General features: G+C 38.1%; 2 protein-coding genes across 2 annotated transcripts; both read left to right on the top strand.

Moving 5' to 3' along the window:
• The first annotated feature begins 36,934 nt into the window (after positions 1-36,934).
• Positions 36,935-49,491, top strand: LOC115439410 (alpha-tectorin-like). Its single transcript, XM_030163252.1, is given in 17 exon segments — positions 36,935-37,001; positions 37,062-37,177; positions 37,285-37,563; positions 37,645-37,740; positions 37,834-37,999; positions 39,194-39,594; positions 39,676-40,252; positions 40,345-40,928; positions 41,167-41,719; positions 41,808-42,406; positions 42,874-43,031; positions 43,157-43,557; positions 43,723-43,770; positions 47,377-47,975; positions 48,443-48,600; positions 48,726-49,126; positions 49,292-49,491. Coding segments are annotated over 17 exon segments (5,403 nt in total).
• Positions 49,492-49,887: 396 nt separating this feature from the next.
• LOC115439409 (IgGFc-binding protein-like) lies at positions 49,888-68,180 on the top strand. Its single transcript, XM_030163250.1, is given in 24 exon segments — positions 49,888-49,926; positions 50,026-50,182; positions 50,304-50,704; positions 50,785-50,854; positions 50,857-51,207; positions 51,210-51,359; positions 51,453-52,036; positions 52,275-52,524; positions 52,527-52,826; positions 52,915-52,941; positions 52,944-53,512; positions 53,959-54,116; positions 54,234-54,634; positions 54,794-54,990; positions 62,202-62,597; positions 62,707-62,987; positions 63,248-63,516; positions 63,811-63,921; positions 64,116-64,300; positions 64,388-64,521; positions 65,434-65,626; positions 65,628-65,683; positions 65,771-65,930; positions 68,078-68,180. Coding segments are annotated over 24 exon segments (5,538 nt in total). The 3' UTR covers positions 68,177-68,180.
• Positions 68,181-72,089: the final 3,909 nt, after the last annotated feature.

Genomic DNA, 72,089 nt, shown 5'->3' with positions numbered 1-72,089 from the left:
CCCCTGCCATCCTCCAGCAGAGGGCAGGGGACTGCTTTCTTCACCCAGACTGGTCATGGGCCACGTCAGAGCCAAAGGCGGCGGGCCCCTTCCTGCCGCCTCTGGCTCTCTAGTAGCCCATGACCATTCAGGCCCAAGATGCAGTCCCTTGCCCTCCACCTCAAGCAGAGGGCAGGGGACTGCCTTCTTGGCCAGTCAGGGGCCATGTCGGAGCAAGAGGGGGGGCTGTGGCTGATGACAGAAAAGGGAAAAAAAAAAAAAAAAATTAAAAAAAAAAATTAAAAAATTAAAAAAAAAAAAAGATAAAAAAAAAAAACCAAAAAAATAAACAAACAAAAAAAAGCAAAAAAAAGAAAACAAAAAAAAACCAAAAAATAAACAAAAAACCAAGTAAAAAATAAAAAAAAAACTCCAAAAATATAAAAAAGATTAAAAAAAATAAAATACAAAAAAAAAAAAAAAACAAATAAAACAAATAAAAAACACATAAAAAACAAAAACAAAACAAGAAGATGAAAAAAAAACAAAAAAAATACTAAAAAAAAAAACTAAAAAAAAAAATTTACTTAAAAAAATAAAAAAAATGAAAAAAAAAAAAATACAAAAAATAAAAACCAACAAAAATGAAAAAATGAAGAAAAAAAATCAAAAAAATTAAAAAAAGAAAAAAGTATTAAAAAAAATTTAAAAATTAAAAAAAAAAAAAAAAATAAAAATAAAAACAAATAAAAAAATAACAATAAAATACAAAAAAACCCCAAACAGGTTAAAAATTAAAATAAAAATAAAAAAGTAAAAAAAATAAAATAAAATAAAATTAAAAAAAATAATAAACCCCCCCCAAAAAAACAAATAAACAAAAAATAAATAAATAAAAAAGCAAAAAAAAAGAAAACAAAAAAATAAACAAAAAACCAAATAAAAAATTTTAAAAAACTCCAAACACATAAAAAAAGATAAAAAAAAAATACAAAAAAACCCAAAAAAATAAACAAAACAAATAAAAAACACATAAAAATAAAAAAAACAAAACAAAACGATTAAAAAAAAACAAAAAAATGATTAAAAAAACAAAAAAAATACAAAAAATACAAAAAAATGTACTTGAAAAAATTAAAAAATGAAAAAAAAAACAACAAAAATGAAAAAATGAAGAAAAAAAATAAAAAAAATTTAAAAAAGAAAAAATTATTTTAAAAAAATTTAAAAATTAAAAAAAACAAAAATAAAAACAAATAAAAAAATAACAATAAAATACAAAAAAAAAATCCAAACAGGTTAAAAATAAAAATAAAAAAGTAAAAAAAATAAAAATAAAAAAACAACAAAAAATAAAACAAAATAAAAAATTAAAAAAAATAATAACAAAAACCCCAAAAAACAAATAAACAAAAAAAAGAAAAAAAAAGAAATCTAAAAAATAAACAAAAAACCAAATAAAAAATTTAAAAAAAACTCCAAACACATAAAAAAAGATAAAAAATAAAATACAAAAAAAACCCAAAAAATAAACAAAACAAAAAACACATAAAAATTAAAAAAACAAAACGATTAAAAAAAAAACAAAAAAATGATAAAAAAAATACAAAAAATACAAAAAAAAATGTTCTTAAAAAAATTAAAAAATGAAAAAAAAATAAAAAATAACAAAAATGAAAAAATTAAGAAAAAAATTTAAAAAGAAAAAATTATAAAACAAAACAATTTTAAAAATAAAAAAAATAAATAAATAAAAATAAAAACAAATAAAAAAATAACAATAAAATACAAAAAACAGGTTAAAAATTAAAATAAAAATAAAAAAGTAAAAAAAATAAAAAATAAAAAAAACAACAAAAAAATACAAAACAAACAATAAATAAAAAAATGAAAAACAAAAAATTTAAAAATAAAAAATAAAAAACAAAAACAAATAAAAAAAACAAAAAAAAAATAAAATAAAAACAAAAACAACAATGAATGAAAAAAAGTTAAATGCATAAAAAATAAATAAATAAATAAATAAATAAATAAAAATAAAACTTCCAAATAAATAAATAAATAAATAAATAAAAACAAACTGCTGTAATTAAAAATAAAGTTGTCCTCCGACGAGGGGGGGTGGTGGCGGGGAAAAGAAAAGGAATTTTTCCAAAAAAAAGTTAGAAAAGAAATTTTACAGAACAAAAAACAGAAATGTAAAAAACCACAAAATCTTAAAAAAAAATTAAATAAAATTAGAAAATAAAACAAAAATAAACAAAACAAATAAAAAGAAAATACAAATAAACAACAACAAAAAATAAAAAAACAGAAATGATAAAAAAATAAAAAACAAAAAATAAAATACAAAAAACAAATTTTACATAAAAATAAATAACCCAAAAAATAAAAAACAAAAACAAATAAAAAAGGCAGATAATAAAAAAACAACAATAAATGACAAAAAAAAATTAAATGCATAAAAACAAAACAAAACAAAACAAAACAAAAAAAACCCCAAAAATAAATAAAAATAAAACTTATAAAAAAAATAAAAAACAAACTGCTGTAATTAAAAATAAAGTTGTCCTCCGACAAGGGGGGGTGGTGGCGGGGAAAAGAAAAGAAATTTTTAAAAAAAAGTTAAAAAAGAAATTTTACAGAACAAAAAACAGAAACGTAAAAAACCAAAAAAATCTTTAAAAAAAATTTGAATAAAATTAGAAAATAAAAACAAAAAAATAAACAAAACAAATAAAAAGAAAATGCAAATAAAAAACAACAAAAAATAAAAAAACAAAAAGATTAAAAAAAACAAAAATAAAATACAAAAAACAAATTTTACATAAAAATAAAAAACCCAAAAAATAAATAACAAAAACAAATAAAAGAACAGATAATAAAAAAACCCAACAATAAATGAAAAAATTAAATGCATAAAAAAAAAAAAAAAAAAAAAAAAAAAACCCACAAAAAACTCCAAAAATAAATAAAAATAAAACTTAAAAAAATAAATAAATAAATAAAAAACAAACTGCTGTAATTAAAAATAAAGTTGTCCTCCGATGAGGGGGGGTGGTGGCGGGGAAAAGAAAAGGAATTTTTTAAAAAAAGTAAAAAAAATAAATTTTACAGAACAAAAAACAGAAACATAAAAAACCAAAAAAAGTTTAAAATTTTTTTAAAAATAAAATTAGAAAATAAAAACAAAAAATATACAAAACAAATAAAATAAAATAAAATAAAAAACAACAAAAATAAAAATAACAAAAAGATTGAAAAAACAAAAATGATAAAAAAAAACAACAAAATAAAATACAAAAAACAAATTTTACATAAAAACTAAAAAAAGAAAAAATTATCAAAAGTCAAAAACAACAAAAATGAAAAAATGAGAATAAAAAGAAATAAAAAAAGAAAAAAGAAAAAATGAAATTGAAAAAAAAAAAAAAAAACACTAAAAAAATGAAAAAAAAGCCCCTCTTTGGAGGGGTGGTGGTGGCAGGGAGAAGAAAAGGAATGAAAAACAAAGAAGAAGAAAAATTTTACAGAACAAAAAACAGAAACATAAAAAATCAAAATATTAAAAAAAAAACAAACAATAAAATAAATAAAATTAGAAAATAAAAATAAAACAGAAACTGCTGTAATTCAAGATAAAGTTGTCCCCCAAAGAGGGGGAGTGGTGGTGGGGAAAAGAAAAGGAATTAAAAAAAAAAAAAAAAGTTACAAAAAAGAGAAAAATTTTACAAAAAAAACAGAAACATAAAAAAACAAAAAACTTTAAAAAATCCATAAAATTAGAAAATAAAAATAAAAAACAAACTGTTGTAATTAAAAATAAAGTTGTCCTCCGAAGAGGGGAGGTGGTGGCGGGTAAAAGAAAAGGATCACAAAAACAAACAATAAATTTAAAAAAATTAAAACAAAAAATTTAAAAAAGTAGAAAACCCAAAAAATAAAAAACAAAAACATCAATAAATGAAAAAAAAAATAAAAAATTAAATGCATAAAAAAATAAAAACAAATAAATTAATAAATAAAAAATAAATAAAACTTAAAAAAAATAATAATAATAAAATTAAAAAACAAACTGCTGTAATTGAAAATAAAGTTGTCCTCCGACGAGGGGGGGTGGTGGTGGGGAAAAGGAAAGGAATTTTTAAAAAAGTGTAAAAAAAAAAAGAAAAATTTTACAGAACAAAAAATAGAAACATAAAAAAAAAAGAAAAAAAATTAGAAAATTAAAATAAAAAACAAACTGCTGTAATTAAAAATAAAATTGTCTTCCGAAGGGGGGCGGGGGGTGGTGGCAGATAAAAGTAAAAAAAGAAAAGGAATTTTTTAAAATAAAGTTAAAAAATATTAAAAATATATATATATATATACAAAAACAAAAATATAAAAAAAACAAAACTTAACAAAAAATTTTTAAAACAAAAATAAAAAACAAACTGCTGTAATTAAAAAAAAAAAAAAAAAAGTTGTCCTCCGAAGAGGGAGGTGGTGGCGGGGCAAAGAAAAGGAATTTTAAAAAAAAGTAACAGAAGAAAAAACAAAAATTCTGTTAAAAATAAAATAAAATTAGAAAATAAAAGTAGAAAACAAACTGCTGTAATTAAAAATAAAGTTGTCCTCCAAAGAGGGGGGGTGGTGGCAGGTAAAAGAAAATTAAAATAAAGTAAAAAAAAAAAAAAAAAATTCCCTAAAAACAAACAAAAAAACCTACAACAAAATTTAGAAATTAAAAAATAAAAACAAACTGCTGTAATTAAAAATAAAGTTGTCCTCCAAAGAGGGGGGGTGGTGGCGGGTAAAAGGAAAGAAATTTTTTTTAAACAGTAAAAAAAGAAAAATTTTACATACAAAAAACTAATCTTTAAAAAATTTTTTGAAAATAAAAATATAAAACAAACTGCTGTAATTAAAAATAAAGTTGTCCTCCGAAGAGGGGGGGTGGTGGCGGGTAAAAGAAAAGGAATTTTTTTTTAAAAGTAAAAAAAGAAAAATTTTACACAAAAAAAAACAAAACTTAAAAAAAATTTTTAAAAAATAAAAATAAACTGCTCCAATTAAAAATAAAGTTGTCCTCCAAAGAGGGGGGGTGATGGTGGGCAAAAAAAAAGAGAAAACGTCACAAAAAACAAACAAAAACATAATAAAAACAAACAAAAAAGTTTGAAAAAATTAAAGGAATAAAAAGCCAGACGTGCAACCTTCTGCCCTCCACCTCATATAAAAAAAACTAAAAAAATTACAACTATGTTTTTGAAAATTTTTAAAAAGAAAACAAGAGTTTAAAATATTTGAAATGATTAAAAAATAGTTAGCTCCTCCTTGAACCGTCCCCTTACCGTGGTGGAGGAGTTTGAGAGCCCTAATGACCCTAGGAGCTCTGTTGTGGGGGTCATGTTGCCCCTGGTAGGGTCTCCCATGGCAGATTGGTCCTAGGCCAAGGGTCGGACCAAGAACGGTTCAGAAAACTCGTCGTGACAACTAACACGGGAACGTGGACCCGGCCCAGAGCCTTACCGGGGCTCCGTCCTGGAGCCAGGCCTGCGGTTGGGGCCCGTGGGTGAGCACCTGGTGGCCGGGCCTTTGCCCATGGGGTCCGGCCCTCACCAGGGTCCAGGTCATGTGTTCACTGCAAATTATTTGGTTCTGAACCAGAGCTGCTCAGCTCAGTAGGTAAGGCCTTGGACTCCAGTACAGTAGAGCTGGGTTTGATTCCAGGTTGAAGTGCTCATTTTCAGCTAAATCAAATGCTTATTTTAACACATTTTTTTCTACTTGTTACTCTTATTTTAAGACTTAAATTCTTAGTGCCAGCTCACTCAGCTTATATTTTGTATAGTTCATTTATTTTGAGACTGTAGAAAGTTACATTTGAAGTAATCTCATCTTAAATCCAGTATTTTATGCTTAGTAAGCCTTCTAAGTACATCCGTAGACATACCTATTTCTAGATTTAACACTCTTAATTCAAGAAAGCTTTTCAAGTGAAATTATCTTGTTGCATGGACAGATAATTTCACTTATTTTGAGTCCCTTTTTCCTCAGATTTTGTGTTTTTATCTTTTTTTTAAGACACCTTTTTTTTGCAGTGTTCAGTTGGATTTAATATTTAATATTGTCTAAGCTCAAGTGCAATGTAATTTCAATCCACAACTGTCTTGTTTTTCTTAGTTTTTTTGTTTTCAGCAGCAGGGTGAGAAAATATGAAGAGACTACACATTTTTCTGCATCTGATCAGGAATGTCCACTACAGCTGGACGTTTGTGTTGTTGTGGCAGTGGGTGTCACAGTGGATAACCTGGGTCTTATTTTGACTGTGTTGCAGGAAAGAGTGATGCAGACTGTCTGTGAAGGAGGAGGCCTGTCTGATGGAGCCGTTCATCCATCAGCGGTCGTTTTCCATCAGAACCAGTAGATTCAGAGGTCGGTACAAATCCACTTCCTGTCTCCTGAAGACCCACATTTACAAAATCACTTCCTGAAATCACTCTTCCTCATCCACACAGTGTCAATGATTCTGTCTTGATATTTCTAGATGTGGGTGTAAATGACATCGGAGGAGACGTCAGCCATGGACCTGTGAGGGAGACCAGGACCAGAACCCAGACCCCAGACCCCAGACCAGACCCTCCCACAAAACCCAAAATGACCCCTCTGCCTCAAACTGTAACTGCAATAAACCGCACAAACTTCATTTTTATTCTTGTCTTTGTAAAAGAACCCAGATGGAGGTTCAGTCTGTTTTATAGAACATTGTTACACTTGGTCTAGGGGTTGCCAAGATGCAACATGGTGTGAGACTCCCCTCCCTCCATGTCCCTTAAAAAACAGGACCAAGCTAAAAAAAATAAATGACCAGCAATGACACAACTGCAGTTTGAGGGATTTATTTACATTAAAAAAAAAAAAAAATCAAGAAAAGCACTCAGAGAGCGCAGACCTCCACCAAGACAGATCTGCAAAATTTAATCAGTTGCTCCTTGTGCCAGTATCAACATTTCCTGAAAATTTCATGAAAATCCGTCCATAACTTTTTGAGTTATTTTGCTAACAAACAAACAAACAGAAAGCAAAGTGATCACAATAATACCTCCTGGTGGAGGTAATTAAATCAGGTAGGGAATCAAAGTAAAAAACATAACAAACAGAATCATACTCCAGGCTCACTACGCTGACCTACAAACACAAACCAAGGAAACCAAAGTGCATCCATCTTACCTACCCTCCTAACAAAAAACAGGAGAAAACTTAAAAAGATTCTCTCCTTTTGCGTCTGATTATACAAAGCTCTCCAGCAAAAATGACAGATGGCTGGTTACAGATGAGGAGGATGGGAAGAGAGGAGTCTCCTAGGAGGTAGGGTGATCCTGCTTTATGTTTCCCTGCTCATCGCCGAGGAACCAATGAGCAGCAGCAGTCCAGCACCACACCTGCAGCTCATCCTCACTCAACCACTATCTGTAAAGAGAGAAAGACAAAGAACACACACCCATACACAGAAGAAAAAAGAAAAACTACAAAAATACAACAGAATCCCAATTGACACAGCACATGACAGAATCCAAACCCCAAACCCTTAACAAACATGTCACTGCTTGGATTGTACCTCACTGATCTAGTGGTTCATAGTGGAAGATAGTGTTTAACCCTTAGGGGTCTGAGCCTGTTTTGGCTGTCTTCCAAAACTGATTTTACTTTTATATAGCACAATACCTTTTTTTTACCTCCGCCAAGGAGGTTATGTTTTTGTCAGCGTTGGTTTGTCTGTTTGTTTGTCTGTGTCTGTGTGCAAGATAACTCAAAAAGTTATGGACGGATTTAAATGAAAATTTCAGGAAATGTTGATACTGGTACAAAGAACAAATGATTAAATTTTGGTGGTGATCAGGGGTGGGGACCACGGGGGCCCACTGATCTGCCTTGACGGAGGTCTGTGCTCTCCGAGTGCTTTTCTAGTTTGTTTTTTTTTAACCATACCCATGTTTGGTATATGTTTTTCAGCATTATTTCTGATGATCTGATATTTCCTTTCAGACTTGATCTTTCTTTAATAACATATTGGACCCAAAAATACACAAAAATATACTATTTATTTCAATGAAATCCACAATCATGGTCAGTGATCTCTTTTGGAAGTTTAACGAATAAAACAGGTTGCAAATATTAACATAAAGGTTTTTATTTCTCTATTAATCATATTTGCAGGTTTACATGGTTACAAACAGGATGAAAAACTGTATTCTGAAAAATAACTTTGAGAAGTATAATGTCTAAGACGTACAGAAACAGCAAATAAAGTTATATCCAATGGACATACTCAAATAACTCAAAAATATATTCATTCATTCATTCATTTTCTGAACCCACTTTAAAAAAAAAAAATTCAAAATATATTTAAAAAAATTTCAAAATATATAATATGTTATGGTGTAGTTATGTCAGTGTTCTATATGATAGTACTTTGTTCCATAGTTTGGATTACAGGGGGTAGTGGGGGGGTCTGTACCCCCCAATGAAGACCCAGACCCCCCTAAAATCAATTCTAATTTTCCAAGGAGATAAACTCCCTTTGTTTTCATTCTCATTTTATGGTGAATAATAAAGCCCAGTCAGTGATAGTGTTGTACAAGTTTACACTTCACATGAACTGGTTCAAAGTTCAGTTCATACAGAATAAAATAAATTCATTCACCTCCATAGTTCACCATCTCAACTGAGAACTAGTTAATGTTCAGTTCATTAAAAAAAAAAAAAAAAGTTAAGTGAAGAAAAACTGAGTATTTCTGTGCCTATCTTTCCAAATAAACTCTCTTCATATTATTGCCCATCTCTACTATCCCCAGGTGTTGTGCATATTATTTACACTTGTTTCATTGATCACAGCTGAGGCACTAACCTCATACTACCAAGATTTTATTTGGACCTAAAACATTCAGAATCTCACAAAAAGTCTGAACTGGTTCATGTTCTTTACTAATAAATATGTTCTTAAAATCTTCAAATTTAATCTCAAAATAAGCCTATTTTATGAAGTAGGATGTACAGGGTGGGGAAGCAAAATTTTCAATATTTTGAGGCAGGGATTGAAAGACAGTGTATGACCAGTTAGTTTATTGAAAGTCATGAGAATTTATTTGCCACTAGAAAATTTACATAATAGAAAATGTTTTTATTCTATGTGTCCTCCTTCTTTCTCAATAACTGCCTTCACACGCTTCCTGAAACTTGCGCAAGTGTTCCTCAGATATTCGGGTGACAACTTCTTCCATTCTTCTTTAATAGTATCTTCCAGAGTTTCTCGTAATAGTTTTGCTCATAGTCATTCTCTTCTTTACATTATAAACAGTCTTTATGGACACTCCAACTATTTTTGAAATCTCCTTTGGTGTGACGAGTGCATTCAGCAAATCACACACTCTTTGACGTTTGCTTTCTTGATTACTCATATGGGCAAGTTTCTGAAAAGGTATGGATAATAGTGTTAGGTATGATTATGACATCAATATATGTTTGGTTTCAAAACAACTGACGTAGTGCCTGCTGAGAAAAAACAACTAAATGTTCATTGTAAATTTTGCTTCTCCACCCTGTAGGTTGTTTGTAAATGTATTGCTTTTACTAGTAAGTATTGTATTTCAGTGCACTAAACTCCTCTCTTTTTGGATAGTAGATAATGGAGCCCACTGTTTCTCAACATGTTGCTGACCATGACTGACGGAGCTGTGACTTAGTACTCATGCGCACTTGACAATGGACTAAGTTACCTGACGGAACTGCTAGTATTATATGTGATCTTTTGAAATAGCTAGCAATGAAAATTCACTGAAGGAACCCTTTGATATACCTTCAATCATCCTTTCTGTGTAAATTTGCATGTGCCTCACCATGACTCCCATGTTGCAGACACATTCCAGACAGTAGTCCACTCCCCCATTGGTCATTTCAGACAGCACTTGGCTGATGGGTTTGTCGTGATCCTTGGGATTCACAAAATCATTTGCTCCAAACACCTTGGCCTTGTCCGGATTGGTGTCACAGCAATATCCATCTTGGCTCCTGTGTTCTTACAGCCCATGACGGCAGCCAAACCAACAGCTCCCAGGCCCAACACAGCACATGTGGAGAACTCTGGCACCTACAGCAACACACACTCAGTATAGATTTGTGCTTCTTGATGCTCCAACCTTCCACTGTACCTTCCATTCTGGCCAAGAATAAAATAGTATTATGTATACTAACAGTCAAAAAAATTGGACTCACCTTCTCATTTAAATGACATGAGATGGACCGCAGATGGCCAACAAGTGCTCAGCATCACTGGGAACTCCCTCAAGACTTTTGGAAAACATTTCAGGTGACTACCTCATGAAGCTCATCGAGAGAATGCCAAGAATGTGCAAAAGGACTAATAAAAGGAAAATGTGGCTATTTTGAAGAATCTAAAATATACATGTTTTGAGTTATGTCACACTTTTTTAAACTACATAATTTCATGTGTCCATTCATAGTTTTGATGCCTTCAGTAAGAATCTACAATGTAAATAGTTATGACAATAAAGAAAAACCAGGTGAGTCCAAACTTTTGACTGGTAGTGTATGTTAGCCTATTATTCTATTGTCTCAGACAGGGTCACTCACCTCTGCAGTATTAACTGCTAGATACTGGGGTTTAAACAAACTTCAGTATCAACTCAAGTGTTTTACTCCAGTAAAAGTGTAAAAGTACTGGTTTCAAAACTACTTAAAGAATAAAAGTAAATGTAAGGGGGAAAAATGCCATTAGGACAAAAGTTTAGGTGGTGCCACAGGGGCCTGTAGTGCACTACCCCACCTCCCCAAAAAACATTTCTCTAGGGGCCATAATGAATACAATGTTATATTAAAATGTTATTGTTGAAACATGTGGGATGCACTAGACCACATGTTTCAGTTGCATATATACCCATTGAAAATGAACACATTTTAGTCCAATGCAAATGTATTAAAGAACCATATATGTGTCCTACTGAGCATTAACATGTGTTTCATGGAGTGGAAGACATGATGACTAGTTGAATATAAGTGTTGGAATGGTGCAAAAAGTCAGGTGTGATGGATCATGTCCAAATCAATAGTGTGTTGGAATGGTATATGTTTATACTTCTCATCCAGCCACAATCAAATTCACTCTATTGGGGTGGCACGATTTATGTGGATAGTTTTTTTTTTTTTATTTGAACAATAACAAGCTGGAATGAAAACAAGCTGAAATGAATTTTGAGTAACAAGCCTATTTTTAAAATGCAAAGAGTAGAAGTAAAAAGTCAGCTGAAAAATAATTACTCCAGTAAAGTATAGATAACCAAAATTTCTACTCAAGTAAGGTAATGAAGTATTTGTGCTTCGTTACTTGACACCTCTGTGTTAGAATTATATATCAGAATTTCTTTTACCAAATCTGTGCCTCCACTGATGAACATTCTTTTTCATACACAAGTGCAGAGATGACTCCTCACCTCACACATGGAACCCACAGCTCTTACCTGTAGTTGAGGAAAAAACTGAAATCCTCAGAAATATCAATGCAAGCTCCTCAGAGCTGGAGAAAGCAGTTTTTCAAGGAAATAGTGTTGAACAAAAACCATTTCATTCAGAAGGCACTACACTGTTATCAGACTGATCAAAGATACGACTGCAGGTGTGTGGTGCCCTCTAGTGGCTCACATTGATGAATTCACATGTTTATCTTAGTGTAACCTCCTGGAACTAGAGCTGGAGGATGTTAAAAGAAAAAATAAACAGAGCAACAACTCAATGATGTTGAGGAGTTGCACCAAAATGCACTTGTCAACACAGGGACTGAAGGGAATATCTGATATTTTTATAACTGCAAAGAGCAAAGTATGGAAACATGGAATGCTTTATGAGTATGATGACGTGTGTGTGTATATATATATATATATATAATATGTATTACAAATGGCCAAAGAGTGTTTTGTTTTCATTCATTTATTGTTTATTTCGAGCATTTACAGAATACATGCAAGTTCAAATTTCCAAAATCATTCATTTACACTTGAAAAAGACTGGGAAGAAGAACAACTTATTTAATCACCATTCCCCCATTTTCATCATCAAGTAACTTAACATAACATTTTAAATATTCAGCTCTGTCCTTATACTTCAAGCCAGAACAATGAACAAAATAGGCCTATACCAAATTAGAACAAACTTTGACAGTATTTACATTATATAACCAAAATGTGTGTGAAAAATAGAACACAAGTACATTCCTGGTGGTGGCATTTACTAGTGTTACTTTGAAATCTAAGTAACAGCACACCCAGCTAAGAAAAGACATCAGTTTGATTCACTTTTTCTTTGTTTTTCTCCCAAAGTCATTTTGGCTCCATGTATTAAAACTGGACTCATCATCATTCAGTTTGATGGTGCTCAAATGATCACATTTTTAGCTTACTGGCCAGTAGGCCGTAAGCTATTGTCGTCATGCGTCATCTAGCGTCATCTGACGTTGTCTGTTGTTGTCTGTCGTCTGTTACAAAACTTCCAATCGTCTTCTTCTACCAAACTACAATTCTGATTGACTTCAAACTTGGTATACAGCTTCTTTATGATGATGTCAGCAAAAGTTAGTGAAATTATTTGGATCTAATTCTGGATTTGGTGCGACTTTGAAAAATTTCCCCAGTATGAGAGATAAGAAGTGGATCGATGCAATAACTCAGTAAATATAAATGATATCCAGTGTAAATTTCTACAGTACAGCCCTGATGGGGAGATGACCAAAACATGGGCTATTTCTGTAATATAATAAATACACTTAGCTGGGTGATAATAAATGGCATCTGGATACATTTCCCAAAGCTTTTAATTTGGCCAGTAAGCTACAGAGCCATTGGTGCTATTTTTATCAATTTCAGTAGAGCCTTCACAGTCACGAGTTCAGAGTGATAAAGTGATAACATACTGTTATATTACCTTTAGGTTGTTGATGTGAACTATAGACAAACATCTAATATGTAGTTTGATAATCATATGCTTTTACAGCTATGTCTAAAAAACAAAAAGAATAAAATAAAGACAGGAAAGAAGTTCAGGAAGTTCTACCTCCTTGTGTTGCACATTTCCTCTAGGTTCGTCTCATTGCATGCATTGTCATAATGCCTGAATAGTATGAATAAGCAAGAGACAAAAAAAGCAGTTTTTCCACGAAAGTGTTGAACCAAACCATTTTGCACAGGAGGTACTTTGTTTTTTTGCTGTTTTTTTTAAATACATTAAATAAGTCATCATATATAATAAATACATACAATAAGTAGTAATAGTAGTAGTAGTTGTACATTCATATTATAGTTTTATAGTCAATCATCTTGTTTAAGCATTGGTAACATTTTAAGAACATTTCTATTTTCTTTTATTCAAAATGAGTTTGAGTACGTGAGCAATTATTTTTTGTTGATGAAAGGTTAATTAATTAATTACCAATTTATTTATTTTTCTTATCAATGAAAGAGGATACTTTTCAGTTGCACACAAAATTTACTTAAAATATTTGTTATTTTTTATATATTACAATTAAATATATGTTGTTTATTTTGAAAATATAAACAGACACCTTTGGCTCAGGAACAAATTTGGCATAATTTTTTTCAGTCAAAAATGCTGAAGTGAGAGTTGGGGGTACTTGGCTAAAAATGTATATTTCAGGGGATACTCCACTGTAAAAAGTTTGAGAACCACTGATGTACCCCCCTCAGCTGCCTGCATGTGCCCCCCCCCCCAACACACACACACACACACACACACACACACACATACAGTACAGGCCAAAAGTTTGGACACACCTTCTCATTCTTTGCATTTTCTTTATTTTCTTGACTATTTACATTGTAGATTCTCACTGAAGGCATCAAAACTATGAATGAACACATGTGGAATTATGTACTTAACAAAAAAGTGTGAAATAACTGAAAACATATCTTATATTCTAGTTTCTTCAAAGTAGCCACCCTTAGCTCTGATGACTGTTTTGCACACTCTTGTCATTCTCTTGATGAGCTTCAAGAGGTAGTCACCTGAAATGGTTTCCTAACAGTCTTGAAGAAGTTCCCAGAGATGCTTAGCACTTGTTGGCCCTTTTGCCTTCACTCTGCGGTCCAGCTCACCCCAAAACATCTCGATTGGGTTCAGGTCCGGTGACTGTGGAGGCCAGGTCATCTGGCGCAGCACTCCATCACTCTCCTTCTTGGTCAAATATCCCTCACACAGCCTGGAGGTGTGTTTGGGGTCATTGTCCTGTTGAAACATAAATGATGGTCCAACTAAACGCAAACCGGATGGAATGGCATGTCACTTCAGGATGCTGTGGTAGCCATGCTGATTCAGGTTGCCTTCAATCTTGAATAAATCCCCAACAGCGTCACCAGCAAAGCACCCCCACACCATCACACCTCCCCCTCCATGCTTCACGGTGGGAACCAGGCATGTAGCATCCATCCGTTCACCTTTTCTGCGTCGCACAAAGACACGGCGGTTGGATCCAAAGATCTCAAATTTGGACTCATCAGACCAAAGCACAGATTTCCACTGGTCTAATGTCCATTCCTTGGGTTTCTTGGCCCAAATAAATCTCTTCTGTTTGTTGCCTCTCCTGAGCAGTGGTTTCCTAGCAGCTATTTGACCATGAAGGCCTGATTCACGCAGTCTCCTCTTAACAGTTGTTGTAGAGATGTGTCTGCTGCTAGAGCTCTGTGTGGTATTCATCTGGTCTCTAATCTGAGCTGCTGTTAATTTGCGATTTCTGAGGCTGGTGACTCAGATGAACTTATCTTCAGCATCAGAGGTGACTCTTGGTCTTCCTTTCCTGGGGCGGTCCTCATGTGAGCCAGTTTCGTTGGAGCGCTTGATGGTTTTTGCGACTGCACTTGGGGACACATTCAAAGTTTTTGAAATTTTCTAGACTGACTGACCTTCATTTCTTAAAGTAATGATGGCCACTCGTTTGTCTTTACTTAGCTGATTGGTTCTCGCCATAATATGTATTCTAACAGTTGTCCAATAGGTCTGTCAGCTGTGCATCAACCTGACTTCTGCACAACACAACTGATGGTCCCAACCCCATCAATAAGGCAAGAAATTCCACTAAGTAACCCTGACAAGGCACAGCTATGAAGTGAAAACCATTTCAGGTGACTACCTCTTGATGCTCATCAAGAGAATGCCAAGGGTGTGCAAGGCAGTCATCAGAGCTAAGGGTGGCTACTTTGAAGAAACTAGAATATAAGAGATGTTTTCAGTTATTTCACACTTTTTTGTTAAGTACATAATTCCACATGTGTTCATTCATAGTTTTGATGCCTTCAGTGAGAATCTACAATGTAAATAGTCATGAAAATAAAGAAAATGCGAAGAATGAGAAGGTGTGTCCAAACTTTTGGCCTGTACTGTACACACTGCACCCTTAGAGACTGGAACTACAGCAGCAAATGGATGTCCATCACTCCTGGTCACATCTACAGCCTGTCCGTCCATGGGAGTGGGTCTCTTCTTCACTGTGGTTCTCCCCGAGATTTCTCCTTCATACTGGGTTTTTTGAAGTCATTCCTTGCAGAGAAGGAGGGTCTAAGGGGGATGCCTGGGACATTAATCCATTTACTTCATAGACTGTTTACCTAACTAATTATTTGATTGCTTATTTTCATATTCAACAAATTCTGTAAAGCCCTGTGAGGTGACCTTGTTGCAATATTGGGCTCTACAAATAAAATTCAATTGAACTGAATGATGCCCATTACACCACTTTTTAAGGCAGCAGTGAAAGCGAGGGGTCCCTATTGAGAGGAGTAACTAAAGACCAAAAATTACTGACTAAATACTGACATCTGCAGACCAGGTAGTTAACAATGCTCATTACAGTCCAATTGGAGTTCAAAGTCTCGTGGAAGTGGAGGGCAGTAAACAGAATACTTTGGATGGCTGTGCAGGCAGGGGACTCACTAAAAACCAGGCGTTTCACCCAGGGGTGGGGCTCTATGTCCTGCGTCACACACATCGTGGACATCATGGACAGTGCACTTTTAAGTTTATCTGATTGGCTTTGATGTGTGGAAGAGAATGATTTATTTAAGGTGAAATATGAACAAGGATGCATTGTCAACTTCAGATTTAAGAATTTAATTTAAACAAATGTTCAAAAACAACTGTAACCCTATGTTTGCCTCATGTGGAATACATTTACATTCATGCAGCTGTTTGTGTGATCAGTAAAACCTACAAACTGCTCCTGATTAAGTCGGGATCATTTTATAATAGTGAGGAAATACTACTGACAGATTTTTTGGTAAACTAAATAGAGTAGTCTGACATGTCACTGTTTCTAAAACATGTGTTTTTCTGGACTACTTAAAAAAAATAGGACCAATGGCCCTGTAGCTTACCAGCCAAATTAATAACTTTGGGAAATATATCCAGATGCCATTTATTATCACCCAGTTATGTGTATTTATTATATTACAGAAATAGCCCATGTTTTGGTCATATTCCAATCAGATCTGTAAAAAATTCAAATTCCAACTTGATATCATTGATACTTACTGATTTATTGTATCAATCCACTTCCTATCTGTTATAATGGGAAAATTTGTCAAAGTGGCACCAAATCCAGAATCAGTTCCGGATCGAAATAATTTCAATACCTTGTGTTGACATCATCATACAGAAGCTGTATACCAAGTTTGAAGTCAATCAGAACTGGAGTTTGGGAGAAGAAGACGACTGATATGTTTTCCCCATAAGAGCCCATGTTAAATTTTCCATAAGTTCCCGGATCCAGAAGAAGATCCTGATCAGCATGTGGCCATTATGTTTAGATCATCTCTCCATCAGGGCTGTACTGTAGAAATTTACACTTAATATCATTTATGTTTACTGAGTTATTGCATCGACCCACTTCCTATTTCTTATAATGGGGAAATTTTTCAAAGTCGCACCAAATCCAGAATCAGATCCGGATCCAAATAATTTCACTAACTTTTGTTGACATCATCATAAAGAAGCTGCATACCAAGTTTGAAGCCAATTGGAATTGTAGTTTTAGAGAAGAAGATGATTGAAATTTTTGTAACGGACGACAGACGACGGCAACGGACGCCGCATGACGACAATAGCTTATGGCCTGTCAGCCAGTAAGCTAAAAAAAGAAAACAAAAATTGAGAGTATCCCCACTTCTCCAGGGACCACTGCACTGCTGACAAACTGGTTCCTTTAGTGCAGTGTTTGTCAAACTGGTGGGTGTGAAGTTTCAGGGGGGTCATGGGACCAGTCCTGGATGTTTTTTGGTTCTTCAGGTTAGAACATGTATCAGGTGGAACTAATGTTTGATGTTTGGAGCACCTTGGACTCATTTTAAAGACATCCACCAAACCAATCTACTGCCATGGTGATCTGTCACTAGACTGGACAAAGAGTTTAGGTTTGGACAATGGACAAGGACTGGACTGGAAAAGACACATGGGACATGTTTGTGTTTTGGACCAGTTTGGACAGTTTGGGCTTTAATGTTCTGAGATGTGCAATGGAAACGGGCTCACTGACCCACTGATATTGGTCACATGTTCATCTTTGGTGCCAAAATTTGTTTGTTGTTCTAAAAAAAGTAACTTTATTGTCATAGTTGTAAGGTAATTGCACATTTCCTATTTTTATTTGGAAAAAATATTGCCACAGTGAGCAGTCTAGTTGAGTTTATTTAGCAAAAATCTAAGTTATTTTTCAGAGGGAATCCGGCTGTAGTGCTCTTTACTGTGGGTTTGGTGGCTCTGAAAAGAGCCTTTGTGGTGATCACTGTCCACATACCTCAGCCAACACCAATGGGATGTTCTGCAGAACACCGGTTCCCTCTGCATTCAAGTGGACGCCGTCATCTGACAGGTGCTCCAGGTGAGACCAGGTACCGGTGTGGGTCTCATCTCCAACTCCACCATGGAAACTCAGCCCCGCATGATGTGTCTGGTCCACTCCATACCCTATCTGCTGTCCGTTCACTGGTACCACCCGCAACGACGCGGGAGGATGCTGGAGAACAGGGAGTGGGAAAAGCTCCATCATTGCCCAGAGTTTGCTAAACTGTAGTGATGTGACGTTCATGAACAAATCGAATCTTTTGAACGGCTCTTTGAAATGAACGATGGGAACCGAGTCTTTGTAAAGAGCTGTTCATTTTTTAACATTTTTTTTTAAGGAGGGGGTGTCTGATTGCCTGTCAATTTACCAACATACTGTTCTTGTTCTGAGAATTGCACTATAGTTCAGGTATTTAAGTAATTGCAGTGATTAATCACTTGTGTTTTGCGCAATTTTTTCCGTATGTTTACACACATTTATTGTTCTTGTTTTGAGGAGAATAAAATGTTATTTCATAAGAAAATGTTTTATTTTCTTCTTCATTTTTAGACTACAGACTAATCCACATAATGTACCATGATGTTTTTTGTCAAATTCCAGAATTTGCCTAATGTCACCTCTCATGTCATGGATTGAGCCCACACATTTTAACAAGCTATTCTTTTTTACGGTAAGATAATATTTACTGCCACGCCAATTCAACACCTTTAAAATGTAATGTTGATCATCACATGTAGCCTATTTAGTCATTAAAACATTGGTGTTTCAAAATAATGCAAAAAACATAAAAGAGCCAATCTTTCGAACGGCTCTTTTCAGTGAACGGCTCCTGTTTGAACGGCTCCCTTCAAAGAGTCAGAAGTTCCATCACTAATAACAACAAACAAACAGGATGCACTATTAAAGTTTGATGAGCAGTAAAGGTCTCCAGAGGAATAATTTCAACTTTGCAATTTAAGCATTTTTAATGAAATTCAGAAAGAAAAACCTTGATAGATCAAATGAATTTACTCTTACGTCACATCTGGAGCATCACTAAAGTCCAACCTTGATATGAAGGGATGTGAAATAGGCCTTAAACTGCATTAATAATGGTCTTAAAAACTCTTCCACTTGTGGAAACCCTGTCAGTCATGGGTTCATGTTGGTGTATGGTTATTAGTGATGGTGAAGTGAATGACAAACCTTACTGCAGAGGCACATCTTACGTAAGGTACAAATAAAATGCACCACAGTGTGTGTTTTCAGGCTGTATTAAGTTTAGAACAGGGAGGTGGGAGTTTAACACATGATTGACAGCTGTAATTATAAATTCCTGATCAGTTTCTGTTAGACCAGACCTGGATGTGATGCTACTGCTCTGCTACGTGTGTTGACCTGAAAGCTTGTAAAAGTGGCTTCATTTTTACTAAGAGTGTCAGGGTTACTAAGCTTTAGGTTTAGTCTTTTGATTTAGACAGATTTCAGCTTCTGCAGCTTTAATAGATTAGCCAATAGGATGTCACTTGCAACATTGCATGAGTACACTTTGATATCAGCATGCTGGAGCTAACAATACTAGCTTTAGCATGCATCGTGGAATATTTATACACACTAATCCATTACACTAATATTCATATCAATATTTTCATGTCTTAATGGCTTCACATAGAACTCATGCCACACACCTGTCATCAAACACTTATTTAAGCTTTACACAATTACTATTATCAAATCAACACATTATGTGACATCAAACTGAAACTGCAGAGCTCTTTGTTTGGTCTAATCTGCTTTGTGTCTGATGTGTCATCAGAACTGCACATCAGGTTCAACCACATACATAAGAGATGACTCAGTGGATAAATGGTTTTCAGGTGTGGTAACAGGTGCAGAAGTTGTTTTACTATTGTTAGAATAATCTGCAACTTTTATTGATTTGTGAAATTATATTTTAACTGGTCAAATATATTTGTAAATCGTGGCATACCTCAAACATGATAAAAAAAATAAATAAATAAAAAGATATCTCTCTCTCACCATTGACCTTCAGATTTTTTTGGACACACCTAATGGGACAGGACTTCACCTGTCCACTACCAAATGCACACACTTTTAGTCAAGTTTTTTATGTCAAGTTTTTATCACTGTGTATTGTGTCCTATTGTTTTATGCATATTTATGGTATTTGACTTAACTGTTTCTATCTTATAATTTAATCATGCTTTTAGATGTAAAGTTTTAGAAAAATTAGGCTATTAGACTATATCCTGTAAATACCAGGGGCCTCATGTATAAAGACTTGCATGGATTTCATACTGAAACCTGGCATATGCCAAAATCCAGAAAAGTCTGTATGCACAAAAAAATCCAGATGTATAAAACTGAGCGTACGCCCGAATCCAAGCACACTTCCTTTATACATCCCAATCAGCGTGGAATTGAGCGCATATGTTGGAGTACCAGACTCCTCCCTCTCCATGCCCACATTTAAATATGCAAATTAGTATAAACGGGGTCTGCAGGTGGGATTCCCTCTGGGATTCCCATCTCTGCGTGATCAGATGATGACGTCAAGGTGGACGCGAAGTGGAGGACGAAACAGGCGGAAGGAGAAAACAGGACGAACTCAGCCCTTTTGAGCTGAGAGTCGACAATATTGTGGGTGACACTTTTCTCACAGGGCTGATGCAGATCACCCCCAAGGTAAATATATATTTAGTATTAGTGTAACTGACACATTAGTTCATTCTATGGGTCATACAACAGTCTGATCACAGCCAAACAAGATAAAAGTTCATGTGTAATCATGTCAGGATATCAAAGAGGAAATCATAGACTCTGACTCATGTTTAATTACTCAAATTATTATTTTCCAACAATGAGACAGAAGATGGTGAGACACAGTATCAACCTCCCATCACAGGCTTCCTGTTGACTCCTCAGCGTTAGCCGGTCCTCTGGTCTGCCACAGCCCACTGCTGATGCCTGTCTGACCAGTGTTCTGACACCGGCATGGGTCCATGCTGACCAGAGTCACCAGAGGACATCGAGAGGACAATCGGCGGAGTCAATGAGTGACTGGACTGACTTATAAATGTTCTCACAGACATTAACACTACATTAAATGCATTTATCAACCAGTGACTTTTGTGTCCTTGTCTCTTTATATGGTTGTTGCTGAATGTCCTCCCGGGCAGGATTGGCATTGATGGGTCCTGGGTTGGTCTGGTTGGTTCTGGTTCAGGTGGTGGATGTGCTGTTGTGGCAGCAGGATGACGTGCCGGTGTGTTCATTGTTTTTCTGTGTATCTCCGATGTGCCCATCAATCGAAGGAATGACCTTTGTTACATTATTAACAGTTTCTCAGTGTCACCTCTAAGTGTTGCCAAAGGTTCCAAAACACTGAAACGTGAGTACGCCAGCTATGGACTTGGCATGAAGGACCGCACATTTCCACGATCATTTCAGTCTTTATACATCTGAACGTGAGCGTGGAAAAGGGCGTACGCCAGGTTTTAGTGCGTACGCACGCTTTATACATGAGGCCCCAGGCCATAGTGTAAGTGGGAAAAGAGTACAAACACGGTCACTGAACCTATGCATCACCATGTTTTCAATACCTAAGCCAATGGTGAACTTGATCAACGTCATTACATTTGTACACTTGGTCCAATGATTTTAATATTCATGTTCTTTCATAAGATCTTAAACTACCTGTTGTTAGTCAGTCAACTGCTGCATCTCACTGTATGTACTTGACTCCTTGCAAGTAAAATCTTCTGATTCCTGAATCCAGTGACTCCGTCTTTAGGTTCAGCGTGTATCACAGAATTTTTCTATCATAAAGCACTTTGGCCTTCTTCGTTTTGTTGTAAAGTGCTATATAAATAAACTTTGACTGATTGATCGATAGTCAAGTGACATAAAAAATTATACAATCACATCAATACCAACACTCACCTGTATGGACCTGATACAAATCAATCTTTGCAACTGCATGTTTTTATAAACACCCTCCAAAAGCAAGGATATAAAAGTCATTTTAGAACATTGCTGCTATGATGAATAGAATTCCTAACTTACCTCAAAACATTAAAATTAGAGGTAAACACTTGCCGCTGAAAAAATGCCAACCTCCCCACGCTGCCTTTCATGGTACTCAGATCAAACTGCAGGGTTTGTGTTCTTCAAGATAATAGTAGGAGGAAGATCAGATGATTTTTTTTTCCATGGCCAGAGAATGCATGTGTTTATGCCGCACATCATTGAGGGTATAGATAACTTTAAAAACCTCCCCATAGTTAAAAAGGGTGATACAGACCACATTAGAAATAAGAGGGAGAAGGAAGGAAATCTAGTTATACCAGCAGACAGATGGGAAAAGATCCTCAAACAACAATGGATGACCTCAAGCTCCAACAATTGGAGGGAATTCTGTTGGAAAAGTATTGTTAGATTTTTTGTAACTCCAGCCCAGAAAACACATCAGGGCAGTGGAGACACCTGTTGGAGACTCTGTGGGACAAAGAACGCCAATCACTATCATATTTTCTGGAGTTGTCCAGTGATTAAACCATTTTGGGAACAGTTGTGTGAACATTTAAATAACATTTTTACTGAAAAAATTCCTTATAAGTATGAAGCCCTATACTTAGGAGATATTTCATGTGAGAACTGGACTCTGAAAGAAAAAAAAACTGTTGTTAATGCTTTTGGCAGCGAGTAAAAAGACTATCACTAGAAAATGGTTAAAGCCTGAAACACCCACAACAGAAGAATGGATCGACATCGTACAGGACATTTACATTCTGGAGAAGTTGACATTTTGTTTTAAGGGTCAAAAGGAATCTTTTTTCACTATTTGGTCAAAATGGACAAACTATGTTAAATTTGTCATGGATGTGAAATCGGTGATGTGAATACTTTTACATGTGAAACATTTCTGTTTAGAGTGATGTAAACATTCACACCTTATAGGGTCTTGTCTTTTCATTAAAGTAATGGAGTAAGCCCTCTCTTCCAGCCCACTTTTCTTTATTTACTTTAAAAGTTCTTTATATGACAAAAAATCTTGGATAAGCAGTTTTTTATGTGATGTATAGAAATTGAACTGTGCATGAACAGAAGTTTTGTAAATTGTGCTTTACCAAATAAACAAAGAATAATAAAAAAAAAAAAACAAAAACAAAAACTCCCCATAGTTGCATTTTAATCAGCAGTTTTACTAATGTGAAAGGGAGAGTGGCCTTAAAGAAGATACAGGAACAACAGCAGTAAGTGTAGTAATTGTACATAAAAGATGCATGTATTTGTTGAGATAAATGACAGGTAGAGACCTTCTCTTGGCCAAGTTGTGCATATGCTTTAAAGGTGTCGTATGAAGGATTGTGGCCAAAACTGGTACTGCAATCACATTCAAAATACTGTAGAACAGGGGTCACCAATCCTGGTCCTCGAGGGCTACTATCCTGCATGTTTTAGATGTATCCCTCTTCCAACCCACCTGATTCAAATGATAGGCCTATCATCAGGCTCTGCAGAAGCCTGATAATGACCGTCAGGTGTGCTGGGAGAGGGATACATCTAAAACATGCAGGATAGTAGCCCTCGAGGACCAGGATTGGTGACCCCTGCTGTAGAGCATGGTATCCTCTTCGCCTCCCCCCAGACTGGGGGTTGCCAGATCCCGCATGAGCGTCTACTACTAGCATTTCCACTAACCCTTGCCACCACACCATAAATTTCATACAAAAAAATCATCACCAGACTTATTATATATAAGTATAATATATAATTGGCTAGGACAAATGTTCTGCCCACTCAAATGAAAGTTTGCAAAGATTCAGGAGATAGGGAAAAGGGAAATGAGCCTTAAGTTTCACTTTTACTTCTGTGAAGTACAAGCGACACAGATCGCTACAACCCCCCACTGAACCACGGACGCCGGACTACCGAACCCCCCCACACCCCTTTCGGATTACACACCGCTACATGAAGAGGTCATTTCCACAGAAAATACTGTACTACAAGGAGCAACCACGGCAAGAGACAAGTCCTACACCGGTACCCGGTCTCTTCACCAGGGCCAGGAGAAAAGACTGCAGCCCGGCCCCAGGAGAACACACCGCCGGTCTGGGACCGGGTGAAGAGACCGCAGCCCCGGCTCTCTGTGGCTCTTACCGGGTGGTCAGGCTAAGGCAGAGCCAGCGTTGGTCTTCAAATCCTTCTCTGCTTTCAGCCATCTCCATGTTTCAAAGTCATCTCCTATACACACCCAACCATTTAAGAGGAAGGACCAGGCCCAGACCATGCTTTTTCCCTTTGTTTGACTGGGAGCATGTGGCCTGAAGAGAAGACAAAGACTTAAATGCACAGACTGGATGGATGCATACTCGAGTGAGTTGTATTCTGTGTTATTGTTAAAGCTATACCTACCGATGTGGCATTTCTCACAGCACTTAGTAAAAGTTCAAACATGAACAACCTGCCTCCCTCCAAAGCCCCGCCCACTTCCCTCTGCCCGAGCTCTGAGGCTCCTCCTCTCTCCTCCTCTCACCTGATGCGCACAGGGGAAGCAGAGGCAGAGGTCCGGTCCGCTTCGGTGTGTCCGTGGACCCCTCCCTCAGTAATCACATACATCATCCACCTGCCGCGGGCCCGCGGCCCCTGTTTCATCAGTAGACCCTGTATTTAAGGGTCTGGTCTGTGCAGTACTGGGTCAGTATCTTCACTGCACCATGGAGATGAAATGCCCAGGCAACGGGCGCGCGCACTGTGAACGCGTGGCCTCCGCAAATTTTTCTGTGGACATTTGAGGTTTCATAGTCCATACATTTATCATCCTACACTGTGTGACACCATGTACATGTACGTGTTTGAATCCCACGGTCATTAAAGCTGAGCTTTATGCAGACCTGTTCAGTCCAGTACATCCGACTTCCAGACTTTTATCTCCATCTTTCACTAATCAGACTCCTGTTTGTTCCCCTTGGTTGTTGTTTCTGTTCATAAATCCGTTTTTTTCCTTCATCATGTGCATTTCAGTTCTATCCATACACATCCTTAGACAGTAGACTGTGGTCAGTGACAAGAGAAGCAGCGCAAGTGAAGCGTCAGATTCAGAGGGACACATATCGGATGCGGGGACGGCGATAATGGATCGGATGCTGGGCGGCCGTAATGGATGATTGACAGGAGGCTCAGTCAGGTTTGGCCAATTATTTCATTCGTACCGAACAAAATGATTGCTCAGACTGTTATCAGAAATATATGAGAATTAAACATTTTTGAGTTTCAATACCTGGTGGATTTCTTTTACATTTTAGTTTGAGACATGCTTATTAGGAGCATTTTAAGATGACAAAAGAAAAGTGTAAAAATGCCACATCATACGGTATAGCTTTAATTGAATATCTTTGAATATGTTTGGAATTGTTTAGTAATAGTTATTGTTTCCCTTTGTTTAAGACTAAAATCATCCTATCCATGTCATCTCATCCAAATCATCTCATCCATGTCAGTCCAAATCATCCTACCCATGTCATCACCAGAACTGTTCCACCGGTAAATAATCTGCATGAAGAGAGAATAAAGCATTAAACGCAATCCCTGACCAGTTATCATATTTGACCGTATGCCAGTGAAGAAGTTTTAATTATTACACCACAAATCAGCCCTTCATCATCAAACTGCATAGTTTTACAGAGTGAATGAATAATGGGTCACTAATGTAAAGCGCTTTGTGTCATGAAAAACACTGTAGAAATCTAATCTATGGTTATTATTATTATTATTATTATTATTATTATTATTATTATTATTATTATTAATAATAATAATAATAATAATAATAAGTGAAACTTCAGATGCACCAGGTACTTTTCTATAAACTGTTTGACTGTAATTTAGTACACTTTAATTCACTGTATTGCATTACAGTTTATTACTTACCTTTTACTAAAGAATTTTAAAGTGTGACACTGCGAATATGATTCTATTAGTTGTGCAGCTCACTTATGTGGATGGTATTTGATCTCACGTGTGATAAAGTGCACTAACACGAGACTTTTATCAAGCATGATACATCAGCATAGAGGGCTATGATTACCAACGTGACTTGTGGCTCACGTCACATTACAAGACTTCACCTCCTTTGCCAAGGCCAAAAAAGGTCTACACTTCCACCATAATTCAGGTTTTGGACTAGTATCAAAGCCGGTGACTGGAACAGGTTTTGCTTGATGTAATACTCCTACAGCAGCAGCTGCCAAAAGTACCAGAATTTGATAATACACAGGTTCCTTCTGCAGCTCTCGCTCATACACTAGACACACTTAGGCTACATTCAGACTGCAGCCCAGTGTGGCCCAAATCTGACACTTTGCCGCTATTTGACCTGTATCTGACCTGTTAAAGACAGTCTGAACGGCACAAATCCCATTTTTTCAAATCCAACCCAGGCTACTTTCATATGTGGTACTAAATCCGATACATATCAGATATTTTGCAAAGCGACGTCAGTCTGAACAGCCAGGTCCCATTTATCCGACCTTTACGTCATTGAAATGCCAGTATAGCCCGACAGTAACACACTTGAGAACAGATATAGGTCGCCGAAGATGAGTGTCTTGTTGTGGGAGTGTTCCAGAGAGGCTTCTTGTCATTCGTAACTTATGAATGAAGTCTGTGTGAGTGAAGCCGTTGACATCACTATCCCACCGCTCCTGACTCTGACTCCACATCCAAACACTCCATTGTACAGACGTAGCAGTCATTGCACCACAAAAGGCCACAGCAAAAAAAAAACTGGCTCTGCTCTTTTTTAATCTTCTACTTAAAATTATTTGACTGTAATGGTGCTGACTTCGGTTGTAGAGAAACTTTATCAGTGCCACACACACGCCGATATGAGATGCCTCCATATTTCCTTCCATAAACACAGTGCATGCTGCGTGGTCACATATTACATCAGGACCTCTTTTGCACATGTGGGTCATTTCAGGGTTGCATTCAGTTCATACTGAGAACTGACAGAAGTCGTATTTAATGTGTAATATGAACGAGCACACAAAAAATCCAAATTGTGCATTAAGACCTGCTGTCTGAACGTAGCCTTAGCCCTAACAGTCTCAATGAAGATTTTGATCTCAGAACCTTTCTATAGACTCTTCATATTTCTTCATATATCTTCATATTACTCTTCATATAGATCACTTCACTCCAGTGTATGCAGTGTACATAATTTTGCTCCAACACTGTAGTTTATTTAGATATCTATTTGGATGCTTTTCAACGTTGCCTCAAATATAACATAAATAAAATATAAATTAATATGAAAACTTTGCGCTTATGCTGTGGTTCTGTCACCACATTCAAATGGGCAGAAAATCATTATCACATGACAGTCTTATATGCACCAACTTTTATAAATTTAATGAAACAAGCTCATTTAAATTTACATGTACTTTCAGAAACTTGATCATTGCAGTTACATGAACCTAGATGAACTTAACGGTAACCTAGTCATTGTAGGTACATGGACTTCTATGAATTTAGAGTAACTTGGTCATTGTAATATCATGAACTTATTTGACTTTAAAGCAACTTGGTTATTGTATGAATTTCAAGGTCATTGGGGTAACATGAATTTATATGACTTTAAAACAATTTGGTTACTATATGAATTTAACTTGCTTTAACTTAAAGTAACTTGATCACCATATTAATGAATCTGCATGAATTCAGGTTAATTTGGTCATTGCATTTGCCTGTTTGTATTTGCATGAATTTAAAGTGGCTGCATCACTGTCTTTGAATTAACTTAAGAGATTTGATTATTGAATTTATCTGATTTATTGTACTTTAAAAAACGCTCACATTTGTTTTGATTGTATGAGATGTCGTGCATTGCCTGTCACGTGACACTGTAATCAAGCGCTCTGTATAGACAGCTGTGTGACATTATCTGCCCTAAGTCTGATGAAAGGCGTCTGCCTGAAACATCACTCGTGGTGAATAAATTCTTTGGGAGCTCACAGGTTGTGCGGACCTTGTTTCATTTTTTCATTAAAAAGAACTCCCCCTGGAGATGAATAAAGTTTAACTTTATCTGGATGTCTGGACTTCACTGGTGTTTTCAGACAAGTTGGGGTTAAATACACTGTTGTCCATAATGCTAGAATAATTTAGTTTCCTCTTTTTATTCCTCTTTGTACACATTGGTAATCACTTTTAACTGAGTGCATTGATCACATATTGAGTACCAGTAACACTTTATCTATCAAGAATAAACCACACTGTCACATTAATTTCATGAGAAGAGGTAAAAATATTTTATGCAAAATTTATGTAAAACAGTGTGTTTGACCGACAGCCCTAATTTTGGCTGAGATATTATTCGGGGAACTGATTTACATATGATAGATCTACATAATATCTGTTATCTGTTTACCTTTGTTCACCTGTTTATCTTTAGGGCACAGTGAAACAATGCCGATACCTGGAACAGTAGAGGAGGTTTTCCCAGTCTGCATTCTATGTTGCAACAACTTTTGTGTTGCTGTATTGACCCTTTGAAAGCATTGCATATCACTTTTCTTGATCACAGTTTGATACAAAGGCTTTCATAGATTTGAAGTAGGTCGTATCGCTTCAAGCCTTTTGTGAGTGTTAAAAGTTCATGGCTTCATAAACATCATTCTTCTTAACAATAGTTGTACAGAATGGTTGAAAGATACCAGGAAAAGAGGTGTGTTTAACATCGACCCATTTAAACTCGCCAAGAAAACAAACAAAACAAAAAAACCCTGAAAAATAATGCCAGATTTTACTCTATAAAGCCAGCTCCAAAATCCCAGTTGGTTAGTGGGAAAAAGCACTGCATGGGTCAGCAGGTAGTTATACTTGTTATGAGCATGCACTGATCTATGCACAAAACTCTTATGACCATTTTATCATTGATTATTGCTAAATCCTGCCTGTGATTCAGTAGTTGATTTTAATTTACAAAAAAATGAATCCTGTTTGTTTTGCAGGTTTGAGTTGCCAGTTAAAATGGCAAGTTACCTTATGATGTCAGCGTTTTGGGGGACACTAAGTAAGTAATATGAGTGCTTTTTATTTAACAAGTTAATATTTGTAATGCACATTTGCCTTTTTTTTCTGTTTTAACTCTTTAAGATCTTGAACTATTTTTTGATGACTTCCAAATTAATTTTTCTTTACATTTTACCTTTCCTTAGTGATTCATCACCATTTATTATAATATTATCCCATGCATTTTGCATTTTCATTGAAAATCTGGTATTTTTCTATGTTTAATTCACTGATCATGTAGATGTTCATAAAATGTCAGAGTAAATTCAAAAGTTATTACATCAAAAAAGAGACAACTGTCTACAACCACTGTCAAACTACATAGGTTTTACTGGTGAATTAATAAGCATAAGAAAAGGCCTATCTGATGCATCTGAAAAGTTGAATTTGCTGTATTTGACCTCAAATACATTCATAGGATTAATTTAGTTTATTAAACATTTTAGATCAACAGATGTTTTTCGTGGACACAAGCTGTTTAGGTTTTTGAGGGTTAGTTTATGAAACTGTCTCGTATTAAATAAAGTTAAATAAGATTAACTACTTTATACCTATCATTTTCATTTTTCACTGAACAGGTACCGTGCCTCCCCAAACCACAAGTAAGCCTATACAATGATTTCTCGTCAGTTCATTGTCTCATAAAGGTTCTGTTTCTTCCTTGAGCATTACAGTTTTTCTTCATTGGTTTGACTCATTTCTCAAAACAGAAACTACATTCTAAAAACTCTAAGATCATTTGCAAAACAGTCTTACAGTTCAGCACAACACCATAGCTCACTTGCAAAACCTCATATCTCTCCAAAAACTGTTCACTCAAGCTTCAAACTAAATTTCTTTCTCATATCAGTACCACCAAAAAATTCAAAGATCCTTCTGAACATTTCAAATTCAGATATTGTACTTTTTACTCCATTGCATTTTTACAACAGTTTTTTCACCCCTTTTATATTGTGTCAAAAACCATATCTTCAAACATATGGATTTATAATGTCTGGGACAAACTGAGGAATGAAATATTCCATTATGGTTTGAAAAAATCTAATCTTATTTAAAGGAGTGATCTTTTGCTTTTTTAAATAGAATTTTGCATTTTAAAACATTTCCCTGTGGTCTACATAAACTGTAAATGATTGATTGATTCAACTTTGTCATGACACATGTCACAAGTAAAAGGCAGCAAAATGGAGACTGTATCAAATAAGAAGTGCAAAGTAGTAGGATATTAAAATGTAAATATGCAGAGGTAGAATCAACTTTAGGTATGGGATGATATATAATGTACAGTATATTCATAATGAGTAAGTGCAATATGTACAAAATGAATGCAAATTTGGCCCTTATTGTTATGATCAAACCTTAATTTTACTGCTACTACTAAATATGATGATGATGATAGTTATTATTTTGTGACAGTTAAATGTGAATGTATCATTTCACTCCTATAATTTTCATTTTTCTTTGGTCATTTAACAGACAATGGTGCAGTGTCTCCATTGACTCCAGGTAAGCCCATACAATTTCAGTTAATTGTCTTTTTAGGAGCTTTTCATCTAATAAACATTATTGCATTTGTTTCATTATACATATTAACATGAATTGTGCATCCTAGTCACTAACTAGATATATTTAGATAGATAGATAGATAGATAGATAGATAGATAGATAGATAGATAGATAGATAGATAGATAGATAGATAGATAGATAGATAGATAGATAGATAGATAGATAGATAGATAGATAGATAGATAGATAGATAGACAGATAGACAGACAGACATACAGAGATCGATCGATAGATCTAGTTCTTCCACCTTCATCTTTAATTATGGCATCCAACCTAAATGTTTGGACATATTTTTCAGCAGCAAACACGTCTGTAATGTACATCTAATTGACAATGTAAGGTTTTAATATTTTTCATTTCTTTGTAGTTTTGTGTTTCTTCCTATTAAAAGATTTTATAAAACCGTAGACTTCTCTGGACAAAAATCACATTTACAAAAAATTCTATGTTTAATATACAGTCAGTAGTGGAATGTAACTATGTGCATTTACTCAACTGTTGAACTACTGGTACATTCAGTCGTGGTATGTTAAAATGTCTACTCTTAGTTTAACTAACATAGTAATACTATGTTACTCATGTTATATTTTTGCAGCCTGTTTCTGTCCAATGACAAAAACCTCTTATCAAAGTGTAGTAATGAAGGATTAAATGTCCCCTTATGGGCTAAGAAAATTCTCTTACTGCTCTTAAATTAACTCTTTAAAAAACGCTTTTATTACCTGAGAAAAATAAAAAATGATCAGCATCTTCTTATGATGACAACTTTCAATTATTACACAATAAGATGAGGATTTTCACACTATAATGACAAACAGTACAAACTTATCATGTAATGATGAGATGACTTAAAATGTCATATGTGAAAATGTTCATGTTATAATGAGATAGATGCATATATTGTTAAAACGTTTCACTCATGCTTAAGTAATTGGTCCCTGGAGAACAAACAAATATAAGATTATGCAGAGTTAAATTAGGTTGTGCTGTTTCATACTTTATAAGCAACATGTTAATATTGGTGTGTTGAATAAAATTGTGTGTATTATAAAGACACTGATTGTTCTGTAAAGTCATATGAGTTATGAATACTCAGAGCCTGTATAGTGAGGCTTCTCATTATACAGTGTATTTTGTGATTTAGGTCATGAGGTTCCTCCTTTACATGTCTGTGCCACAGTGCTTGGAATTTTCCTGTTGTCGTGCAGATGATGATGCATGAGACTGAACAAAAGGAAATTAGTCCTGAGTTTGTCCTCAATCAGGCAGCGCCATTTGATCAGCCTGAGCATCAAGAGACTGTGGATATGGTCCACAGATGTGTTAGAAACCTGTTCTAATGATAAATCTATTATGCTACCAGATACTGATACTACACTGTTGCCAAAAAAGTTGGAATAATTTTGCTGGTAATAATATTTTATTCCAACTTCCTTCTGAACAGTCCCATATAATGTGTATCAAATACAACCTTGACAATCAACATAAATTATCAATGTTCCTCTTTTTATATGTTCTTTTTATATGTTCTTCATGCACCATGTCCTAGAGCCTGAGTCTCACAGTGTAGGCGCTTATTGTTGTTACAATCTAATCAAGGGTGTGGGAGGTATCAGGAAACAATGGGAAGGAAGACCAAGAGAACATTTGGAACATTTTTTATCTCTAGTGCCAAACCTCTGATGAATGAAAGAATGGCTTCAGGTAGGACCAAGGCCACATAGAAAAACAACTAAAACAAAACAGCCTTAAACAGACATAAAAGTCATGCTTAAAATAACTCTAAGAGTGGAAACAAAAAGTTACAAACCTGAAACCTAAGTCTCTAACCACAAAGTAAAATTAAGAAACACCTCAAACAAGTGGCAGCCCACCCCCACAATAAGAATACCGTCCAACTAAATATAAAGTGTCAAAAATCAAGCATTTAAATCACTAAAAGAACTCACCAATACAATCAAGATGAACAAAATAGGAAAAAAGAAATACATACCACTACCAATGAACAATTCCAATAGACGTTATTACACAGAATCTGCCTATAGAGGTATGCACGTGACGTCACCGCTAGCGGAAGTCACTGCAGTTACGCCCACTGAGTGGCAGAAAGAGGGAGATGAGTAGGCTTTGGCTTGAATACTGCGAAAACTTTAGAACAATCTAAAAAATGGGGAAGAGCTGTTGTGCCATTGATTGCACAAATAGGTTTAAAAAGCACTCGGAGCTATCGTTTTAGCAGCTACCTAAAGCCAAAGACAGAAGAAGCAGATGGATCGCTGCAACTCGTAGAAATAACTGGAATCCAGGCAACAAAACCTGGATTTGTGTCAGGTAACGTTAATTTATGCTGTATTCTTGTGTAAAATCATACCTTAAATTACATATCGTTTTGGCTAACGTTACTTCATAGTAAAGCTCTTAATGTTAGCATCTGTCATTTAGTTCTATGTTTCATAACTGAAACGTTTTTGTCTTCAATTGTGTGATTATGAACTTTGTGCTCTACGTAATTTGTAAACTAGCTTAAACTGAGGCTAACCTAGTTTTCCAAATAAGGGGGTACTCTAGCACAAAGCTGTTGTAGCTGTGTTGTATCAAGTATTTGATGTTAACTCTACTTAAATCTCCACAGTACCAGTAGATCATCCACTCACTTGGGTCAGTACTAAGGGTTCATTTACAGTGAATCAGTAGTGAACTGTGAGCACTACTGCTGGGCCTTTACCTTGGCAATCACCACCAGGAAAATACGTCTTCACTGACATAAAACCTCAAAAACAATAGTATGTTGAATTGAAAGCACTCACCAGCTGTAATCCTCTAATTAACGATGACGAGGATGTCAACAACTCTTTGTCTTTTGTATGCTTTCAGCCTTTGCATTGTGGATTTTCCCGGTGTTGAAATCAGGTTCATATAAATGTCAGGATACGTGATTTCCGGCCACATATCAATATTCGTAGACCACTTGTTGTTTGGTAGCTTGTATGGATCCACGTCCAGTCCAACTGTCTTTAATTTCATGTTATATTCCACATTTTTCCCGGTCTCGCTGTAGTTACTGCTATGCTTCGCCATGTTGAGCCGGTTTGTTTTTGCCACTAGTCTGACTTAGAGGGGCGTGGCCCAGGGGGGAAGTGACGTATGTGCATTCCCTCTATAGACTTAGACAGCATTGACAAATTTCGGCCACTATAAGTAATTGGGAAGAAAAAAAAAAGATTTTAAAAATTCATAAAAAATTAGCATTTGGACTTACTTTTCTCAAAATGTAATCATATCTATTGTGGATCACTGGGAATCTATAAACCCAATTTGGTAAGAATTCAACCAATAGTTTTTCTGCTACAGACATTTGAAATTTCTCTTATTATAAGTAAATGGGGGAAAAAAGATTTTAAAAAATTCATAAAATATTTAAACTTTGACCTATCTATGAACACAATTTGGTATGAATTCAACCAATACTTTTGCTGCAAGAGTGTTAACAAAGAAAGAAAGAAAGAAACAAACAAACAAACAAACTGAACCAAAAACAATGACAAACTACAGCAGAAGTTCATGCACTGAAAGCAAGGAGTTGATTGGCTGAGGAGGCTCATCCAGATCAACCAATAGATACAGTTGGCAGCAACGGGAACGCCCACAAACGTCACATCCGTTAAGAGCCGAGGGGGAAAACAAACCGGTATCTGTCCTTAGCCATAATGCTGAAGAGTTGTTGTTTGCCTTTTGCACGGCAAATAAGCGAAAAACAACAATTAAAGTTTTACATTTGACCTAATACATTTGACATAATAAGACGGAACCTCAAAGGAGGACAAAATGGCTTCAAGCTATCAGAAGAGAGGACATGTTTGGCAGATTATGGGACCCAACAACAAAACAGTCAGTGCTTCATTTTAGGTAAGTTTAATGTAATGTTAACCATTTCCAAACAGTCGTAGACTATGTCAGGGGTATCAGGAATATTAGATTAATTGTTTAAATGCTAGTGAACTCTGCACTACATTTGTAATTTGGGTAGATTTCCTCATAACACAAACAGAAGTAGGCCTACACATTCAGTACCTAAGTAGAAGTACAGATACTTGTGCACTAAAGTCTGGTAAAAGTAGAAGTACTGACTGAAGTTCTTTACTGAGTACAGTATATGTAAGAAAAAAAAAAGTGCTGGCTCTGAAATGTGCTCCAAGCGTAAAATCAGATATAACCCTCTGAAGGACATTTCTATTGCCTGTTCCTGCGCAAAGCTAAAAGAACCTCAGGTCATATTGGACCAACAACAACATTAATTAACCTTAATTCGTCTATTTAATGTCAGGTACTGAAATTATGTTAAGTTTAATTCATCAAATCTATAGCAAAAGTGATATAGTCCCTTACCAGGTGATTTGATTAAAGCTATACCGTATGTGGCATTTTTACACTTTTCTTTTGTCATCTTAAAATGCTCCTAATAAGTGTGTGTCAAACTAAAATGTAAAAGAAATCCGCCAGGTATTGAAACTGAAAAATGTTTAATTCTCATATATTTCTAATAAAAGTCTGACCAATCATTTTAGTCGGTCCGAATGAAATAATTGGCCGAACCTGACTGAACCTCCTGTCAATCATCCATTACAGCTGTCCAGCATCCGATCCATTATCGCCGTCTCACATCCGATATGTGTCCCTCTGAATCTGACGCTTCACTCGCACTGCTCCTCCTGTTACTGACCACAGTCTACTGTTTAGGATGTGTTGGATAGAACTGACATGCACATGTGGAAGGAAAAAACTGATTTATTAACAGAAACAACAACTGAGGGGCACAAACGGGAGTCTGATTCGTGAAAGATGGAGATAAAAGTCCGGAAGTCAGCTGTACTGGACTGAACAGGTCTGCATAAAGCTCAGCTTTTATGACCGTGGGACTCATACAGGTGCAATTACATGGTGTCACACAATGTATGATGATGTAGGATGATAATTGTATGGACTATGAAACTTCAAATGTCCACGGAAAATTCGCAGAGGCCGCGCATTCACAGTGCGCGCGCCCATCCCCTGGGCACTGCAGTGAAAACACTGACCCAGTACTGCACAGACCAGGTCTACTGATGGAACAGGAGCTGCGGGCCCGTGGCAGGTGGATGATGCATCTGATTACTGAGGGAGGGGTCCGCGGACACGCCAAAACGGACCGGACCTCCACCTCTGCTTCCTCCTCTGTTTCCATCGCACATCAGATGAGAGGAGGAGAGAGGAGGAGGAGCCTCAGAGCTCAGGCAGAGGGAAGGGGGCGGGGCTTTGGAGGGAGGCGGGTTGTTCATGTTCAAACTTTTACTAAGTGCTGTGAGAAATGCCACATCGGTAGGTATAGCTTTAAGTAGCAGAAGATGTGTGTAAATGACACTTCAGGCCACTGAGTCGGATCATTGGCCCAGTCTTTTAAAGCATATGGAGAACAATCCAACCCCAGTGAATTGAATATATTAATCCTTGTCAGAAGGCAATAGCAATTCAAAGTGCATCATGACAACTTGTTAGCGTGAGCAAACCAAGTTGAAATTCCATGTCTTTTTGGGGGAAAGGATTGTTTTCCCCCTCAGGTTTCCCCGCCCCCAGCTGCGATATCTTTGTCGACTGTATCTATGAGAAGGCAGGGATGACCAGCAGGAGGCAGCAGAGAGCAGGAAGGAGAGGAGCACCAGAAGTCAAGCATCCCCATCATGTATTTCAGAATTTACATGATGGGGATGTAGTAGTCATATTATGACATGAAATATTATGACATGAAAGCTTTCATGTTTAAACAGCATATGTTGTATTACATTCACCAAAAAAATTATCACATGATATTGGTAAAAGTTTGTATGTTATAATGTGCTCATTTCCATGGTATGACATGAAAAATATCTTGATGTAATATGAAACTTTTCTTGTTATGACATGAAATTTTAATCAGTTTTCAGTTTTCTGACCAGCGATTCACTTTTGTACATGTATTACCTTGGAAAATAAACATAAACAAAGTGTTTTTAGAGATATGCATGGGGCAACTGAGAGAAGCAAGAGTTTTTTTTTTCTTACAGAATATCATACACAGTATTAAAAAACAACAACAAAAAAAAAACACGTCAAAGGGGTTCAACCTGAAATGTCTATGCAAAATAGGAATAAAAGGAGGAATGTGTTGAGAGGAATGTGAAAACAAAATTATTCCAACTTAATGGCCAAGTGTATTAACATGGAAACCAAAATATATATAATAATAAAGCACTGACAGGTTCCATTTTACTGTCCAATGACTACTTTTGCTTTTAATAAGAATTGTTTTGTCCTGCTGATAATGTTTACATACTTTTGTATCAGTAAGATTTGTAATGACTTTTACCTGGCATTAAATACTCGGTTGTACTTAGGGAAATATGAAACTGAAAACCTCTTCCACTACTGCACATGGACAAATTATCAGCAAAGTATTATCTCTGATCAGTAAGCATATTTGCAAAATGTTATTTCCGTAATGTGACTATTTAATTTTGTTCTTCCTAGAAATCTTCTATCCAGTTAATGGAGATACAAGTCCTCAACTAGATGATGGAAGTTCTCCTTTAATAACCCTTCAAGGATCATTTGTTTATTTTGGACGGAAGTATAATCAGATTTATGTATGTTTTTCAGATACAATATTATATACAATAACAATGTTCATAGACAAAACCAAGGATGAATGACGTATACTCTACTAAACAATAAAATATAAAACTTTTTGCAGGTCAACAACAATGGACACATGACATTTCAAATGCCATGGTTCAATTTTGTTCCACAAAAGTTTCCATTACATGGACCCAGAGACGTCATAGCCCCATTCTGGACTGATTTGGACAACAGTGAAACTGGTGTGGTGTACTACAATCAATACACCAGTGGCACCATTCTTCAACGGGCTACACAAGATATTAATCAGTACTTCCCTGGGTTGAACTTTGTTGCCAGCTGGGTCTTTGTGGCAACATGGTATAAGGTTCCCTACTTTCCAGATACAGGAAATGTAAGTCAGCTTGGTTAAAATGAGAAAACAGAACAATATATAAACCTCATATTGTGACTTGATCTAAAATCTTGTCTCCAGGGCACAACTGTCCAAGCAGTGTTGATTTCTAACAGCCAACAATCCTTTGTACTGATGAACTATGGGGAAATAGCGCCAACTGTTATCAATGTACAGGTAGGAGCAACCAAATTATTTTTCAAGCTACTGGAAACAAATTCTATTCTTCTTCTTAATTTGATTTCTATTGTATTTTCTGCGTCCTTTCAGGCTGGATATGATACGATCAACTCGACTCACCATTTCACCATTCCTGGCTCTTACTCAAAAGCTGCGACAAGCAGTAACTCACCTTTCCGCCTGCAAAGCAACGTTAATATAGCGGGTCGCTGGGCTTTCCGCACAGATCATGGATCAAAAGGCTGCACCTTTAAGGGTAAGATAAGCAGATGCAAAGCTTTGCATTTATGATGACCACCTGTAATGTACAACCACAAATAATGATAAGAGGAGTGGTAAGGGAAATGAAAATTAAACAAGAAAGCACTAATATTAAAATTTATTAATTTAATTTAGTTTTTTCATTATAAATAGGTCGAACACAGCATTTTTTGTTTGTTTAATTAATTAAATTTAATGTATAAATACATATATGTATGTGCAGAAAAGGTGCTGTGAGTAAGACAGAGAGCGAGCAGCATGAGGCTGTCAGGTAATACTCAAAATTTGATTATATATTTGTATCTAAAACATGTGATGTCACATCTGTGAAAATCAATGTTGTAAGTAGCCTAAGCTTTCAAAAATTTCGTTTTGAGTATTTCAAATTGGTGTTAAATAGAGTGTAAAATTTTTAAACATAGCTTTTTCAAACATCCTAGTTTTATTTTGGATGCTTACATTATTTTACTTTGCATACAGAAACAGAATTAGTTCATAAAAAACAAAATACCATGTCAAGTACATCTTTAATTGTACTCTAGATATCAAAATAGCAGCATACAGTGTTTGTCACTGCAGCTGTGGACTCCGGTGGCTGTGGCGCTTTCCTTCCATGGGGTCTGCTCCTCCCTGGTGGGTGGGTGTCCCTGCTGCTGCACTGCGGTGGCAGTTTCTGGCCCTCTCTCACTGGTCAGGATGTGGCACTGTGTTGGTTGCGCCAGGTTGCTAGGGTCGGTGGCTGCCTCCTGGTGTGGATGGCTCCCTGAGACAGTGCCTCCTCTTTTACTTTTTGGCCCCTCTCATGCTCAGTCAGTGTTTTTAAAGTGTATGTGTGCTTGTGTTTGTGTGTGCGTGTGCACGTGTGTGTATGAAAAGTGCTATATAAATTGATTGACTGATTGACTGTGATGCCACCACTATATTGGTATTTAATCTGTAGGTATTGATACTTTATAAATTCATTTCTATGGTATATTTATTTGGTTCTATCGGTGTGTCCTCCTATGGACACAGAATAGAATCAAACCTATATCTGACAGCATTAATGCAGTAATGCTCGAGCAAAATAAGAAGAGAGAGAGCTGTGCAATAGAAACACCATACGTAATAAAACACATTCCTCTGACAGCTTCATGTTATTTACTTCTCGAGAACATATACAAGACATTGCATGTCATTTTTTTTCTAGGTGAGCCTGTGCAGCTGGGTGACTCATTCTGGAGTGACAGTACATGTGCACAAAAGTGCACCTGCACCTCATCAGGCCTGCAGTGTCAGAACCAGCCCTGCACCTTTTCTCAAATATGCAGACGTGATGCCTTTCAATTTTCCTGCCAAACAGTCCAGAGGCGAACCTGCACCATAAGTGGTGATCCACATTATTATACTTTTGACGGGGCTGTGTTCCACTTCCAGGGCACATGCACGTACATTCTGTCTGAGCAATGTGGTGATGGACAGCCCTACTATAGAGTAGAAGGTTCTAATGAGCATCGAGGCAGCACGCATGTCTCTTGGACACGACTGGTCAAAGTGTTTGTTTATAATGAAACCATTGAGCTTGTAAAAGGACGTCGTGGCGCGGCCAAGGTTAGTGGTTATCACAATAATTGTAATATTCAAATGTACTTATTGTAGAGCTTTTTTTTACTACAACATGCTGTCTTACAGGTCAATGGACAATTCATGACCACACCCTTCTTCCTCAACAATGGCACAGTCCAAGTTTATGAATCAGGTTTTTCTGTGACCATCAGCACTGTCTTTGGATTAGTTGTATCCTATGACGCAAATCATTATGTGCAGATTAGTGTCCCCTATGGTTACCAGAATAAGACATGTGGCCTGTGTGGGGACTTCAACAATCACCCAGAGGACGACTTTCGAACTCGGCAAGGCGTAGTTGTGAGCTCTGATGTTGTCTTCGCCAACAGCTGGAAAGCACCAGGAGAAGATGATGATGGTTGTGGGACTGGGTGTGGAGGTCTGGGCTGTGCTTCCTGTACTGATGCTCAGACAGCTTTATACGGCAACAGTGATCATTGTGGTATTCTTCAGAACAGCTCTGGGCCTTTTGCTGCTTGCCATGAAGAGCTTCCCCCACAAAACTTCATGGAGAGTTGTGTTTTTGACCTGTGTTTCGGGCGAGGATACCAACCTATTCTTTGCCAAGCCCTAAGTGCATATGCAAGTCAGTGTCAACAGAATGGTGTACAGCTGCCTAGCTGGAGGAGACAGGGCTTCTGTGGTATGTCTGTCAGTCATAAAAGTAAATTTGAAAGAACCTTTTATAAATTTATTCTGACCCCAGTGTCAACCTTTTTATGAATTTCATTCTAGAAATCCCCTGCCCAGCCAACAGCCACTTTGAGTCCCAGGGTACAGGATGTCCTGCCACCTGCGTCAATCCTAATTCTACCCAGAACTGCCCCCTCCCTGCTCAGGAGAGCTGCATCTGTAATTCAGGTTACATCCTCAGCGGTGGGAACTGTGTCCCTCATGCTCAGTGTGGCTGCAGTTTTGAGGGAAACTACTACCACTCTGGAGAAACTGTAATATTAGACCAAGACTGTGGGAGACAGTGTAACTGCAGTTATGGCTCTATGAGCTGTCAGCCCTATGGTTGTGGTCCACTTGAATCCTGCAAGTTGGAGGAAGGAGAAAGAGGATGCAGACCTAACAGCTTTGGCACATGTTGGATCAGGGGCCCAGGGTCATATCAAACATTTGATGGGTTGACATACCAGTATCCTGGGGCTTGTCAGCTGACCCTTGCCAAAGTAATGGGAATGTCCAGTCACCCCCACTTTGTAGTAAGTGCAGAAAAAGTCCCCCAAGCCCAGCAGGGCTTTGCTCGGGTACTAAAATTTGAGGCACAGGGAACACATGTGTCCATTGAGATGTCCAGCCACAGCAGAGTACAGGTAAGTCAAAGGAGCACATCTCTAATGTCTGTTTGGTATATCACCATTTTAATTGAGGCATTCATTGCAAAAAGACAATTGTAGCTGTAGTTAGAAAGGTTGTGTTTTATGAATATTGTTATGTTGTTTTAAAGGTAATATTTTGGAGACTTAAGCTAATGGATTTTTTTTTCTTGAAATAAATTTTAAAAAATCTTTATCTTGGCTTTAATATTTTTTTTTTAATGTGTACGTGCAGGTTGATGGCCAGCTCATCAGACTACCATTCACATCAGCCAACAGTGGAATTCAGATTTATCACAGCAGCATTCACAGCATCATCCTTCGCACTTCCTTTGGTGTAACTGTGCAGACAGTCTGGCCGCACTTTGTCAGAATCACTGCACCAGTTGTTTACAGTAGTTCAATAGGAGGACTCTGTGGTAATTTCAATGGTCACCCTCATGATGACTTCCGCACACCCAATGGTATCTTGGTCAACAGTTCTCAGGCATTTGGGGACAGTTGGCGAGATGGCTCCCTCAGTGCACACTGTGTGGAAACTATGGATCATAACAATGAAACTAATTTCAACACTACAGAGCACTGTGGCCTCCTTGCATTGTCAGGTGGGCCATTTTCTGCATGTTGGGACAGGGTGAATCCATGGCAACAGGTGGATGTATGTGTGGAGATTTTGAGGTCCTCTGCAAATCCAGCATCAGCGCTGTGTGAGGTCTTCCGAGATTATGCACTGATGTGCCAACAGAAGGGTGTTACCCTCGGACATTGGAGGAATGCAACTGGCTGTGGTAAGATGTTTCTCCCTTTTGCTTCAGGTTGGCTTTGACCTAAATACATGTTTGACTTCATTTAATCCACTTCTGTGTTTCTGTCCAGAGCTGACCTGTCCATCAAACAGCCATTATGAAGTCTGCGGAACATCTTGTCCTTCCACATGCCCCAGCCTCTCCTTCCCTTTCTCCTGTAACACTCCGTGCCAGGAGGGTTGTCAGTGCGATGATGGTTTTGTCCTCAATGGGAACCAGTGCGTACCACCAACAGGCTGTGGATGCCACCACCAAGGCCGCTATCGGCAGGGAGGAGAACAGTTCTGGGTTGGCGATGAATGTCAGAGCCTGTGTTCCTGTGATGGTATTACTGGACTGGTTCACTGTGTCCCCAATTCCTGTGGTGCCCAGGAGTCCTGTCGTGTGGTTGGAGGAGAGTACGGCTGCCATCCCAGTCCTCATGGCACCTGCTCTGCATCAGGTGACCCTCACTATCTGACCTTTGATCGAAATGCCTATGACTTCCAGGGAACCTGCCGCTATGTTCTGGCAACGCTTTGTAATGACACCACTGGACTCCACCAGTTTTCTGTGGAGGCCAGGAATGAGGCATGGCAAGGGCTGCCAGTTTCAATCACTGCTGAGGTTTTTGTGAATGTGTGGGGCTACAGAGTGCATATGTCAAGGCAGAACCATGGTGTAGTAAAGGTAAGATCAACCGTACCTGAATAGTTGGTGACATTCACAACTTTAAGATTAAATATGAATTTGAAAAGCCATTTAAAATGATGTAATAAATGTTCCCATTAAACTAGGATCAATATCAGCCACAATAACTCTGTTACAAAGTAGATCTGTAAGGATTAGTGCTTATGTCAACCATAATCTGATATGAAGTTATACATGTCAATAATATGTAAGAATGCATTTAAAATCATTTTAACATTCAGTGAATGTTTTGTTCTCACAATATGATCATAATTTAATTCAAATATGTATGGAAAAAGGTTTGAAGGGTAATTTATTAAAACCATCTTAATTTAGTTTTATATTTTTCCTTTATGGTAAAATGAAATCACATTTGTGTAACTGTTACATTTTAGTTGTGGTACTGGCCTCAGAAATCCACAATCATTGTGCAGTTTGAATAATGTATTTTTCCCAAAATGTTACAGGTGGATGGCATAACTAAGAATTTGCCTCTTCTGCTGGATGGAGGTCTTGTTTCTATTTATGCAAGTGGACTTCGCACATTTGTAGATACAGATTTTGGCCTCAGTGTCTCTTATGATGGACGGAGTACAGTGTCAATCACCGTACCTTCAAATTACAGGTATCTGCTCTCCTCATCCTCATTTGGATTAGGATAATTTTTCTCACGTATTTTATAAAATTTCCAATAACCTACAATCTAATACATAAATCTGAATATCTTTCTAACCATTTTCTTAAACACAGTGGGAGAACTTGTGGTCTCTGTGGAAACTTCAATGGAAACCGAAATGATGACTTCATGACTCCATCTGGAGTGGTAGTCACCTCTCCATCTGAGTTTGGGACTGCTTGGAAGGTGGTAGGGAACTACAGCTGCAGTGATGGGTGTGGCACTTCCTGTCCTCAATGTACCAATGACCAACCTGCTAGAGCTCAGTGTGAAGTGATTACAGCAGCTGATGGTCCCCTCAGCTTCTGCCATCAGCAGGTGGACCCAACGCCATACTTCAATGACTGTGTATATGATTTCTGTGTGTCGGAAAATCAAGGCTATGATCTTGTGTGCAGATCTATTCAGGCATATGTCAGTGCCTGTCAGTCTGCTAATGTCCGAATCTACGCTTGGAGACAAAACACTACATGTAGTAAGTCACCCAGTCAGAGCCTCCATCATCTAAATACACACAAATATCAGAAATGGTTTGTGTTTTTACTCAGATTGTTTCTTGAATCTAGCAATTGTTCATTATTATTGATGTAAATTATCATTAACATGACATATCAAAAAATATCTTTCTTCACTTTTTAAGGCATTGACTGTCCAGCCAACAGCCATTATGAGCTGTGTGGGACTGACTGTGGCCACACCTGTGCCAGCAGCATTGATGCCACCTGTGAGCATGTTTGCTCTGAAGGATGTTTCTGTGATGAGGGATTCCTGAGGAGTGGGACTGGGTGTGTTCCAGCGGAAAACTGTGGCTGCCAGTATGATGGCTCCTACTATAGTGTAAGTTGAAACAAATAACTAAAAATCCTAAATTCACTCTTGAGATACTAGAATAAAACCCTGTCTTGCATCAATTTCAGGTCCTTTTTTCTTGGTCAAACAACTATTGGTCTATTTGTTCTTAAAATTTTAATTTTCGTATTCCATTCAGTTAAATCTATATGGGTCCAATAATAATATAAAATTATCCTTTCACAAAGATTCTCACTTCGCTACATATTTGTACTGATTAATTTGGAATTACCTTTTGTACTTGCAAGCATACAATAAATACAGTCACCACCCCTCCTCAATGAACATTTTAGATGAGTCATACTTTTGGGTTTTCCATCTATTTTTTTTTTTTTTTTTTTAAATATTTCTATATTTCTATTTCTAGCATAATTTCTATTTCTAGCATAATTTACAAATCAGTTTAATCTTAATGATAGATGGGATAGCTCACACCAAATGTTCCATGCCAGTATACGCTTGAGATGGATCGTTGTGTGATATGTACAGTGATTCCATTTAAAGCTGCATTTGGCCTGCTAAGTGCTATGCATTTTGCTTTTGGATGTAGGCTGGTGAATCCTTTTGGACCGATGGCTGCTTCCAAAATTGTGCATGCCATGCTCCCAATGACCTGCGTTGTTCTTCTGCATCCTGCACCGTTTCACAACAGTGTACCATCAGAAATGGCCAGCTGGGCTGTTTTGATCAGAATTGCATCTTTGAGGGTGACTAAAGCTACACTACACACTTTTAATACGAGTTTAGACCAAATTAAATGGAAAATTATTCTTTTGTATTGACATGAATACCACAAAATGGTTATTTCCTGTCCTTGTTATTTTTAAGGTGAGCCTGTGCAGCTGGGTGACTCATTCTGGAGTGACAGTACGTGTGCACAAAAGTGCACCTGCACCTCATCAGGCCTGCAGTGTCAGAACCAGCCCTGCACCTTTCTCAAATATGCCAACGTGATGAGTTTCAATTTTCCTGTCAAGCAATCCAGAGGCGAACCTGCACCATAAGTGGTGATCCACATTATTATACTTTTGATGGGGCTGTGTTTCACTTCCAAGGCACGTGTACGTACATTCTGTCTGAGCAATGTGGTGATGGACAGCCCTACTATAGAGTAGAAGGTTCTAATGAGCATCGAGGCAGCACGCATGTCTCTTGGACACGACTGGTCAAAGTGTTTGTTTATAATGAAACCATTGAGCTTGTAAAAGGACGTCGTGGTGCGGCCAAAGTTAGTGGTTATCACAATAATTGTAATATTCAAATGTACTTATTGTCAAGCATTTTGTGTATTTTTACTACAACATGCTGTCTTACAGGTCAATGGGCAATTCATGACCACACCCTTCTTCCTCAACAATGGCACAGTCCAAGTTTATGAATCAGGTTTTTCTGTGACCATCAGCACTGTCTTTGGATTAGTTGTGTCCTATGACGCATATCATCATGTGAAGATCAGTGTCCCCTATGGTTACCAGAATAAGACATGTGGCCTGTGTGGGGACTTCAACAATCACCCAGAGGACGACTTTCGAACTCGGCAAGGCGTAGTTGTGAGCTCTGATGTTGTCTTCGCCAACAGCTGGAAAGCACCAGGAGAAGATGATGATGGTTGTGGGACTGGGTGTGGAGGTCTGGGCTGTGCTTCCTGTACTGATGCTCAGACAGCTTTATACGGCAACAGTGATCATTGTGGTATTCTTCAGAACAGCTCTGGGCCTTTGCTGCTTGCCATGAAGAGCTTCCCCCACAAAACTTCGTGGAGAGTTGTGTTTTTGACCTGTGTGTCGGGCGAGGATACCAACCTATTCTTTGCCAAGCCCTAAGTGCATATGCAAGTCAGTGTCAACAGAATGGTGTACAGCTGCCTAGCTGGAGGAGACAGGGCTTCTGTGGTATGTCTGTCAGTCATAAAAGTAAATTTGAAAGAACCTTTTTATAAATTTATTCTGACCCCAGTGTCAACCTTTTTATGAATTTCATTCTAGAAATCCCCTGCCCAGCCAACAGCCACTTTGAGTCCCAGGGTACAGGATGTCCTGCCACCTGCGTCAATCCTAATTCTACCCAGAACTGCCCCCTCCCTGCTCAGGAGAGCTGCATCTGTAATTCAGGTTACATCCTCAGCGGTGGGAACTGTGTCCCTCATGCTCAGTGTGGCTGCAGTTTTGAGGGAAACTACTACCACTCTGGAGAGACTGTAATATTAGACCAAGACTGTGGGAGACGGTGTAACTGCAGTTATGGCTCTATGAGCTGTCAGCCCTATGGTTGTGGTCCACTTGAATCCTGCAGGTTGGAGGAAGGAGAAAGAGGATGCAGACCTAACAGCTTTGGCACATGTTGGATCAGGGGCCCAGGGTCATATCAAACATTTGATGGGTTGACATACCAGTATCCTGGGGCTTGTCAGCTGACCCTTGCCAAAGTAATGGGAATGTCCAGTCACCCCCACTTTGTAGTAAGTGCAGAAAAAGTCCCCCAAGCCCGGCAGGGCTTTGCTCGGGTACTAAAATTTGAGGCACAGGGAACACATGTGTCCATTGAGATGTCCAGCCACAGCAGAGTACAGGTAAGTCAAAGGAGCACATCTCTAATGTCTGTTTGGTATATCACCATTTTAATTGAGGCATTCATTGCAAAAAGACAATTGTAGCTGTAGTTAGAAAGGTTGTGTTTTATGAATATTGTTATGTTGTTTTAAAGGTAACATTTTGGAGACTTATGCTAATGTAATTGTTTTTTCTTGAAATAAATTTTAAAAATCTTTATCTTGGCTTTAATATATTTTTTAATGTGTACGTGCAGGTTGATGGCCAGCTCATCAGACTACCATTCACATCAGCCAACAGTGGAATTCAGATTTATCACAGCAGCATTCACAGCATCGTCCTTCACACTTCCTTTGGTGTAACTGTGCAGACAGTCTGGCCGCACTTTGTCAGAATCACTGCACCAGTTGTTTACAGTAGTTCAATAGGAGGACTCTGTGGTAATTTCAATGGTCACCCTCATGATGACTTCCGCACACCCAATGGTATCTTGGTCAACAGTTCTCAGGCATTTGGGGACAGTTGGCGAGATGGCTCCCTCAGTGCACACTGTGTGGAAACTATGGATCATAACAATGAAACTAATTTCAACACTACAGAGCACTGTGGCCTCCTTGCATTGTCAGGTGGGCCATTTTCTGCATGTTGGGACAGGGTGAATCCATGGCAACAGGTGGATGTATGTGTGGAGATTTTGAGGTCCTCTGCAAATCCAGCATCAGCGCTGTGTGAGGTCTTCCGAGATTATGCACTGATGTGCCAACAGAAGGGTGTTACCCTCGGACATTGGAGGAATGCAACTGGCTGTGGTAAGATGTTTCTCCCTTTTGCTTCAGGTTGGCTTTGACCTAAATACATGTTGACTTCATTTAATCCACTTCTGTGTTTCTGTCCAGAGCTGACCTGTCCATCAAACAGCCATTATGAAGTCTGTGGAGATTCTTGTCCTTCCACATGCCCCAGCCTCTCCTTCCCTTTCTCCTGTAACACTCCGTGCCAGGAGGGTTGTCAGTGCGATGATGGTTTTGTCCTCAATGGGAACCAGTGCGTACCACCAACAGGCTGTGGATGCCACCACCAAGGCCGCTATCGGCAGGGAGGAGAACAGTTCTGGGCTGGCGATGAATGTCAGAGCCTGTGTTCCTGTGATGGTATTACTGGACTGGTTCACTGTGTCCCCAATTCCTGTGGTGCCCAGGAGTCCTGTCGTGTGGTTGGAGGAGAGTACGGCTGCCATCCCAGTCCTCATGGCACCTGCTCTGCATCAGGTGACCCTCACTATCTGACCTTTGATCGAAATGCCTATGACTTCCAGGGAACCTGCCGCTATGTTCTGGCAACGCTTTGTAATGACACCACTGGACTCCACCAGTTTTCTGTGGAGGCCAGGAATGAGGCATGGCGAGGGCTGCCAGTTTCAATCACTGCTGAGGTTTTTGTGAATGTGTGGGGCTACAGAGTGCATATGTCAAGGCAGAACCATGGTGTGGTAAAGGTAAGATCAACCGTACCTGAATAGTTGGTGACATTCACAACTTTAAGATTAAATATGAATTTGAAAAGCCATTTAAAATGATGTAATAAATGTTCCCATTAAACTAGGATCAATATCAGCCACAATAACTCTGTTACAAAATAGATCTGTAAGGATTAGTGCTTATGTCAACCATAATCTGATATGAAGTTATACATGTCAGTAGTATGTAAGAATGCATTTAAAATCATTTTAACATTCAGTGAATGTTTTGTTTTCACAATATGATTGAAATTTAATTCAAATGTGTATGGAAAAAGGTTTGAAGGGTAATTTATTAAAACCATCTTAATTTAGTTTTATATTTTTCCTTTATGGTAAAATGAAATCACATTTGTGTAACTGTTACATTTTAGTTGTGGTACTGGCCTCAGAAATCCACAATCATTGTGCAGTTTGAATAATGTATTTTTCCCAAAATGTTACAGGTGGATGGCATAACTAAGAATTTGCCTCTTCTGCTGGATGGAGGTCTTGTTTCTATTTATGCAAGTGGACTTCGCACATTTGTAGATACAGATTTTGGCCTCAGTGTCTCTTATGATGGACGGAGTACAGTGTCAATCACCGTACCTTCAAATTACAGGTATCTGCTCTCCTCATCCTCATTTGGATTAGGATAATTTTTCTCATGTATTTTATAACATTTCCAATAACCTACAATCTAATACATAAATCTGAATATCTTTCTAACCATTTTCTTAAACACAGTGGGAGAACTTGTGGTCTCTGTGGAAACTTCAATGGAAACCGAAATGATGACTTCATGACTCCATCTGGAGTGGTAGTCACCTCTCCATCTGAGTTTGGGACTGCTTGGAAGGTGGTAGGGAACTACAGCTGCAGTGATGGGTGTGGCACTTCCTGTCCTCAATGTACCAATGACCAACCTGCTAGAGCTCAGTGTGAAGTGATTACAGCAGCTGATGGCCCCCTCAGCTTCTGCCATCAGCAGGTGGACCCAACGCCATACTTCAATGACTGTGTATATGATTTCTGTGTGTCGGAAAATCAAGGCTATGATCTTGTGTGCAGATCTATTCAGGCATATGTCAGTGCCTGTCAGTCTGCTAATGTCCGAATCTACGCTTGGAGACAAAACACTACATGTAGTAAGTCACCCAGTCAGAGCCTCCATCATCTAAATACACACAAATATCAGAAATGGTTTGTGTTTTTACTCAGATTGTTTCTTGAATCTAGCAATTGTTCATTATTATTGATCTAAATTATCATTAACATGACATATCAAAAAATATCTTTCTTCACTTTTTAAGGCATTGACTGTCCAGCCAACAGCCATTATGAGCTGTGTGGGACTGACTGTGGCCACACCTGTGCCAGCAGCATTGATGCCACCTGTGAGCATGTTTGCTCTGAAGGATGTTTCTGTGATGAGGGATTCCTGAGGAGTGGGACTGGGTGTGTTCCAGCGGAAACTGTGGCTGCCAGTATGATGGCTCCTACTATAGTGTAAGTTGAAACAAATAACTAAAAATCCTAAATTCACTCTTAAGATTCTAGAATAAAACCCTTTCTTGCATCAATTTCAGGTCCTTTTTTCTTGGTCAAACAACTACTAGTCTATTTGTTCTTAAAATTTTAACTTTTGTATTCCATTCAGTTAAATCCATATAGGTCCAATAATAATATACAGTTATCCTTTCACAAAGATTCTCACTTCGCTACGTATTTGTACTGATTAATTTGGAATTACCTTTTGTACTTGCAAGCATACAATAAATACAGTCACCACCCCTCCTCAATGAACATTTTAGATGAGTCATAATTTTGGGTTTTCCATCTATTTTTTTTTTTTTTAATATTTCTATATTTCTATTTCTAGCATAATTTACAAATCAGTTTAATCTTAATGATAGATGGGATAGCTCACACCAAATGTGCCATGCCAGTATACGCTTGAGATGGATTGTTGTGTGATATGTACAGTGATTCCATTTAAAGCTGCATTTGGCCTGCTAAGTGCTATGCATTTTGCTTTTGGATGTAGGCTGGTGAATCCTTTTGGACCGATGGCTGCTTCCAAAATTGTGCATGCCATGCTCCCAATGACCTGCGTTGTTCTTCTGCATCCTGCACCGTTTCACAACAGTGTACCATCAGAAATGGCCAGCTGGGCTGTTTTGATCAGAATTGCATCTTTGAGGGTGACTAAAGCTACACTACACACTTTTAATACGAGTTTAGACCAAATTAAATGGAAAATTATTCTTTTGTATTGACATGAATACCACAAAATGGTTATTTCCTGTCCTTGTTATTTTTAAGGTGAGCCTGTGCAGCTGGGTGACTCATTCTGGAGTGACAGTACGTGTGCACAAAAGTGCACCTGCACCTCATCAGGCCTGCAGTGTCAGAACCAGCCCTGTACCTTTTCTCAAATATGCCAACGTGATGAGTTTCAATTTTCCTGTCAAGCAATCCAGAGGCGAATCTGCACCATAAGTGGTGATCCACATTATTATACTTTTGATGGGGCTGTGTTTCACTTCCAAGGCACGTGTACGTACATTCTGTCTGAGCAATGTGGTGATGGACAGCCCTACTATAGAGTAGAAGGTTCTAATGAGCATCGAGGCAGCACGCATGTCTCTTGGACACGACTGGTCAAAGTGTTTGTTTATAATGAAACCATTGAGCTTGTAAAAGGACGTCGTGGTGCGGCCAAGGTTAGTGGTTATCGCAATAATTGTAATATTCAAATGTACTTATTGTAGAGCTTTTTTTACTACAACATGCTGTCTTACAGGTCAATGGACAATTCATGACCACACCCTTCTTCCTCAACAATGGCACAGTCCAAGTTTATGAATCAGGTTTTCTGTGACCATCAGCACTGTCTTTGGATTAGTTGTATCCTATGACGCAAATCATTATGTGCAGATTAGTGTCCCCTATGGTTACCAGAATAAGACATGTGGCCTGTGTGGGGACTTCAACAATCACCCAGAGGACGACTTTCGAACTCGGCAAGGCGTAGTTGTGAGCTCTGATGTTGTCTTCGCCAACAGCTGGAAAGCACCAGGAGAAGATGATGATGGTTGTGGGACTGGGTGTGGAGGTCTGGGCTGTGCTTCCTGTACTGATGCTCAGACAGCTTTATACGGCAACAGTGATCATTGTGGTATTCTTCAGAACAGCTCTGGGCCTTTTGCTGCTTGCCATGAAGAGCTTCCCCACAAAACTTCGTGGAGAGTTGTGTTTTTGACCTGTGTGTCGGGCGAGGATACCAACCTATTCTTTGCCAAGCCCTAAGTGCATATGCAAGTCAGTGTCAACAGAATGGTGTACAGCTGCCTAGCTGGAGGAGACAGGGCTTCTGTGGTATGTCTGTCAGTCATAAAAGTAAATTTGAAAGAACCTTTTTATAAATTTATTCTGACCCCAGTGTCAACCTTTTTATGAATTTCATTCTAGAAATCCCCTGCCCAGCCAACAGCCACTTTGAGTCCCAGGGTACAGGATGTCCTGCCACCTGCGTCAATCCTAATTCTACCCAGAACTGCCCCCTCCCTGCTCAGGAGAGCTGCATCTGTAATTCAGGTTACATCCTCAGCGGTGGGAACTGTGTCCCTCATGCTCAGTGTGGCTGCAGTTTTGAGGGAAACTACTACCACTCTGGAGAGACTGTAATATTAGACCAAGACTGTGGGAGACAGTGTAACTGCAGTTATGGCTCTATGAGCTGTCAGCCCTATGGTTGTGGTCCACTTGAATCCTGCAGGTTGGAGGAAGGAGAAAGAGGATGCAGACCTAACAGCTTTGGCACATGTTGGATCAGGGGCCCAGGGTCATATCAAACATTTGATGGGTTGACATACCAGTATCCTGGGGCTTGTCAGCTGACCCTTGCCAAAGTAATGGGAATGTCCAGTCACCCCCACTTTGTAGTAAGTGCAGAAAAAGTCCCCCAAGCCCAGCAGGGCTTTGCTCGGGTACTAAAATTTGAGGCACAGGGAACACATGTGTCCATTGAGATGTCCAGCCACAGCAGAGTACAGGTAAGTCAAAGGAGCACATCTCTAATGTCTGTTTGGTATATCACCATTTTAATTGAGGCATTCATTGCAAAAAGACAATTGTAGCTGTAGTTAGAAAGGTTGTGTTTTATGAATATTGTTATGTTGTTTTAAAGGTAACATTTTGGAGACTTATGCTAATGTAATTGTTTTTTCTTGAAATAAATTTTAAAAAAATCTTTATCTTGGCTTTAATATATTTTTTAATGTGTACGTGCAGGTTGATGGCCAGCTCATCAGACTACCATTCACATCAGCCAACAGTGGAATTCAGATTTATCACAGCAGCATTCACAGCATCATCCTTCGCACTTCCTTTGGTGTAACTGTGCAGACAGTCTGGCCGCACTTTGTCAGAATCACTGCACCAGTTGTTTACAATAGTTCAATAGGAGGACTCTGTGGTAATTTCAATGGTCACCCTCATGATGACTTCCGCACACCCAATGGTATCTTGGTCAACAGTTCTCAGGCATTGGGGACAGTTGGCGAGATGGCTCCCTCAGTGCACACTGTGTGGAAACTATGGATCATAACAATGAAACTAATTTCAACACTACAGAGCACTGTGGCCTCCTTGCATTGTCAGGTGGGCCATTTTCTGCATGTTGGGACAGGGTGAATCCATGGCAACAGGTGGATGTATGTGTGGAGATTTTGAGGTCCTCTGCAAATCCAGCATCAGCGCTGTGTGAGGTCTTCCGAGATTATGCACTGATGTGCCAACAGAAGGGTGTTACCCTCGGACATTGGAGGAATGCAACTGGCTGTGGTAAGATGTTTCTCCCTTTTGCTTCAGGTTGGCTTTGACCTAAATACATGTTTGACTTCATTTAATCCACTTCTGTGTTTCTGTCCAGAGCTGACCTGTCCATCAAACAGCCATTATGAGTCTGTGGAGATTCTTGTCCTTCCACATGCCCCAGCCTCTCCTTCCCTTTCTCCTGTAACACTCCGTGCCAGGAGGGTTGTCAGTGCGATGATGGTTTTGTCCTCAATGGGAACCAGTGCGTACCACCAACAGGCTGTGGATGCCACCACCAAGGCCGCTATCGGCAGGGAGGAGAACAGTTCTGGGTTGGCGATGAATGTCAGAGCCTGTGTTCCTGTGATGGTATTACTGGACTGGTTCACTGTGTCCCCAATTCCTGTGGTGCGCAGGAGTCCTGTCGTGTGGTTGGAGGAGAGTACGGCTGCCATCCCAGTCCTCATGGCACCTGCTCTGCATCAGGTGACCCTCACTATCTGACCTTTGATCGAAATGCCTATGACTTCCAGGGAACCTGCCGCTATGTTCTGGCAACGCTTTGTAATGACACCACTGGACTCCACCAGTTTTCTGTGGAGGCCAGGAATGAGGCATGGCGAGGGCTGCCAGTTTCAATCACTGCTGAGGTTTTTGTGAATGTGTGGGGCTACAGAGTGCATATGTCAAGGCAGAACCATGGTGTGGTAAAGGTAAGATCAACCATACCTGAATAGTTGGTGACATTCACAACTTTAAGATTAAATATGAATTTGAAAAGCCATTTAAAATGATGTAATAAATGTTCCCATTAAACTAGGATCAATATCAGCCACAATAACTCTGTCACAGAATAGATCTGTAAGGATTAGGGCTTATGTCAACCATAATCTGATATGAAATTATACATGCCAATAATATGTAAGAATGCTTTAAAATCATTTTCACATTCAGTGAATGTTTTTACACAATATGATTGCATTTAATGCAAATGTTGTGTATGAAAAAGTTTTAAGGGTAATTTATTATCCATCTTAATGTAGTTTTATGTTTTCCTTGGTAAGATTTAATCACATTTGCTTAATTCTCGCATTTCAGTTGTGGTACTGGCCTCATCAAGGTACAGTTTGAATAATGTATTTTTCCCAAAATGTTACAGGTGGATGGCATTACTAAGAATTTGCCTCTTCTGCTGGATGGAGGTCTTGTTTCTATTTATGCAAGTGGACTTCGCACATTTGTAGAGACAGATTTTGGCCTCAGTGTCTCTTATGATGGACGGAGTACAGTGTCAATCACCGTACCTTCAAATTACAGGTATCTGCTCTCCTCATCCTCATTTGGATTTGGATTATTCTTCTTATGTGTTTTACCAATAACCTACAATCTAACACATGAAATGGAATATCTTTCTAACCATTTTCTTAAACACAGTGGGAGAACTTGTGGTCTCTGTGGAAACTTCAATGGAAACCGAAATGATGACTTCATGACTCCATCTGAAGTGGTTGTCACCTCTCCGTCTGAGTTTGGGACTGCTTGGAAGGTGGAAGGGAACTACAGCTGCAGTGATGGGTGTGGCACTTCCTGTCCTCAATGTACCAATGACCAACCTGCTAGAGCTCAGTGTGAAGTGATTACAGCAGCTGATGGTCCCCTCAGCTTCTGCCATCAGCAGGTGGACCCAACGCCATACTTCAATGACTGTGTATATGATTTCTGTGTGTCGGAAAATCAAGGCTATGATCTTGTGTGCAGATCTATTCAGGCATATGTCAGTGCCTGTCAGTCTGCTAATGTCCGAATCTACGCTTGGAGACAAAACACCACATGTAGTAAGTCACCCAGTCAGAGCCTCCATCATCTAAATACACACAAATATCAGAAATGGTTTGTGTTTTTACTGTTTCTTGAATCTAGCAACTGTTCAACATTATTGATCTAAACTATCTTTAGCATGACATATCAAAAAATATCTTTCTTCACTTTTTAAGGCATTGACTGTCCAGCCAACAGCCATTATGAGCTGTGTGGGACTGACTGTGGCCACACCTGTGCCAGCAGCATTGATGCCACCTGTGAGCATGTTTGCTCTGAAGGATGTTTCTGTGATGAGGGATTCCTGAGGAGTGGGACTGGGTGTGTTCCAGCGGAAAACTGTGGCTGCCAGTATGATGACTCCTACTATAGTGTAAGTTGAATCAAATAACTAAAAATTCTAAATTTGCTGTTAAGATTCTAGAATAAAACCTTAAATTCACAATATCAGGTCAAGGACTCAAAAAGATTATACAAGGAGAAAATCCAATGAATGTTACAGGGGAAAGCCTCAAGAAACACCTTGGAGGAAAAAAAAGTTCACAGAAAGAGCCTTCTCCTTCTCAACTGTCTTCAATTTCAGTGACCGTTTGTCATAACTGGCTTGGATAAGGGGAAAGATAAGAGAGAAAACTGCATAGAAAAGGAACAGCAAACAAAAGACACTGTCACACAGGCAAACACTGGACAGATTCAAATTCAGAAACAAATATTAAAGGGGTCATATTTTTTAAACCCGCTTTTGTTAGTCTTTGGTACACTTATTTGTGTATTTGGACCCTTGTAGTTTCAAAAGTTAGAATTTGAACCCTCCAGGTGCTGCAAAGCTATCTTAATATTCATTTCGGCAAAAATTGAGTCATTTCTACAACCCCTTTCCATTCCTTCTTTATTTGTTACATTTTATAACTCATTATGTAACGACGTTTGCACATATAGGTCAAGACTTCCAACAGTATTTCTCAGAGTGTGCCATAACTGTTTGTCAGCAGCAGCGGTTGTAGTCCATACTGAAAATATGTCCAAACTTCTAGCCGATTGCCTAAAATGTTCAGTTTTTGGTTGTATTAATGAACATAAGTGGCTGAACAGGACAGAAAGCATGGTCAGCAACCTGGAGGGGGTGGGGTGTGAGGCGTGAAGTGGCTCATTTGTATTTAAAGGGCCAGCGCTCAAAACAACCTTTCTGTTGTCATTACTCAGAAATAGGGTTGAAGATGGACCTGTGGAGTTGAATTAATGAAGAATTCAGACCCAAGCATAGCATTTACAGTTTATGTAGACCACAGGAAAATGTTTTAAAATGCATAATTCCATTTAAAAAAGCAAAATATCACTCCTTTAAGAATGGACAGTACCTGAACTAGAGACACCTGCAGAAAGGCATTGGGAGAGATTGCATAGAGTGGACAAAGCAAAATATATGAGAAGGGAAGACACCAAGTTAGCGACATGTAATGGTGACATTCATAAAGATAGAAAAAGAAAAATATCGCAGGAGGAGAGGTGCTTGATATATCACTATCCTCAAGCAGCCTAGGAGTATACAGATGAACTAACAGATGGTTCAGGTTTACTAGAGCTATCTATATTATAAAAGCCAAATGGCCTCTGTGTGCGTGCATGTATGTGTGGCACAGGATTCACACAAAATCTGGAAAGAGCTGACTTCTGCAGTTTGGCATGCATATGTATTTTTGGTCAAGGAAGAGACTAGCGAAAACGGCAAGTTGATAGGAGCAATACTTTGGGAGATATTAGTAGTTTTGGAATACAATAGCCTTACAATCATGTTGCTATGGCAAGAACGGCTTGGCGGTGACTGCTGGACAAATGCAGGACAGCATGCACAAATACACAACAGCATAAAAACTACCACATCTAGAACCGTGGATCCCCTTGGATCAACGCGCTTGTCTATAACAGTGGTTCTCAGCTGGTCTGGCTTAAGGACCCACTGTCACCCCTCAGTGACCAGCTGTGACCCAATTTATAACAGATTCTCAAATTATTTTAATAAAAATACAGTGTGTTTTGAACCTTAGATAATACAGAATATCACAGTATGAAAACACAGAAAACAAGTTCAATGATAAACCCAATTACCAGCAAGTGATGATGGAAATGTGGAAATATTCCTTTCAACACTAAATTTGGTTAATTTTAAGAAAAACCAAAAATGATCACTAAAAATTAAAAGTGCATTCAGTACTTATTCAAGAACTTAACACACTGAGGTTTTTCTCCTCAATGCAGGTAAAACCATATACGATGTAGTCGTTGTTATACCTGAGTTTTGCCATGATATGAATAGAAACTTTGGGGTCTTCTTTTATGCAGTAAAATACATATTGATAATTAGCATTACAGCACATTACCACCACCTACTGTTGGAGAGTGTGAATAGGCGGCACTCAGCTCCATAAAAAATAAAGCGCAGGACTGGTTTCCTAACATTATTTTTGTCCAGACTAAGGCCCGTGACCCACTGAAAACAGGTTTGCAACCCACTTTGGATCTAGACCCACTACTTGAGAATCACTACACTATACTATGCATTGTCACTTTACAGTGCATCAAAATGGAAAGAAAATACATGTCTTGTGGAAAATGCAAGTCTTGTCTATAAGGAAGAGTGGGTGTCTGGCTCCCAGATCTATGCTGGGAACTGGTCCCAAATGACAGTAGCTTGATAACTATAGGCTAACTGAAAGCAAATTCCTCCCAGCCTAGTTTTGGAGACTCTAAGAGCCACAAGTCAGCCTGCACTCTGAGAGCAAAGTGATCTGTTTGGGTGTAAACTACTATGAGATCCCTAATACATAATGTACATTTATTAAATTTGATTCTACACTTTACAAGAATAGAATAGAATAGAATAGAATAGAATAGAATAGAATAGAATAGAATAGAATAGAATAGAATGTATTTGCCATTTGCACAGATACATCGCAGTATAGGTACACTGGAATTCTTGTGCGTTTCCCTGAGTTACGGAGTTAAAAAAGACATGAACAAAAACAGAAACAAAACATAAACACAGCTAAAACATATAAAAACAGTTATTACACAGACAGACACAAATACACACATAAAATAGAGTACTGTGTCAGAAAAATAATAATAATAAAAGTACTGGGAGGTGGAACAAGCAATTGCACATTTGATTAAAATAAAATACTGGGCGGTAGAACAGGGTATTGCACATTCAATTAAAAGCATGGTATTTGTTAAGTTAAATGTCTGTAAGACTGTGAGGGATGTGAGTGACTAGTGGCCTGGGGTACCTCCTTCCCTCTTTAATGTCCTGTGCTGCTCGTCTAACTGTGGCTGGGACGAAGCTGTTGTGGTGCGAGCACTGATGCTCACCGCCTGCAGTGTCTCAGGTTGTAACCCGACTCCACCCACTGGAACAGAGCATGAGCTTGATGGTGATGGTCTCTGAGGATCCTCTGTGCTTTCTTCTGTCAGTGCTGTTTTGTAGATGGTGTCTATGGAGGGGAGGTCTGAGCCAATGAACCTCTGTGCAGTTTTAATGACCCGCTGCAGCATTTTCCTCTCAGCCAGCATGATGTTGCCATAGCACACTGTGATGGTGCTGGTGAGGATACTTTCAACGAGTCCTTTGTAGGCTTGGATGAGGGGCTGACGTCTAAGCCCGCCTTCTTCAGCATCCTTATAAAGTTTAGCCTCTGCTGAGCTCTTTTCACTGATGTGATAGTGTTTTTGGCCCAGCTGAGGCTCTCTGTGATGTGAGGCTGAGGAACTTACAGCTGGCAGTCCACTCCAAAACGTCCCTTTGCTGGTGAGTGGCTGCAGAGGGGGGGCTTGGTCTGCTGAAGTCCAATATGAGTTCTTTTGTTTTGTCTGTGTTGAAAAATGAGGTTGTTCTCCTCCCCATAGCTGGTAGTCTTCTGACCAGGTCCCTGTATGCAGAACCCCCCTCTCTGATGAGGCTGAGGATGGTTGTGTTGTCTGCATACTTTATGACATAGGCGTCAAACATGCGGCATGGGGCCAAATGCGGCCTGCCAAAGGTTCCAATGTAGCCTGTGGGATGAATTTGCAAAGTGCAAAATTCCACAGTCAAGGCTGTGGAACTGATTTTAGTTCCGTTTCAACATACAGACCATTATGATCTACAGTAAAATAATAACATAATAACCAACAAAAAATAATGACTCCATATTTTCTTCTCGGTTTGATGTGGAAAAAAAAGTAAAAATTACACTATGCCTATAAATAATGACAACTTCAAATTTTTGTCTTTGTTTTAGTGCAAAAAATAACATTAAATTATGAAAATATTTACATTTACAAACTATCCTGTAACAATAAAATGTGAATAACCTGAACAAATATGAACAACCTGAAATATCTAAGAAAATTAGCACAATTTTAACAATTTTCTGTTTAGTGTCTTTGTAGATCTGATCCATAATGTAGAAATGATAAGCTGAGGAATAATATTGTTGAAACCTGCACTTATTTTTCTTAAGAAATTTAGTAGTTTCAGGTTATTCACATCTTTTTTGTTTGGATAGTTTATGAAAGTAAGGATTTTCATAATTTAATGGGTTTTTTGCACTAAAACAAAGAAAAATTTGGAGTTGTCATTATTTATAGGTTATTACAGGGTGGGAAGCAAAATTACAATGAACATTTAGTTGTTTTTTCTCAGCAGGCACAATGTCAGTTGTTTTGAAACCAAACATATATTGATGTCATAATCATACCTAACACTATTATCCATACCTTTTCAGAAACTTTTGCCCATATGAGTAATCAGGAAAGCAAACGTCAAAGAGTTTGTGACTGGTGGAATGCACTCGTCACACCAAAGGAGATTTCAAAATAGTTGGAGTGTCCATAAAGACTGTTTATAATGGAAAGAAGAGAATGACTATGAGCAAAACTATTACGAGAAAGTCTGGAAGATACTATTAAAGAAGAATGGGAGAAGTTGTCACCCGAATATTTGAGGAACACTTGCGCAAGTTTCAGAAGTGTGTGAAGGCAGTTATTGAGAAAGAAGGAGGACACATAGAATAAAACATTTCTATTATATAAATTTTCTTGGTCGACACGGTGGTGCAGTGGTAGCACTCGTGCCTCACAGCAAGAAGGTCCTGGGTTCGATTCCAACACCAGTTTGACGGGGGTGTGGGACCTTTCTGTGTGGAGTTTGCATGTTCTCCCCGTGTCTGCGTGGGTTCTCTCTCCAGGTACTCCGGCTTCCTCCCACAATCAAAAACATGCACTAATAGGTTAATTGGTTAATCTAAATTGCCCATAGTGTGAATGTGAGAGTGATTGTTTGTCTCTATAATGTCAGCCCTGCGATGAACTGGCAACTTGTCTCCAGGATGTACCCCGCCTTCGCCCCTATGTAGCTGGGATAGGCTCCAAGCGACCCCCGTGACCCTAGTGAGGATTAAAGCGGGTTCAGAAAATGAATGAATGAATGAATAAATTTTCTTGTGGCAAATAAATTCTCATGACTTCGATAAACTAATTGGTCATACACTGTCTTTCAATCCCTGCCTCAAAATATTGTAAATTTTGCTTCCCCACCCTGTATGTTATCATTCTACTGGTCTGGCCCACTTGAGATCATATTGGGCTGAATGTGCCCTTGAACTAAAATGAGTTTGACACCCCTGCTTTATGATAAGTTATTGCCCTGGGTGGAGTACAGTTATGGGTGTAGGAGTGCAAGAGTTTGAGGCTGAGGCAGCAACCCTGTGGGGTTCCTGTCTCACTGCGAGCTCAGCAGAGACCTTCTTCCCATCTCACCACTTGTGGTCTGTCTGTGAGGAAATCTAAATCCAGTTACATGTGTCTGTTGGTACTCCCAGGGCTGCCAGCTTTGCAGTGAGCTTCATTGGTCTGTGTTGAGGTAGAGCTGTAATCCAGGAAGAAGAGCCGAGCGTAGGCGTTTGGATTATCCAGGTGTTGTAGAATGTGGTGAAGTGGTCAGGGCCACTGCATCGTCCACTGATCTGTTTGAGCATAGGGCGAACTGGAGGGGGTCTACTGTGTCTGGGAACCATGAGTTAATGTGTTTTAAGACCAGCTTCTACAGCTTCCTTCTTTCAGTCAGCATTGCATATATCACTTTAATCCCCCTGATGCACACCATTCAGTAGTATTTTAGCCAAACTGCCAAGGTGTTAAAGCCATAACCTGCCTCTAATTGGCTAGTACTCGCTGCCTTCACTGATTAGATTGGTCAACTTTAGGCATGAGGGTAGATGAGCCAATCAGAGGCAGAGTAGGGCGGGTCATGCTGAGGAAAATATTGCTAACTAGAGCTGGCCACCTCTGGAACCTGATTGGACACCTCAGGTGCCAGTGCCACCTCAGTTGATTGATAGGTCACTGCATGTGTCATTGAAAGATGCACAATTATTGGCAATGTAAACAAGAAAGGCAGAATAAATGCATTTCAGATGAGTGACACATATCAAGAGAACCTACTTTAACGGAATACATCATTCTGAGGAATGTTTTTAGGTGGTTTCAGAATGAGTCACTGTTTTAAACTACTGGACATATGATTGCACATTTAGAGGAGAAGAGATTTTGTCACCAATAGTTAAACAGTGTGAGTAGGATAACTTTATGAAATGTTAATGTTATGAAAGGCTGACGTTATCCTTTGTTTGCCTCATGTTGAATACATTTACATTCATGCAGCTGCTTGTGTGACCAGTAATACCTACAAACTGCTCCTGGTCAAGTCATGATAATTTTATAATAGTGAGCAAAAACTACTGACGGATTTTTGGGTAAAGTAAATACAGTATTCTTACATGTCACTGTTTCTAAAACAGAGTGTTTTTCTGGACTACTTAAAAATAAAAAAAAAGGAAAAATTTGAGAGTATACCCACTTCTCCAGGGACCACTACATCACTGGAACCCAGTGAAAAAATAATAATTATGGTTATATTCATGCTGCAGCTTTTTGAAGTAACTGAAGTATAAGGAGTTGTTTGGACTTCCTGAAAGTAAAAATTTACAGTAATCCAGCCTGAAAGTAAGAAATGCATAATTTTTCTGCATCACTTTAGGATAGGATATTATTTTGGCAGCATTGAAGAGGTGAAAAAATGTTGTCTTACACATTTATTTAATGTACGCATTAAATGGTAAGTCCTTGTCAAAAACAGCTTCTAGGGTCCTCACAAAAATGTTGTCCATATTAACTAAGCCATTATAGTTTTATTGTAACTGATTTGTTTCATCAGGTTTCATAGATAAATACAGCTCTGTGTAGTCAACATAGCAGTGCATTTAGGCTATGTTACACTGAGTAATCTGGATATGCCTTTTGTACTTGCAAACACAATAAATTGATACATCTTTTTTTGTCAATGGGTAATTAGTAAAGAATATGTGCAGTTGTTTGTCTAGATAAAATTTCCAGCATAATTTACACATCAGCTGGAATAGCTATCTTGGCCATTTAAAATTTGCCATTTTATGATGTAGGGGGATGGTGGCTTGATAAACACAGTAATTATATTTAAAGTTACATTTAGGCCTTCAAGATGATCTACATTTTTCTTTTCTGATGTAGGCTGGTGAATCTTTCTGGACAGATGGTTGCTCCAAGAGATGTGAATGCCATGCCCCCAATGACCTGCGCTGTTCTTCTGCATCTTGTACCCCTTCACAAGATTGCACCATCCAAAATGGTCAGCTAGGCTGTTACAGCACAATGTCTACTTGCACTGTGTGGGGTGATCCACACTATGTCACATTTGATGGTGCACTTGCCCATTTCCAGGGCACATGCTCTTACATCATTAGTGAAAGAGTGAACCAAGATGACAGTGAAACCCACTTTACGGTGGTGGCCACCAACAATCACTGTAGCAACGATCGTGTATCATTGGTGTCAGCAGTAGATGTATACCTCTCTAATCAAATGGACAGTGTCTACATCAGAATTGGAGTCAACAAAATTGTAATGGTGAGCTCTTTACAAAGTCTAAGCGTTTTACTACTTTTATTATGTTGTAAACTGCAAAAAACAAGTACTCCTCTGCTTCTCCTTCTCTTTTTAATCTTTTTTGTTCTAGGTCAATGGCAGTGAGGTGTCTCTGCCCACCACTGCAGGATCCTTAGCTCGAGTGCTAAGACAGGGACACTACATAGTGGTAGATGCCATTAATGTGATTGTTCAGTATGGCCAGAGTACTTTACTGGTCAGAATTGATAGAACTCTTACAAAACAAGTCACTGGGATGTGCGGTAACTTTGATGGTGATCCTGCAAATGACAAGGTTTTACCTGATGGCACACCTGCACAGAATGACTATGATTTTGGACAGAGCTGGAAGTCATCAACAAGCCAACCAGGGTAAGGACAACAGGGACCTTTGATTGATCAAATCAGCTTCAAGTAGATGTTTAGAATTCATTTGACCATTCCAGCTGCTTTAAAAATGCTTTGACTCATAAATGAGAATATAGTTGAAAATAAACACAAATAACACACAGTTCTTCATGTTAATTAATTATTCAGTTCCTCAACAAAACTGGCTGTATAGACATAAAACATAAAAATGAAAAAAAACAACTGTTCAACTGTTAAACTTGTGATGCTTTGTATTTTTACAGATGTGGATCCAATGACAGTCTGACATCAACACCCTGTCCCTCAGTGAATGCAAACTCTGATCTCTGCAATATCATCACCAACACCAGTGGCCCCTTCAGTACCTGTCACCTCCACTCTGACCCACAACCATTTTTCACTTCCTGTGTGTACGATCTCTGTCTTAACACTCCAGCCAATGACATGCTGTGCTCGACTGTCTCAGCCTACGAGAGAACCTGCTCTGTTTTGGGTCTGGACATCCCTGAGTGGCGCTCTGATTTGCACTGTGGTATGTTTATGGTGGTACATGACTGGTGATTTACTATGTTTTTCATTTTTTAACAAATCCCATGAAAAGGTATTAAAAGAAAATAGATGCAGTTTGGCTTAATGGACAACAGATGTAGAACACAGAGCGTAACGTGCAAAATCAGAATTTGGAAACACTTTGGATGCATTTCAGTAAGCGCAATATTGTATATATAATATATATAACTGTCCTGTGTACAACAACTTTTACTGCAAGTTATTTCATTTTCAGTTCTTGATTTAGTCTTTCTGTATTTCCTCTGCAGGTGGTCAGAACCATGTAGACAGATGAATTGCACAGAGAATGAGAAATGTGGTGAGAAAGATGGCATTTATGGATGCTTCTGTAATGAACAACATTCTCCAGCCAACAATGAGAATTTTGGTAAGTGCTGCATTGTTACTGGTTACTTTGTGAAGATGATGATATATCCAACCCGTAATTCTGGTTCATTACTGATATTTTGTGTACGCCAACACATTCTGTGGTATTCATAATGTGTATAATAGTGATAATTGTAACATGTCCATTGTACTGTACTTTTTCATTGCAAAAAAATAATTTTATCTTCCATATAGATGCATTCACCACTTGTGTCAGTAGTTCTGGCACCATTTCCCTGTCACGTTGCCAGCTGTTTGAAGCAGGCTTTCATCCCAGTACCCTCCATCTTAGAGAGAAGTCCTGTAAAGGGACTCTCCAAGGTGGACGATTGGTGTTCCACTTTAACAATGATGACAAGCTGTGTGGAACGGTTCTTAAGGTACTACCGTGAACACAGCTTTAATGATGAATTTCAGTTCAGGAAAAAGCATCTGAAATATTGTAATATTATTCGTCATTCCTATAGAGCAATGGAACACATTTCATCTACGAGAATGCCATACAGGGCGATGAAGGTGTGAATATTTCCCTGGTTTTCTCCTGTGTTTACCATCTGACTGAAGCCCTTACTATGGATGTGGGCATCAAACCTGTGGAGAGGTGAGATTCACAATGTCAACACAAAAGCACATACAATATGTTAACATTTCTGTATAATACAACTGAACTATAGACAACATTATAAAACGACAAAATTCCATCAAATAGATTAGGTTTATTTAAAATTTGTGTATTGTAAAACAATTGCTGTGTTTTTGTTGACAGAGGTTACAACAGTAGCTCTGAATAACTTCATGTTCTTCTTATTTTTTTTGGTGCAATTCAGTATTAATATGGATTACTGTCATCTAATATGTGTCACCTCAGTTATATTGTCTTAACATAAATCCCACAGTGGATGTCACAAGTGTCATTGCCCTTTTTAGTGACCAGTGTAGGGGAGGGTGAGACGAGGGGTATACAGACAAAAGCAATCTGCATCGTCATTTCAAGATATCACTAGCACAAATAGGCCCTTTACACTGTATATTAAGTTCTAAAAACATGTTTCTCCACATTATTTTTACTTTGATATGGTCGATTTACAATCTATATGACCATGAACAGTTTTAAAAGTTCTTTGTACTGTTTCTACTGTAAATGTTTGTCAGCATAAGTGTGACTAGATAAGTCCCCATCGTAAATTGAAATACGTGTTCATTTTTGGCCAACTTAAGTAGTAATGATTAACTCGCTTTATTATCCCCATAAGGAAATTGGGTCATAATAAACACAGTACCTAGCATTAGCATTAGCACATAGCACATACATTAGGAACAGTGAGCTGCCATTGATGACGCTAACCACTGTGCCACCGCGTCACCCATAGTGAAGGACGTTAGGGAAGTTGGAGAACCTCTACAGACCTTTATTGTTTGATTGATTGGTTCATTCATTCATTCTTTCTCAAGAGTCTGCCTTGGGAACATTCTTCCCTCAAGTTTAGTCCCATCATGTGTTGTCTTTTTTCAGCATTATGAAGAAGAGGCTTCCATCTGGCCAGGGTAAATTGAATTTGAGAATGATTCCCTACACGGATGGTAGTTTTGACCATCCCCTTAAGACTAGGGAGGACATAGAACTGGAAGAAGATGAGAGGTTGTATTTGGAAGTGCAGACTGAAGGAGTGGATGAGCGTCAAATATCAACCCTTCTGGATTCCTGGGGCAACACCTGTCAACGACGCAAATTATCCAGTCCGCCAGGATCTCATTACAGAAATGTAAAGGACCTGTTGTAGTTTCACATCATGTTGGCACATTTATTAGAAGATGAACCTGGTGACATGCCTACATTTTATGTCTTTCAGGTGTCCTTCCCCAACAGACGGCACAGTAGAAGTCATTCAGAATGGCAATTCCACTGTGGCTCGTTTCTCCTTCCAGATATTTACCTTTGATGATTTTCCAATGATCTACCTGCACTGCCAGGTCCATCTGTGTCTACTGAACCAAAATGACTGTGCAGTTGTACGTACAAGTTTCTGTTCTTCCACTATTTATAACCACTCTATGTTAGAGTTAGGATCCAAAATGAAAGGTCTTTCTTATGTAGACCTCCAGAAATGAAAAATGATATGAATTAGTTTTTATTGTGGGATTAAACACTAATAAAAAGTAATTCAAAAAAAGAATCATGTTTTACCTTAAATTGAGCCAGAGAGGGAGTCTGTCCTCTTGCGTTACCATGTTTCTAGAGTGGCTTGGATTGGATCTCCTCTTCAGTTAAATCAGGGGTGTCAAACATATGGTTCGAGGGCCAACAGGTCTAATTCGTTCTGCAGGATGTATTTGCAAAGTGCAAAAATACACTGAAGAAATTAACAGTCGAGGGTGTCAAACTCATTTTAGTTCAGGGGCCACATACAGACTAATATGATCTCAAGTAAATAATAACATAATAACCTATAATAATGACCCCAAATTTTCGTCTTGGTTTATTGTGAAAAAAGTACTCTTATGCCTAAATAATGATAACTCCAAATATATCTCTTTGTTTTTTATGTACAAACAATCCTTTAACAATAAAATGTGAATAACCTGAACAAATATGAACCACCTGAAATATCTAAAGAAAATTAAGTGCAATTTTAACAATATTATACATGTTACTAAATGTTTTGTGCCTTTGTCCAATCTGATCTGTCATGCACATGTATAAATGATAACCTTAGGCATAATATTGTTAAAACTGCACTAATTTTTCTGAAGAATTTTCAGTTTTCTCAGGTTGAGTTGTCCTTATTTATAGGCTATTATCCTGTTTTTTACTGGTCTGACCCACTTGCGATCAAATTGAGCAGAATGTGGCCCTTGAAAGAAAGCAAGTTTACACCCCTGTGTTAAGTAGTGGGTGGTACCCAGCATTCAGGTGCATTTTTATCAACAGACCAGCATTATTTTCCCCTCAATAAAAGCCCAGAATGGACAATACAAACATTTACTCTAATGGGAGCCTACCATGAGGATGGATAGGCAGTATTCAGTTGGTTACAATTGACATCTTCATTGTTAGATGTTACTAAATATCATACACTGAACCTTTAGGCCCAATCCCAATTCACCCCTTACCCCTACCCCTCCATTTTGCACATTCAGTGAAGGGGTAAGGGTGGGTGTCCTGATTCTCAATGAGTCAGAAGGGAACGGCTAAGGGGGAGGGCTGTTAGGCCTTCAAAACAGATTTTTCAGGATGACGCTACAAATGGAGGGGTATGGGGGGTATGGGAAATTTCCCTTAATTCTGTTCGAATCATAAGCAAGATGGAGGCAAAAACAGCTAAAAAGTGCAGCAGTGTGATGAAAGAAACATAAATGTACATATTTTCTTCGTAAATAACAATCATTTGATCATCCATTTAATGCCATTTCAGTGTATTATAGACCACATTTGTGCAGTTTGCGGTTAATAGCCGCAAAAAGATGACCAAAGCCCATTCAACAGAGATGTTTACAGCTGCTGACTGCATGGTGAATTCTTTCATAAAGTTGTCACATCTTTTTAAAGAGGCATGGATGACTGCTGATGACGTAACAGGTCTCGAAGGGTTGTCCCATTTCGTAGGGGAATGTTTCACATTTCAAATTGCACCTTCGTTTTAAGGGGAAGTGCCAAGTGCAAAGGCCAAGGGGTAGGGGTAAGGAGTGAATTGGGATTGGGCCTTAAAATCAGCTTAGAACCAAATATGGGTAATTGTTTGATTACATGTCACAGCTGTCCACCTCACTGGGAGGCAAAAGTTTTGATCTTAATACTCATGGAATTAAAGAAAACAGATGCACATCTGTATTTCATGAACACTGACATTTATGCTGGTTTTTACTAGCTTCTGCTAGGTTAATTAAATAGTTATAATGAAGTAAAATGTACAAGGAATAAACTGACCATTAAGATTAAGGCCCAAAAACAAAAAGGAGGACAAAGCTTTTACAAAAAAGACTGTTTACATTATGTGTCCTTAATAAAACATACCAAAACGTGTATAAAAAGACAATGTTTCATTTCATGCTGGTCATCTGTCTCTTGTTTTGTGCTGAGAGCCATTAAAAGCTGGTCTTCAGTAAACCATCCAGAATAAATGGAAATATTAATAATCTTTAACTTTCTTCCTCTGTAGCACTGCAACCCTCGTCACACCAGAGGAAAGAGAGAAATATCCTCTCTGGACACTGTACTGCTATCACTTGGACCTCTTGACCTCTCCATGACTAAATAGCCAGGTAGGTCCAATTTTATTCATTTGATCCCTTCTGTAATTTTATATAGATGCATTTTGACATCTGTTTTTGTTGTTGTCTTGCAGATGAATGGATTAAAGTTCCTTGGTGCCAGTAGTTTTTTTTTTTTCCAGACTGAAACAATCCTGTCCTGGGGATATAAAAGATCTCCTAACATACAGTAAACACACGTGGAAATTGCACAGCAGAAGATTTTGATTAATAGTTGAATAGAGGAAGAATCACATACACAAAAGATACTTCATGTCCTCCATACAAATAATAAAAATGTTAATGCACTTGAATGTATTTGTGTTTTCATTTTATCTTTGGGTTTCCAGAGTCAAGGTTTCATAACACTGCAAAATTTTCAAGAAATTAAAAAAAAATTATCATGTAAGAATAGACGGCATCTTTTTTTAAAATGTCTTTCCCCTTTATATTCCTGTTTCTTTTATTTCTAACTGTAAACATGTAGTCGCTGTGTATCACTAGGAACATGGTGATATGACAATTGAAGATAGTCAGATACAGGTGGGCTGTTTTATATAGACCACAGTCTTTGGAGTAAAAATGAAGTCAACATTAGAATTAACCTCTGCCCAGGATAACATGCATGTCTGGTAAAACAGGTTGAGCCAAAACTGAAAAAGAAAGTAACCGCAAAGCTATACTGTTGCTCAAGTTGGAATAATTTAGGTTTCACACGCAATCCTCTTTTTATTCCTATTTATACGCTTCAGTAATCACCTTTGACCAGGTGCAGTGATTACATACTGAGTCCCAGTTTATCTGTCAAGAATAAATCACATTGTCACAATCATTTCATGAGAAGAGATAAAAGTATTTTATTCCAATTCATGGGCAACAGTGTATAACTATGCTTTGCATTACTTTGCCTTTGTGTTGCCTGGTCTTTGTTTATCTAGCATGTTCTCCTGTTACCCTTCTCTCTTCCATTTCCTTTCATTTCCTCCACATGTGCAGAACTCTGTCTTCCAAAACAGAGCTGCTTTACTGGAAAACAGGACTGAACTGAATTTCAGCTGCTGCAGTAGTAGTTACTGTGCAGTAGTTAAGTGTATGACTATGAGACTCGATAATGGTACACATATTTAGAGACCACCTCTAAAAAGGTTTTTTGTTTTTACATGAGTTCATAGCATATTTCTATACAAACATCTGGCTGCCAGGAGGTTCCACTGGTTCCACATTAAAAAATTATTTGATGTCCGGCACAAAGGTTCACCTGGACTCAAGTATGAACTGAAAAGATTTTGGTGGTCAGAGGTCAAAGGTCAAGGGTGCTGGACCTTCTGCCTGTAAGTCGAAATGAATGTGATATCCTTAGCCTGAGGCGCCGTAAAGGGGGGTAAACATGACAAATTCATGGGGCCCAGCATTCCCAGGGGACCCATAGAGCAGTGGAGGGGTCCCAGTTGATAGAGGTTAGACGTAAAAATTTCATGTAAGCTCCGACGTACAACAGAGGCATAGAAGCCAGAGGAGGGACAGTCAAAGCGTGTTAAGTTTCACGTTCGGTTTACAGTAGTTACAGCAGTTACGGAACCCCCGCCCTGCCCCGCCGCTGTGCTCCGATAAACACTTTCTTGTAGCAAGGGTGCACAACATTTAGCTTTCAGAGGGCCCACAATTGCTAACAGCATGCCAGTCCCTAGCTCACCATGTTTGAATTTCTTCAAATTTGACACAGCCATTAGCTTGGACTCAAGGATTGAACTGATTACATCTTGGTAACCAAAATACAAAATCTAAAAATATATTTGTGGTATACAGTAGAGGGTTTTAATCAAAGCTATCTCTGAAGAATTTCCAGTTTCTGTACTCACTAGCTAAAAAGAAATAAAAAATCAAATATTTAATATCAAATGAAATGACCTGCCATCTGCAAAAGGAATTCCATGTGGGATTGGTTTGATTACACAGCGAGGTGTTTGGTTTTTTTGGTTTGTTTGCTTGGTTTTTTTGGGGTGTGTGTGTGTGTCATAATAGAGCTGTACAGATAAATCATGCAACCTTGTACTCATTAAAAAGTTAATGGGTTTGGGTGTGTAATTCAGTTTAGCATGAGGCCATAATGCATACCAGAATGATAGACGCAAAAATAAAACTACACCACTGGTTCCCACACTGAAGTGAATCCTGTGGGGTGGCTGTGGCTCAGTTGGTAAAGCAGGTCGTCCAATGACCGGTGGTTCGAATCCTGGTTCCAAATGTCCACATATCAAAGTGTCCTTGGGCAGGACACTGAACCCTACATTGCTCCCAGTAGGGCTTGGCAGCAGCCACCCACTGGTGTGTGAATGTGTGCGTGAATGGGTGAATGTGAGGCTTTGTAAAGCGCTTTTGGCACCATGAAGTTGTAGAAAATGTGCTATAGAAGTGCAGTCCATTTACCATTTACAAGTGGTAGTGCATTAATTAAATTCAATTAACTATGAACTAGAAACCATCCTAAGGCAGCTCTCACATGCAAACAAACAGTAGTTTCATTCAGATGCCTGATGCTTTTTTAAGTGCAGTATTAAGATGAAACAACTTTAGTAACAAACCCAAATCCCTACAGTTCTCTAAAGTTTAACAGTCTTATTCTTATGTGTTGTTTCTCTGTCAGTATGAGGAAATGGTGAAGTAAATGTGCATACCTCCTTCAAGGTTACAGTCCTGTAATTTAATCAAGCAGGTCAGGAATGCATTGAGTTTCCACCATGGAACACTGAGCAGCCTGGCTTTGCACGAACCTGCTGTCATCACCAAACTCATATAAGTGATTTTGCAATCTCATGCACGTGAGTAAAGGATTAAAGGGGTTAAAATCAGATCACGAATTGAAAGTATGTTCTGGTAGCAAAGACACAGTAGTGTTTTTAAGGCGTCTGATGGTGAATACTTCGTGGTCATTTCCCACGTAGGTTCTATGTGACTTAATCCACCTTTTAATGCCAATATTATACCTTCAGTACAATCCAAAAAACACAATGTCATGCCATGTATCTCACATAGCGAGAATGAATGCCATTACTAAAGCAAGAAACCCAATGAACACACCTCAGCAGGTCTTTCACTACAGCCACAGTTGCACCACTTAGATCATGTCAAGGACAATCATCAATATTACTTAAAAAATGACAGATAAAAATAAATAATAAATACAGACTAAAAAAAGCTGTAGTTTTGGTGATTATAATATAATCACCAAACTGACAGCTTTTGTTTTTTTGGTTCGTTTGCAACCAAATCCATTTCTTCTGTCAGCTAGCTATTAAATCTAAACCAATATATTTTATCCAATGCAAGTCACTACAGATGTGGTTTGTTGTTGAGTTTGCTCTGATTTGTTGTTTTGACTGTCCAATCAGAGGACATGAAAATGCTGCCATTACTGTACGCCTGCAGGATCACCCCTGTGTGTCCAACATGAAATCCGATTGATTAAAGTAGTAGGTTTATTGCTATGTATCTGTTTTTGCAGCCTCTGGTCTTCAACTCCTGAGGCTGCACTGCTGATTGTTGTAGTTCTTCTGTCCCATCATAATCAGGGTCTATTTCTTTTGTGTTCTTTAACAGATTGTTAAATGCATGTGCATGGATTGTCTTACACAGAGGAGGTTCCATTTACATAAAAGGTTTTAGAATACGTTTCACAATGTCAGCTCCACACAGATCCCAAACGTTTCCAGGATCTGCATTTACTTTTTTTTTTCTTCTTTTGTCAAACTTATCTCAATAACATTTGTACTCTTTTAAAACTCTTCTTACTGTCAGCTTTACAAACACACATGTGGGCACATCAGTTAACCCAAAGTGTAGACACTTGAACTACCGTAACACTTCATACTTCAGCCAAAAGTTACTCATGATTCCTTATCTACAGCACCTGTTTTTTGCCAA

Source organism: Sphaeramia orbicularis, chromosome 19 (genome assembly GCF_902148855.1).
Source record: "Sphaeramia orbicularis chromosome 19, fSphaOr1.1, whole genome shotgun sequence".
Classification (NCBI taxonomy): Eukaryota; Metazoa; Chordata; class Actinopteri; order Kurtiformes; family Apogonidae; genus Sphaeramia; species Sphaeramia orbicularis.
The sequence above is the reverse complement of the archived record's forward strand: the minus strand, read 5'-3'. Positions and strand labels throughout refer to the sequence as shown.